This window comes from Polypterus senegalus, chromosome 4, assembly GCF_016835505.1.
Source record: "Polypterus senegalus isolate Bchr_013 chromosome 4, ASM1683550v1, whole genome shotgun sequence".
NCBI lineage: Eukaryota > Metazoa > Chordata > Cladistia > Polypteriformes > Polypteridae > Polypterus > Polypterus senegalus.
In genome coordinates, this window is record NC_053157.1 from 183,908,770 (window position 1) to 183,980,858 (window position 72,089).

Here is a 72,089-nt window from a genome sequence, read left to right on the forward strand (position 1 = left end):
TATGGACAAATGTTCAGCCTAAGACTGGCAGTTAACCTGAACAAGATGCTAGTACAAAGTAGAGCATCCTGGTGCACAAACTCACACTTCCCCTTATCAGGCCACTTCAAAGTTGCCCATCAACCTAAAATACACACAAAAAAAAATATCTAATGAGAATACATACAGTATCAAGGCACAAATATGTACTCCACACAGACAGAATCGGGTCAGGACACAAAACCAGATTACTGGTAAAATAAGAGTCAAATTAAGAAGACGACAAATTTGCAGTTTGTTGAAAATAATTAAATTAGCTGTTAATCAACTGATTGACAATGATTATTATGGTATTTGAATTAGAGTGTATTTTTTAAAGTACAATAATAATAGTTGTGAAATGAAAGGAAATATGAAACCACTCTGTATATAATTCACAATGTTTCAAGGATTTAATATGCTGTCACCCTGCAATGGCTGCTTGGTAAAGCTAAATCCATCTGCACTTCAGAACAGTGTGGAGCCGACCCGGACACAGACAGGCGGACATGTTGTTTGTCACCACCACACGTATTTTATTTACAATATTTACAATAAATGGTCACTCAGACCCAGTCCAAATAGTGCACAAACCTCAACACACACACACAGTCCTGGCCACACAATGCCTTCTTTTCGGGCCGCCTCCACTCTCTCTTCTGCCTCGTCCTGCTTCCACCCAACTCCAGCCCTGAATGAAGGACTTTTATTGTCTCCCGGATGAGCTCCAGGTGATTCCCGGCATTCCCCTCTTGGCCACGCCCCTGGCATCCTCGACAACAGGTAATCCAACTGTAGCTAAGAATGTGCGGTCCCAGCCAGTACTTCACTGGGAAACCATGTAGAAGAAGTTTGGGTTGCTGCTGGAAGAGGTTCTGGTGAGGCCATCAGGGGGTGTTTACCCTGTGGTTTGTTTGTGGACCTCAGTGCTCTAGTGATGGTGGCACTGTGCTTTGAAATTAAGTGCTGTCCTTTAAATGAGATGTAAAACTGAGGTCCTGACTCTCAGTGGTCATAAAAGATCCCTGGGCATCTTTTGAAAAGGGTAATGCAGTGAATTAATGAATTAATTTAATTAAATCATTATGAATGCTGATGAAAATTCAAATTTTATTTGTCACAAGCTCTTCCTCTGTCTCTCTCACCTGATCTTCACACAGAAGCTCCATTTTCATGACTGCTGCACAGATAATAGGATGCTATTGGGATAGTTGGTCTCTCTCACAATTTTCTTTGCCCTGCTCTGATACAACTTGGTGTAGATTTCTTAAAATGTAGATATATACACAATGACCGCACCATTCTCTGCAGAGCCTTGTGACCCTGCTGCGTGCTGTTCCCAAACCAGGCAGTGATATTTCCTGTCAGAATCAGTGATGGATATGTGGATGTTCTTTAGCAATTGAAATGGAAGGCTGTAATCCCTGAGGCATCTGAGGTGATAAAGATGTTGTTGTGTTTTCTTCATCAAGATGTCAATGTGCTTGGACCAGCTCTGGTCCTCCATGATGTGGACACTGAGGTACTGTATCTGAAACTGTCCACCCTAATCACTTGAGTGCTGTTAACACTGAAGGGATGGTAGTGCCTCTGCTGTTTTTTTCTCAAAGTCCACAATCAGCTCCTTTGTTGTGCTGACATTCAGGAGTAGACTCTTGTCTTGACACCACTGTGACAGACTCTCCACTTCATCCAGGTAAGCTGGTTCATTATTGTTAGATATAAGGAGCACCACAGATGTGTCATCAGCAAAACTAACAATGTTAGAATCATGTGTAGCCATGCAGTCAAGTGTATAGAAGGAATACAGTAGAGGGCTTAGAACCGTGAATCCTCTGTGCTGCCTCTATGCTGAACGTAAGGGGTAATGAAGTGTTGTCACCTTTTCGACACACTGGAGTCTGAATATCATGAAGCTAAAAACTCAGCTGCACAAAGAAATGTTCAGATGCACATACTTGAGCTTGGTAATGAGCTTAGACAGGTTTATTGTGTTAAATGCAGAACTGTTTTCTAGAAATATTTGTACATAATCCCCTGTCTTGTTGTCTGGGTGGGCCAGCACTGTATGCAGGATCAAGATGATCATCTGTGGATCTGCTGGAGTGATATGCAAACTGTAATGGATCTAGTTCTTTTGGCAGAGAAGGGCATATGTAGCGAAGGAAAACACTTTCCTAAAATACTGTATGGAGAACTAGAGGTAATGTTTGAATTCTGTTTTTGAGGTTGCATAGTCCCACCCATAAGACAATCTTCCTGGCAAGAAGGTACCGACTACATATGGTAAGTTAATTAAAACCAATTAAAACACAGCACTCGCTAGAGCCCACCCCTTCAGTTTTGACAAGTGAAAGTGACAGCTTTAAATTCAAGCTGTATTTCATGTTTTCAGAGGAATATTACAGACAGACATAAATAAATAAATAAATAAATAAATAAGCAACAAAAAACATATTCCAGGACACATTTATTTATTTTCACTCACATTTCATGCTCTTTTTCTTAATTTTTTAATGCATTTCACAGTACTTTTGAATAGTATAACTACACCACTCATATGAACTCACATCCTCTGATAAATCATTGTTTTAAATGAACACCTGTGATCATGCATCATTTAAACTATAAGGATGAAGAACAAATGGTAATATTTTGGCCACAGGCTTTATTAATAAAGAATGATATCATGTCATAAACAAAAATTACGATAATTGGGTAAAAGGCATAAGGGTGATATGTCTTAATTATGGCACTTGGGGCAGTTATATTACTTCTCACTTAGTACAGTATTTATTAGTGTTATTGCTTCAACAAAACAATATGGAGAATCAAAGCAGAAACAATGCAAACATTAAAGTGGTGAAATTTGAAAGAAAAAATCCAGAAGGAGTGAAAACATGATTTAAAAATTTATAAATACAGCTAAAAAGAAAAGAGCAGAGAGTGTGGAGTCTGAATGTTTCTCAGCAGATGATGAGATAGAAAGGCAAAGATTGTTTTAAAGAAAGCCATCAATTGAGTGAGGCCTAAGGCAACATAGAAGTAGACACTGGCGTGCAGCTGAAATCCTTGATACTGAATAAAGACAAAAGTACCTTGTTTTCATATCCACTCCATGCTTCACTCTGTGCCAACTTCACTTAAATGGCTCAGTTGCACCGTTTTGTCTCAGTATTTGTTACATACTGTAGTAGAGCTAGCTTACTCATTATAGCTGGACAGCAACCATTGCTCTGCTTCTATAAGAGGCCAGAACTGAATGCTTGCTTACTTCTTTCTCTGTCTCTGTTTCTCTCTTTCTCTTTCTTGCATGAATAGATTAAAAATGATATTGGATTTCCATCAGCTCAGCATACATTCTTCATTCCAGCAAAAAACATTCAGTTCAATGGCATCGTGCTGCTACAAGTAACTGAGTGTTACATTCTTAAAATAAAAGCACTTTAAAGCAAAGCGATGTTTTAGCCTTATTATTTAATTCACTGCACAGAGTGTGAAGATGAGAGCTGAAACTCAGAGCGTTCAATGCCAGTTGCCATCTTGTGTTGTTTCTCTGAGAAAAGGCATTGATACCAATTGGGACATCACGATGGGGTGTACGTCTGAAACCAAAAGGGCTCATTCATGAAAATTGTATTCATCATGCAATTGTTTTGCTTTTTTTCATTCATGTTCCTGTGCTGCTTAAGGTGGCAGAGACAGATCATTAAGTGTGGCTGCAGTACATATTATTGAAATCCAAACAATTAAAGATTTTTAATTTTCAATCCACACATGCAGAAAATAATTACCTTAATTTTATAAATATGTTTCTTTTTTACAGAAAATGAGTAAATTTCACTTTATTGCACCCACCAATATAGGAAATATAAATATATTTCACTCAGTACCTTCTTAAACATCTTTAAGAAACAGCCACAAATATGCACAAGGTGTTCCTTTGATGATGCTTTTAAATCCCATTCTCATTTAAGAAACTGCCCAGTGGGTACAGTGCCATCCCATAGAGGCTTTTGGTGGTATTGGGGTTGACATTTTAGTGTGAAAAACTGTAAAAGATTTATGATCGTTTGCTCTAGTGAATTTACTGCTAGATCAATAGATAGATTGATTGATAGATAGATATTTTGCAGTTTAAGGGTGGTGCAGTGGTAGTGCTTCCAGCCTTGTAGCAAGGAGAGCAGGGTTTGTATCCTTGGTCCTAACTGCATAGAGTTTGCATGCTCTTCCTGTGTCTGTGTGCTTTTCCTCTGGGTGCTCCAGTTTTCTCCCAATTTCCAAAGCCATGCAGGTTAAGTGAAATGGAGACACTAAAATGACCTTGGTGTGGGGTTGTGTATGGTCACTTTGTGATGGACTGGTGGTTTGTTCCTGCCATGTCCCCAATGCTAGCTGGGATAGACTCCAGCCCACCCCTCCCACCCATCACTTCCCCACAATCTCTCACATATACACACACGATGCTGCTGGTCTGCATGAAGTGGGTTAGAAAATAACATATTTTTTAAATTACTGTATAATGAGGACACCCAACCTAATATGTTACCATTGTCAACTGGGCACAAAAGTAAGGATGTGCTTTGTCACATAGGTGTCTTCTTTTATGTGCCAACTTGGCTTTCTACTTGGAGAATAGCCTATAAACTGTTTTTGTTACAGTGGTACATATTGCTTCAGGTGTCTATTTCTATTTAGCACAACACAGTGATGCTTAATCAGGATTTTAAATAGCAATCAGGACATGATTTAGGGACTGGAGAGAGCTACTTTTTGTAAAATGCCTAGAAATCTCACTTCTGCTTGAACGTATTCAATTCAAATTGCTATTGAGAACCATCATGAATTACTGAAGTTGAAGTGATGTTCCCAATATTACAACTTCCAAGCTGGGATAGGCTCCAAATCCCCATAGCTCTAAAACTAGATTAAGCAGATTTATTAAGTAGATAGATGAAGAAATGTAGCCACCCCACTTGTATTTAGAGTGGGATGCACTGTCATGTCAAAAGGTTTTGTTAGATATCCTCCATCCATCCATTAATCCATATTCTTCACCTAAGCCCACTTTATCTAGTTCATGGTCAGGGCATGTCACATAGCATCTGGTCTCAAAACATGGTCTGTGATTGAATAAAGGAATTTTCAGGACAGACTTATACTATGCAAGTATGAGTATCTTTAAGGAATCTATAGTTACTCTGTGATTACAAAGACATTAAACAACATTAGTGAAAAATCCATTTTCCCTGCCCATTTTGTCTATTACTGAGTAGTGGGAAGTCATAGACTATTCCTACAGCTTAATGGTCAAAAAACAAATCATCCCTAAGCGAGATTTTGGTTCATCAAACTACACCAGGATAACTCAGATATGATAATTAATCTAAAATGTACTTGTGTAAAATATGAGAGGTAATCAGAAAGATCCAGAGAAAGCCCACATAGATACAGGGGGAACCAAACCCTGACCCCGTGGTAATGCAGTGCAAATTGATATTGTTGATTAAACAAAAGCTTCATAATGTTTTTCTGTCTGATACAATGACACAAATGAACAATAGATTGGAGAATGTGTTTAATTTGCTTTTGTTTTGTTAAGCAGTGTCTAATTTTGGCTGTAATTAGGGATCTCATTAAATACATATTAAGTCAGTAATTCTAAAGTTCAGACCTCAGGGAATCCCTGTGGCTTCAAATGTTTCTTCCAACCTTTTTCATGGTGAGTCATTTTACCATAAATTGAGCTCATTGTTTAATTAGCTGGCCCTTTTTCCTTCTCTTATTCTATATGTATATTCAGAAAAGCTCTCACAGATCATAGTGACGCATTTCAAACTTATGTCTACAAGCTCATAAGTTCAGAAGTACAGTTTACAACAAACTGCTTTAAATCTTTAACTCTTTGGTCATTTACCTAGAAATTCACCAATTTCTGTGCCATTTTATCTTTTAATTAACAATAAGCATGATAGACACCAGGGCAAATGACACAGAATGGCAAAGGGATGCACTTACTTGAGTGTCAAATCAACTAGAGCGCTCATTAGAACATACTGGCTTGCAATATTCAGAATCAGTATCTGTGCGGCTAAGGCCTAAGAGTCTTCTTTTTTTTCGTACTGACCCCTACTCTCTCTTCTGTTTCTTTTTCCGGTTTCTTTGTGATGGTGGCCTGCGCCACCTCCACCTACTCAAAGCTTCATGATGCTCCAACAATTATGGATTGATTAAAAGGCAGAAGTCTACATGACCATCATCGTCAAGTCCTTCCATGAGAACCCTAAATCCAAAGAGGATTGTTTCATTGATGTTAGGTAGAATTCCCTGAGGGGACTGGGCAGTCTAATGGTCTGGAATCCCTACAGATTTTATTTTTTTCTCCAGCCCTCTGGAGTTTTTTTTTGTTTTTTCTGTCCCCCCTGGCCATTGGACCTTACTCTTATTCTATGTTAATTAAAATTGACTCATTTTGTTTTCTTATTGTGTCTTTTATTTTTCTATTCTTTATTATGTAAAGCACTTTGAGCTACTGTTTGTTATGAAAATGTGCTATATAAATAAATGTTGTTGTTGTTCTTTTGCTAATGCTGCTAAGAGTCTGCTTCCAAGGACCATAATGATCCAGATGTCACAGGTTTGCAGCTGGCTCCCAGCAGTGACCACAGTGCAAATCTGCCAATTGAGATGGTTCATCATGTCAGTCTGTGGCAATTCTCAGCGTAGTTGGCAGGATTTGCACTGTGGACAGATGAAGTGCGATGGAGGAGCCACATAGTAAGGTGGATACTGGCCACACAGTTCAACTGATGTCAGCAGGAAGTGCTCTGCTTCTAGTATTCAGAAGGAGTATTCGCAGAGCCGGTGTCAGGGAGTCTTCTTTAGCTAACACTGTGAAGGGGCTGCTTCTAAGGGCCATTGTAGTCCAGCTCAGAGCTGATCACAGGTGGTTACCACAGTGCACATCTGCAAACTAAGATGGCTAATGGTGTGAATCCACAGTAATAGATCTAGTTTTTTAAATCCTGGACCGGACACCAAAACATAGAAAGTGGGGAATAACAGTTTGTTTAATTAGGGTAGAAGTCCAATGAAAAGCAGAAGCTGATTGAGTTGAAAACATGCACCCAAAGTAGCATATTAAGAGTGACTTTAACATCCACTGCTGTAGGCAAATCTACAATCCATCCATTTTCTAACCCGCTGAATCCGAATACAGGGTCACGGGGGTCTGCTGGAGCCAATCCCAGTCAACACAGGAACCAATCCTGGGCAGGGTGCCAACCCACCGCAGGACACACACAAACTAGGGCCAATTTAGAATTGCCAATCCACCTAACCTGCATGTCTTTGGATTGTGGAAGGAAACCCACGCAGACACGGGGAGAACATGCAAACTCCACGCAGGGAGGACCCAGGAAGCGAACCCAGGTCTCCTAACTGCGAGGCAGCAGCGCTACCACTGCGCCACCGTGCCGCCCGCAAATCTACAAATAAAATAAAAATATTTGGTTTACATTACATTTTTTGTATTTTTTTTCAGAGCATATTTGTTGTCTATCAAATTAAATGCTTATGAAATACATTAAGAGCTAATTGGTAGCATATTGGTCCATGCCAGGTTTAAATTGCACAGAATACACAGAAACATATTAAAAAGGTTTTACCCATTCAAGGTGAGTAAGCAATACTAAGGACACTGAAACAAACATATTGATTATCAGACAAAAAAGACAGGTTTTCCAATTTTAAAAATATAGTGTCATGTTTAAAAAATATTGAAAAGTGGATCAGTGGTGACATGTGTACCATATGACAGTAACCGAACACCAGTGTTTAATTAGAAGAGCAAAGTAAACAACAGTAAATGATTATACTGTGTTTCTAATACAATACAATTTCAGGGCAATGATTGATGAAGGCAAAACTGCAAGAACACATCTGCAATGATTGTAGGAACATATTTCTTTTACATTACGACATTGCACTTACTCATTTTGTGTGCTTTGCGTTGTGTTCTTTATTGCTCAGTGAAGTGCTCACTGTGGAAAGCATGATTTACATTTATGAGGTTACATGTATTGATTAATTGGTGTAGTAATTTGCAGTTGCAGTCAGTTGCAGTTGCTTTCCATCGATTATGCAATGTGTACCTCAGAGTATTCACATTTTCTTCAGGAAATTCTTCTTGATATGGAATCCAGGACAAATAACCTGCTCATCTCTTGCAAGGTACGCTTCTGACCTTTGTCACTGCACCTGAAAGACTTTACCCCACTGGTAGTTTGGGACCACTGCGTGTACACAGAAATAAGGGAAGGACAGTACATTTTCATTAATTGAAAAATAATCAAATAGACTGTCAAACAATCCTTTCAGAGTATATGTTCTTGTACAATGGGAAAAGCTAAAAAGAAAATCAGAAGCAAAATATTCAAAAAGAAATTAATGCCCCAGGGAAATGTCTGTGTAAGGGCTACTCCCTTCTGGACTGAAAGACTAGGCAATCTGGCAGAACATGATCAGAAAAAATGCATATTTTCTTCCTTGCATGTTCTTGTGTTTCAACACAAACCTGTGCATCGACATATTCCAATCCACATCTTGTGGTGTTTCTTTTAAGCAAAGTACCTCTGGATAGTGTGGTTTTCAGTGTCGTCTGAGACAGACCATGGCTGTGTCCTACTTTGTGCATGATGCTGCCAATCTAGGCATAAGATAACCCGAGGCTGTAGATTGATACAGATATCTTGCCATAAAGTTAGCAAAATGGAGAATAACATGTGCCAATTATGTGTAGAGCCTTTCTATTCAGTGACTTGGATATTATTCTTGCTTTCAGAGATTCCTGAGTGTTCCACAAGAAATTTATTTTATTCACTAATTTATTTATCTTTTGGATTGTTTATTTACTCATTAACTTAATACAACATAATAGATACCCCATATTGGAAATGGTAGCCTAGGTAAAGCCATCATCATCAGTGGTATCCAATTTTCATACCAAACTCCTCCAGACATACTGGTATTTTCGGTAAAATTCATGGGTAGGTCCTACAATAAGCACATGCATTTTAAAACCAAGACAAAGTGTAAAATTTAACATGATAAATAGATAGATAGATAGATAGATAGATAGATAGATAGATAGATAGATAGATAGATTATTTTTTTTTACTTTTGAAACTTGTTATTGATGGACAAAACTTAATTAAATTTTTGTTAACAATTTTTTAATTGTCCTAATAAACTTATTCAAAACATTGAAGGAAAGCGTGAAAGCTGACTTTGCATATCTGATATTTTTAGCCTTTCCCTCTTTGGCTGAGGTGCTGGTAGAGATATAACAGATTTCCTGCCTGCAGTTGAACTTCTAAAAGGAATTAATACACAATCTAGAAGGTAAATGTCAAAGGTCAGCATAAGAGGATTGCATTCTATCTGTCAGCCATCTATGCTATATACTGTATATGGTATGTACTGTATACTGCATTCACAGAGGGCTGTACAGATGCTCTTAAATTAACTCCAAACGATGTTGTTAAAAAGCATCAGAAAGAATGTTTTTTCTTTTTTTAATTAAAGGAATAAGTATGTCAAGAAAAAAAGACTTATGCTCTATTGAGTCTACAATGACACATGGATGACCCTGTCTACCACATTTTTTCTCCAGCCGCCTGGAGTTTTTTTTTTTGTTTTTTCTGTCCTCCCTGGCCATCGGACCTTACACTTATTCTATGTTAATTAATGTTGACTTATTTTAATTTCTTACTTACTTGTCTTTTATTTTTCTATTCTTTATAATGTAAATAACTTTGAGCTACATTTTTTGTATGAAAATGTGCTATATAAATAAATGTTGTTGTTGTCACTGGTGTATTTACCCAAACGTTCTTCACAAACACTCCCTACTTGTCTACCTCTGTAACATACTTTGTCCTCTCTGTGGCCACTCTTCACCAGTGGTACTCTTGTCAATAATTTCCCTCCTCCAAGCTCAGAGGCCTCTGGGCCAAAATGGGCTTTTAAGCCCTTTCCAATAACTACATTTTGGTACACCCAAGGAACCCCTTCTATAGTCTGAGCCAACATATATAAGCTCTGGGCCAATAAGCCTAGATCTCCCTCTAGCTGCCTCAGAGGATCCTGCTTTCTGTGTCTTGACTTCTGTTGACATGGACACGAGATCCCAAACTACAGGGTGGTCCAGATCTAATTGCACAGATCCAGATCGTCTGGATGACTTTGATTTGTGCGGGGACGATTCCAGTTCGGCGCGAAGACGATTCTTCATGGTGTCAGTTCGCACACTTCTCGATGATCCAGGATTTTTCCGGTGATTTTCTATGTAATAAACTTAGTAAGTTATAGCGTAATGAAAATTGCGTAATTAGATCTGGACCACCCTATAGTTACTTTCCCATAAACTTAGAGCAGCATTTTAAAGGGAGTCCACACTGCCCTCTGGAAATAAGGGCCATATTTTAATGGAGGTTTCCCACTTCCTGTTTTTCCACTGATTCAGAACTTTTTAATTTCCGAGATTGTTCAGTAGCGCCCTCCGGAGGTTAAAGTCTAACTCACTATATATGATAACATTACAAAATATTAATGGATATTGCATACCTCAGCCCTGTTTCATCATTGGCCTTATAAACATTTTCATATTTTCCATTTTGGCCCATGTTATTGTTAGTAACATGCAACTTTGGTGAGATAGCCCCCAATTTCTAAAATGTATGAGGTTTTTGAAAGCATGCAATGAGTCAAAATAACTGAGATCTCTTTTAGGAGTTTTCACTCGTAGTGGCAATTTTGTGGTTGGAAAATAAACATGCAGAGGCAAGCTCTCTTTCAGTCCTAATAGAGCCTTTATGTAACACCACCATCAAGCCTACATTCCATGTTGGGATCATCATCACAAAAATTGCTTAGCCTACATAAAAATCTTGACAGCATGTGTATGAATCACTATCTTTGTGGTTTGTGGCGAGTCAAGTGCTCTACCTAAGCCCACAGCACACTCATCTTCATCAATAAGTAGATTAAAGTTTCTATTTTTGACTGATAGAGAGATTTCTGTCCTCATTTCTTCACTGCTAAGTACGTGCTCTAGTTCCAGTTGTGGGTGACTAACATGCTTACAAAGTTTTAGGTAAAGGAAAGGTCATCTGTAAAATGAAGCACCCTTTGACTCAACTGAGTAATACTCTGCTTAGAGAAAGTGACTACAGCATTCATTTTCTATTTCATTTTACTATTCTTCTAATGTTAATAATAAAATAATGTTAATAGAAGCAATTCTAAAGAAATTATTTTAACATTTAAACTTTTCGCAGACGGTGAAATTTTGTTGATAAAGAGCTTTATGTTTACTTGTGACGTTTACCCCTAGGTATTTAAACTGTTCTGCAATTATAAAAGGTAGGGTATCTAATCTAAAATTATATGCTTGAGAATTCACTGGAAAGAGTACACTTTTATTCAGATTAATTCTGAGACCAGAGATCCTTTGAAATTCTGCAGGTTAAGGGCCTTGCTCAAGGGCCCAACAGAGCAGAGTCCGTTTTGGCATTTATGGGATTCGAACCAGCAACCTTCTGATTGCCAGTGCAGATCCCTAGCCTCAGAGGCACCAAACAAAACAAATCAGGCAAATCTAATTTTATCTCCTAACAAAGTATTTATCGAAGTCATGTTTCTTGGCAAGACAGTGCTGCTGTGCAAACTGTGCAGTAGTACAAGATCTGTTTTAATAGTAGTTTTTGTACTGTCAATTATACATGGTAAAGCATTCACTATAAAAAAATAAATTAAGATTCCAAAACAAAGATTTCTAAAAATGAAAGATCCAAAGAATGGACTTGACTGTTTTTAGTGAAATAAAACAGTGTTTTCTAAATGTATACAATGCAGTGTTTTCACGCTATAAATAAGACAGTAAATTAATTTCCACCAGGAACAAACATAAAGTTGTCAATTTTCCTTTGCTTTGTATTGTAGAAAGTAGTTGATGAGTTGCATTGCTCTTGAAGGGAATGTCAACAAGAGCATAGAATCAATTAAAAACAATACAAAAGCAGTACAAACTTAAAACAGTACAAACAAATTCTTTAAAATATATAAAGAACTGGTATCTGGAAACTGGGAAAGATGTAGACTTATCTGACAATCCAATAAAAGAAATCTGTTGTTTGTGCCGACAGTCTCTGCTACAATGACCAAATGTTTTATGCTGTGGTTAAATAAAGTGCAGACAGACCAGGAGTTATTATTTCCCATACTAGAAAACCTACTGTATGTGTTACCAGGGCTCAGCCCTTCTCCTGTCTCTGCAGCAGAAACCCTGCCTTCCCAGCACCATACAAATGACATTTTTCCACAGTCTAAAGATAAATTGAAAAGTTCATCCTTTACCCACAGGACCAGATGGTCTTTAGATTAATTTGATTAGTCTTTGTTTTTGTCTCACTAATGAACAATTAGACACATGCAGTTTAATGCTTTAAACTTTTTTAATTCCAAAATGACAAAAATGTAAAGTATTCACTCAATAGTTCTTAGTAGGGGTGGTATGTTGGTATGATTGGTAGCACCGCAGCTTCAGAAATCCAGCATCCTGGGTTCAAATTGATTTCCTGGTTAATGTATATTGGAGTGTTTGCATGATCTTCCTTTGTTGGTGTTGGATTTCTTTACTCTGTACTATTTCTTTCTCTTAGCATTCCCATGCCATGCTGGATAGGTTGATTATCAGTTTGAAACTGAACCTTTGTGAATGTGTGTGAGCCCTGCAATGGACTGGCACCCCATCAAGATCTATTTCCTGCCTTTCATTCACTGTTTCCCTGATGGGCACCAATGTACAATGATCCAGAATCGGACCGAGCACGTTTGAGAATGGTATGTTAATTTTTTATTGAATAAACTTGCACCTTACAAATGATACATCCTTTGACCCTCTCCAATCACTTTAAACATCTTCTCTGAGGGATCACTTATTTATTATTATTATTATTATTATTATTATTATTATTATTATTATTATTATTACATGCAAGCAAACATTTCATTGTACATGGTACTTGTACACATGAATAAAGAAATGAATTGAATTGAATTGAATTTTTTAAATGAATTTGCACAACGGTTATACATGTCTTCAGTAGACATGTGTAAAATTGCTTTGAAATAATTAATGATAACTGAATAGAATACTTCCAGTTTTTTTACAGGTTAACAAGACACAAAAACACATAATAATATAGGTAATAAAGGTTGCTGCAACTTATTTGTAAATAGTTATAAAATTTCTGTATGTTGTAAGTTAATGAAAAGATTCTGTTTCCTTATGGTCTTAATTGTGAATCTGAATTGGATTAAGTGGGTATAATAATGTTATGTTATAAACAATTTTAAAAAAAGAAACAATTATCAGCAATCATTACAAAGCTTTATGTGCTTTTGAATGAATTTGCAGAAATATACAGTATGTTGTATTTTTGCCATATTCAGTTCAAACAAATATTAACCTTCTGTTTATACATACACGTAAAAGAATTGACCTAATACTAGAAAAAGCAATTTAATTGTGAGAAGGCATATGAAATAATGAACCATGACTCAGAGCCAGAGGCAAGGGCCATGAAGGGAGATAATGCTGAGGTGTGGATACATACTATTTTTTCATGTAGTTTTTAACTAGACTTTTCTAGTTAGAGGTAGAGGCAAAAACTTAGAAGGGTATATGCTGTAACTACATCATTTAATACACCCATTTTAACACCATTTGAATAGGGCTGTGAAAAGAACAGATATTTGTGACAGTGTGGGTCCTGCTCCATGCTTCATTTTGGGAACCTTTCCAACCCAACACCGTCGGTAATGTAACCGGATGAATTGGCAAATGGGGACAAATCAAACTGAGCAAGGGCATGGTGCAAAAGGTGCAAGTGCTTTTATTAAATACATTCATCTATCTACCCATTATCCAACCCGCTATATGCTAACTACAGGGTCATGGGGGTCTTCTGGAGCCAATCCCAGCCAACACAGGGCACAAAGCAGGAAACAAACCCCAGGCAGGGCGCCAGCCCACCACAGTTATTAAATACAGTCAAAACCAAATAAAAGTGTTCAAAACATAATCCATAAAAACAACAAGTGGAGGTTAAAATTCCAATAAATTATTCCATTTAAAAACAGGGTTAAAATTCTGGCTGGAAGTTGTCCCTTCTTTAAAAATGTGGTGCTTTCTCCTTTTTACTGGTGGCTCCCTTGATTCTGTTAATGGGCCATGCAACAGGGGAGTCATCCTACCCGCAGGTGCAGCTGACTTTCCTTCTGGTCTGGTAGCCTTCCATCCCTTGGCTCCGTACAGCTGATCCACCGGACCGAGACTCGGTTCCCCATTGGCCAGGGCGTTCATGCTGGGGCTCAACCTTCTCAAGCCTCCCTGGCTCTTGCTGCCTTCCATGACCTTACACGGTGAGTCGTCTACACTTCTGGGATGTGACTGCTTCTCCCAGCCCCTGAGTGTTGGCCAAATACTCTGTCCTTCTCTCTTTTCTTCCCCCCCTCCGCACTCGCGCTCCTTCTGTTTATAATGGGGACGTGGGCATAGGTGTGGTGGTTAGCAGCTCCCGGCATCAATTACAGACAATCACACACCTGTGCACTACAGTGCGGAAATGCCCATGCCCGTGCACGCGAACCGCTCCAGCCACACTACCACGCCCCATCCTTAAGCTGCGAGTGTGGCAATTATTTATTTAAAATGTCTGTGGACCTCACTTTACCACACTATTACACCTTACAGTTGTAGACTTTGTGTATTTTCCTCTGAACCAAATCTCCTAGATGTAGCTAAAAAGGAAAGAACCCAGAAACAGACAAAATACTGACTCTTGTTCGTTTGGGATATAGGTTTAGCCAAGGGTTTCAAATAAAGAAGCAATTTTCAGGGAAAATATATTCATCCATCTATTTCTTTATCCACTGAACTATCCATTTTCAAACCCACTTGGTTCAGTTCAGGTTTCTGTACAGTGTATGCTGTGTGTTAAATCACAAATCCTAATTGGTGTTATTTCAACTTACTTACACCTAATTACAGTTCAAAGTACTATGTGATTTGAAAACCTTATTATCTGAAACCACACAATTTCAAAATTTCAATTGCATAACTACTAAGTTAATTAATAAAATAAAAATATCCATCAAACAGAACACTTATGACATTCTTGTTCCATCTGCCAGTGATTGGGTAAACTGCAATATGCAAAAACCTCAACTGCGAATGTCAGTGCCAGGACAGATCTAGTGAAGAAGGGGTACTGGATTTTTTATGGGGTGCAATGCGTGGTTACAATACAAGAAAAAAATCACAGTACAATGGCTTCACAAAAAATATGCCCTAGAGTGCATAAGCAACCAATTACATTAAACTAAACTTCATTGTGCACAATGCAATGCACTGTAACAAGCCAAGCGCAGGTTTTTATCGATCAGATACATATAGGGTGGCACTGGTAAGCACTTCAGCAGGAGCATAACTGAATATACATTTCTGCACAATGGAAAAATCAAAAATGAAAATATATTAAAATAAATAAAAACTCACTCACTTCGCTCACCAACCCCCCCGGGCTGCACTACGCACCAGCCACTTCGCATCTCTGCCGCATGTGTTGCGAAGAGGGGGGCTGAACTCACCCCAAGGAGATGTGGTCACTCCTCTGTGATACAATGGGAAACAAATACATATTTATTTATCTTCCTCTTTGCTCGATTAGCTGCTGGATTGCTGCTGCTGCCGCCGTGATACTTGATCAAATATTTAACAGCCTGTACAGCAGCTGTCCTACTCTTTGTCTTATTTCCGGTCCCGGGCATGGTTAAATCTCTTGTCTCGTGAGACATGACTTCTTAATATTTTTTAGTTTATAATTTAAAAATGGAATAAGAATCTGAAAATCTAACAACATCATATTAAAGTTTGATAAATTCTGAAAAGAATGATACCAAACATATATATGTAGGTTTTAAAATAAGCCCGATTTAAAGCGTGACAACAAATGTAACATAAAAACGTCACATAAAATCATTGCACAAAATGGTTTCACTTTTAGGCTTAGGATTTTATATATAGAGAGTAGATATACATATACAGATTAAAGAATGTAACTTCTACATCTCTGCCTAAAACTGCATAGTTATTGCAAGTTAGAAATAAACCGTTGGAAATGTCCTATTTTCACATAACCTTTGGCATCATAATAAAGACTTACTGACACGAAAAAGTAAGAATTCAAATAGTGTAAAGATGTAAATTTAGCTTGGCAAGGAAAAGAACAAAGATCTATCCCTCCATTATCCAACCCGGAGCCAATCTCAGCCAACAAGGCAGGAAACAAACCCTGGGCAGGGCGCCAGCCCACCGCAGGATGCGCATACACATACTAGGGACAATTTAGAATCACCAATTCACCTAACCTGCATTTCTTTGGACTGTGGGAGGAAACTGGAGCACCCGGAGGAAACCCACGCAGACACAGGGAGAATATGCAAACTCCACGCAGGGAGGACCCAGGAAGCGAACCCATGTGTCCTTATGACAAGGCAGCAGCGCTATCCACTGCGCCACCGTGCCAGCCGAACGAAGATCTAAACACATGAATATTGCTTTCTGTTAAAGGGTACAATTAACCAGTTCTTCATAACTGGTCTTTTGCTTAATATATCGGATGTGTCTTTGTACTGTTTTTCAATCCAATGCTTTCTACTGGCGACTCCCTACTTCTCCCATCCAGGCTATGCACCAGGGGAGTCACCCTACCTGTAGCTGACCTTCTTTGCCTTCTGCTGGTCTGTTTGCCTTTCCGATCCCTTGTTCCAGTGGGCTCCACCAGACTGTGACCTGGGATCCTCATTGACCAGGGCGCTCATGCTGGGGCTTTCACTTCCCAAGTCCCAACTCCTGCTGCCTTCAAGGCCTTATGTGCCGAGTCAACCTTCTCCCGGCCACTCCTGCTCCACACAAGCGCTCAGCAGGAGCAACCACTACCGTCGGCCCCTGGGGTTCCAGCTAAAAACCCCGCTAGGGCTCACTGCCCAGCTTCCTTTGCTCGCTCATGTACCGGCTTTCTCCTTCCTGTCATCTTCTTCTATATTACAGGGACGTGGCTTAGGTATGGCGATTAGCAGCTCCCACCTTAAATTACGGATGTGGACGATTCCTCACCTGTGCACATAAGCAAGGAAATGCCCGCCTCACGTCGCGTCCAGGAAACGCTCCGGCCACACTACCATGCCCCCTCTTTAAGCCGCGAGTGCAACGATTATCTATTTAAAAACTGGCCTTTTCGATCTGAGCTGTGGACCCGCTATACCACAGTTACATGCTGAAATGACTACTGCATACAATAAGCTACTAACATTGAAAGACAGTGGGATAGTGACATTGAACTTTAAAACCCCAGACTGCCAGTATGTGCATATTACAAATTGTTTTAGCTAAAGAAATTGGCCAAATATACAATAACTGCATGTTAGTTGACAGCATTTTACACACTGACTTATTTCATTTGCTACTTTTGAAGAGGTTTATAATGTAAGTACTACCTAGTGTTTTGTTTTTACTTACTGACAATGATTGCTGTGCATTTCATTCGAATTTCTATGGTTTTCTGGGAGGCTAATTTGCATTTGAAGGTTGTTGATTTTAGAACTAAGTCTGTGACTGGCAGTATGATAAATGGTGACTTCAGAACAGTTGAATCATACTTTTCTTTATGGTGAACTGGTTTACAGCGTTGATGCCTGACAGTCAAGCTGGGATGTTTCCTCATCTTAACGTTTAATGGGTGTGAGTATCTTCGGTAATGTACCTTTAGTTAATCTCACCTTTAAACCCAAATCTCTTTGATTTTCCTCCTTAAAATTAAAGTTTTTGTCTAAATCCCTTATTCTTAATCAGCTCAACATTTCTTTGAACTTTTATTTGATGTTTCATGTAGAAACCTAATACCCTGACCATGATTTTAACCCTCTTCTCTTATGCTTTTTTGACAATAAATGTCTGATTGGCTGGAGTAGTGGTAACTACTTTTATCTTTAATTCTTCTTTCTTAGTTTCAGATCTTAACTTCCTATTAGTTTCCTATTCCAGTAATTCTTTCTTTTTCAGTAATTTATTGTCCTGCTTGCTACTACTAGCTCTTTCTTACTCTGCATCGGCACAGGTAACTTTTTATTGTAGGCTGTTTAAAAATTCATATTGACTTTCCCTTTACTGACCCAACCTTAGATTTTCTTTCTCATCTGTATTTTAGTTTTGTTTACTCCTTACACTTACACGCAGCAGGTGACGCTGCATTTCTTTATACCTTATATATTTGTACCCTTTAATGTCTCTACTTGTGACCTTGCACTATCTGTTTAGTTTGTAATTGTACCTGTAATGTTTTCCACTACTTATCATCTGTCAGTATCATAAGACAATATACAAAAATAACTAAAGAGTGCCTTTCCAGCAGCTCTCAGATGTTTCTGTATGTGTCATAGGTTTTTAACCTGATCAGCCCTCCATCTCTCCTTTTCTGTCTTTCTAGAAGTCAGCGTCCTCAATGTCTTTCAAATTAAAATGGAGCAGATAGTCACCTTACCATATTCTCCAATGGCAATCACTGCACAGATGATGTAAAAGAAAAGAGAGTTCAGGGTGGGCCCTTTAATTCCCTAATTTGCTCACTTTACAGTGTAGTCAGACATACGGTAGCAACTGCAGCATCTGATATTGTGGAGAGGGCTTTACTGTTGGAATGACTAGTGTCCTCTGAAGAGTTAAAAATCGGAATTACCACACAATCATATCCATAGCTTCATGATTACAGCCCAGTGCATTACATTCAGCAACCAATATATTTATTAATTCTCTTTTACATTTGTTCTTTTTTCTATTTCAACTCCATCACAACATAAACATGGTTGTTATTATTGCAAATGGACCTAGAAATACATATATTGGTTCTCCTTATCCTTACTACTGTTTTTGACAAGAATGAATATGAAAGTCACTCCAGCCAGCAAATGAAACTGTAATTTTAAACTGTATATCTCAGTTTCTGCCAAGACATTCTTCTACTACTTGAAAAACAATCTTTCAGGTGTCAGAGGCTTAATTCTTCTAAGATCTTTCACTTGGAATGCAGTAATTTCTTTAGAAACTATCAGCCAACAACAAAAATTCATAGGTCTTGACTCCAACTAAATGCATAGATCATTTTTTAACTGCATTAACTGTGCACAACTACCTCTCAGGTACAGTACATGGTAGTCTGTAAAAACCTGCTTCATATTTATAAAGATGTCATCATCTATTGATAACTTTGTACACTAGGATCAAAAATTATCTCTAGAATTTTAATCGGCCTGACACCAACTGTCCTTGCACCTCATTTTGGTACATGTATGCCGAACATTCCCTGTTGATTTTTAAATGAAGCAGTACGGTATAATCGCTGACTTATGCAAAGAATATACAGTTGCTGCACTGTTCCCCTAGCTCACTGTTTGATAATCAAATATCCCCAATGTCATCCTCCTTCGTACCAACTATGCTGGACTGCTCTGCAGATGTTACACGAGGCTGAATGTTGACAAAATAATTTAGAATGTGTTACAGACTAAGACATGTACAAAGTGTAGTTGAATTCCTAACTTAGCTTCTGCTTACTGCACACTAGTTAATGTTAACTCCACTCCACGTGTATTTGAAAGTTAGCATCCTTGTTAAATAAAGTGTGAAACACTTCAGATCATGGACTACATTAAACTATAAGAAATTAAAATCAAAGTCATATGATTAAACACCGAGTGTTAACACCGTGTTCCTAAACTTTCAACTTTCCCTTCACTTCTGCGGTTGCTGCTTAATATTTATTTAAAACTTGAATTACTTTGAATGTTCTGATGAGCTGTCTTGACTTACTCACTATTGTAAGTAGTTACTAAAGCACCTGTAAACTGTGACTCTACTGCAGTGCTTTGCTCCCAAAGTATCGTACTGATTACTGCCCCTTAGTTTTTACTTTTTTTTTAAAAACATTTTCTCTCTTCTTATCACTCATGGTCTGGTCACTGTAGTTATACAGTGTATAAACTGTATGCATTCAGTTGCTCTGCTTCCCAGCTTTGGGACTCACTACCACCTGAGCTTAGAAATACTAAATCATTTTCACTTTTCAAATCTAAACTTAAAACTCATTTGTTTAAGACTGCTTTTTCTCTTTGATTACAATTGCTCTGTCTGATTTTAACTTCTGTATTTTACTTTTGTTTATAATCTGTGCTTTGTCTATTGTTCGGTGTCCTTGAGTGTTTAGAAAGGCGCCTACAAATAAATAAAATGTATTATTATTATTATTTATAAACACGAAAGGCATGTTTTCTTAAATTGAAACCTTTCACGCTTCAAAGTGGACATATTTTGTAAGGGTTAAGACTTTTTTTGATCATGTTCAGACATGGGATTCCATAAACCTCCACTGTATGCTGCTAGAGAGTAAAACATATTTTTACAATTTTTTACATTTTTTATAAAATTATAAAAAAAAACCTTCACTTTAGAACAAAGTTTTATGTGGCAAATTAATATATACCATGATTACAAATAAATGACTTTGGCTTGAAAAACACTAAACTTATCGTTTAAGAAGATTAAATAAACCCCTCCTCAAACCACCACCTTATTGTGGTGGAGGGGTTTGCATGTCCCAATGATCCTAGGAGCTCTATTGTCCGGGGCTTTATGCCCCTGGTAGGGTCACTCAAGGCAAACTGATCCTAGGTGAGGGACGAGACAAAGTGTGGTTCATCAAACCTCCTATGAAGAATAAAAATTTTGAACAGCGTTTTCCCTTGCCCGGATGCGGGTCACTGGGACCCCACTCTGGGGCCAGGCCTGGAGGTGGGTCTCGATGGGGAGTGCCTGGTGGCCGGGCCTGCACCCATGGGGCTCAGCGGGGCACAGCCCAAAGAGGCAACATGGGTCCCCCTTCTCATGGGCTCACCACCTATAGGAGGGGCCAAGGAGGTTGGGTGCAGTGTGAATTGGGTGGTGGCCGAAGGCGGAGACCTTGACGGTCCGATCCTCGGCTACAGAAGCTGGCTCTTGGGATGTGGAATGTCACCTCGCTGAAGGGGAAGGACCCTGAGCTGGTGTGCGAGGTCAAGAGGTTCCTAGATGTAGTTGGGCTCACCTCGACACACAGTTTGGACTCTGGAACCAATCTCCATGAGAGGGGCTGGACTCCCTACCACTCTGGAGTTGCCCCCGGTGAGAGACGCCGAGCGGGTGTAGGCATACTTATTGCCCCCTGACTTAGAGCCTGTTCATTGGGGTTTACACCGGTGGACAAGAGGGTAGCCTCCCTCCACCTTCGGGTGGGGGAACAGGTCCTAACTGTTGGTTGTGCGTATGTACCGAACAGTAGTCTGGAGTACCCACCCTTTTTGTAGTCTCTGGATGGGGTGCTAGAGGGCATACCTTCTGGGGACTCCCTTGTTCTGCTGGGAGACTTCAATGCTCACGTGGGCAATGACAGTGAGAACTGGAAGGGTGTGATTGGGAGGAATGGCCCCCCCGATCTGAATCCGAACAGTGTTTTGTTTTTTAACTTCTGTGCTCGTCACGGATAGTCCATAATGAACACCATGTTCAAGCATAGGGGTGTTTATATTTGCATTTGGCACCAGGACACCCTAGGCCTCAGTTTGATGATCGACTTTGTGGTCATATCGTCAGACTTGTGGCCACATGCCTTGGACACTCGGGTGAAGAGAGGGTCGGAGCTGTCAACTGATCACCACCTGGTGGTGAGTTGGCTTCAATGGTGGGGGAGGATGCCGGTCAAGCCTGGTAGGCCCAAACGTATTGTGAGGGTCTGCTGGGAACGTCTGGCAGAGTCCCCTGTCAGAAGTAGCTTCAACTCCCACCTCCGGCAGAACTTTGACCATGTCCCAAGGGAGGTGGGGGACATTGAGTCCGAATGGGCCATGTTCCATGCCTCTATTGTTGAGGCGGCTGACCGGAGCTGTGACCATAAGGTGGTCGGTGCCTGTTATGGCAGCAATCCCCAAACCCGTTGGTGGACACCGGCGGTGAGGGATGCTGTCAAGCTGAAGAAGGAGTCCTGCAGGACCTTTTTGTCCTGTGGAACTCTGGAGGCAGCTAATAGGTACCAGCAGGCGAAGCGGACTGCAGCTTCGGTGGTTGCTGAGGCAAAAACTCGGGTGTAGGAGGAGTTTGGGGAGGCTATGGAGAACGTCTTTCGAAACGGCTTCGAGGAGATTCTCGTCCACCTTCCAGTGTCTCAGGAGCGGGAAGCAGTGCAGTGTCAACACTGTATATGGTGGGGATGGTGCACTGCTGACTTCAACTCGGGATGTTGTGGGTCGGTGGGGGGAGTACTTTGAAGACCTTCTCAATCCCACTAAACATGCCTTGGGACTCGGAGGTGGGCTCCCCCATCTCTGGGACTGAGGTCACCGAGGTGGTCAAAAAACTCCTTGGTGAAAGGGCCCCAGGGGTGGATGAGATACGGCAGGAGTTTCTCAAGACTCTGGATGTTGTAGGACTGTCTTGGTTGACACGCCTCTGCAACATTGCATGAACATCGTGGACAGTGCCTCTGGATTGGCAGAATGGGGTGGTGGTCCCCCTCTTTAAGAAAGGGGGACCGAAGGGTGTGTTCCAACTACAGAGGGATCACACTCCTCAGCCTCAATGGAAAAGTCTATTTGGGGTCCTGGAGAGGAAGGTCTGTCAGATAGATGAACCACGGATTCAGGTGGAACAGTGTGGTTTTCGTCCCGGTCGTGGAACAGTGGACCAGCTAAACACCCTTAACAGGGTCCTGGCGGGTGCATGGGAGTCTGCTCAACCAGTCTACATGTGTTTTGTTGACTTGGAAAACGCGTTCGACCGTGTCCCTCGGGGAATCCTGTGAGGGGTGCTCTGGGAGCATGGGGTACCAGACCCCCTGATAAGGGCTGTTCAGACCCTGTACAACCGGTGTCAGAGCTTGGTCCGCATTGCCGGCAGTAAGCCGAACCCATTTCCAGTGACAGTTGGACTCCACCAGGGCATCAGTGTTTACTGGGATTGGCTCCAGCAGACTCCCATGACCCTGTGTTAGGATATAGCGGGTTGGACAATGACTGACTGACTGATCCAGCTTGTAGTTTTAATTTTTTCTAACTGTTTCTTTCTCTCTGAAGATTTCTTAAATATTGGTATTTCATGCGTTTCTGAGGCTAAAAAGCCTAGTTGTTATATTCATGTTTGTGTTTCTGTGAGTTTTTTATTTTAAAAGCCATTATCACACATTAAATGTCATTCAAGATTGGATTCACAAAAGAAAGTAAAACCTTGGCATTATTTCACAGTCTTAATTTTGAATTTACTAGTTGCAGCTATTTTTTTCTGCACTCTGTGTTTCTTGGCTCGGCTTACTTGAATTCTTTTTTGTTTTACGATTTACCTCTCTGCTCTTTGACTACAATTCTTATTACCATTAGCCATTCTGAGCTTTGTTTATTGAATTAGTCTTCCTGGTAATGATCCCTCATGAAGTTCGACACAATTGTGTCATCTTCTGATTCCATTCTCTATCAAAACTGCTGTTGCCTTGCACAAGCAGTTCAAGACGAGGAAGATATGGAGAACTGACCTACAAATAATTTTGTCTAGAAAGATAAAGACTTTAACCAGTTTGCAAAGCTGGGAAAAATGAGTGCTGATGGCTTTACTTCAGAGCCAGTGCCAAGTGAAAGATAGGCAGTGCTCATGGCAGATGAGAATGTGTAGAGTCATATGGAAGGAGTTCTTAAAGATCAGCACCACTGGCACCAGAGGGTGACACAGGAAGGAAGCAACTGTTTCAGCTTCTTGCATAATCCTTAGGGATCGATATTCCTTGTTTTCCACCCGAAACAGCTGAAAACAAAACAAAAAAAACTCATAATTTTAGGGAGTTTTGTATGTGGCAATTTCCAGAAACTGTATTTGAAACATAACTCTATTTCATTCACCACTACTAATCACACAAACTACATAGATACAAATTGTAAAGATGTCACTTGTTTGAAAAATCATAACTTCTGCAACAACATGTAGATGGTAGTGTGCATAAGCAGCTTGAATCCATGAATCTTTCCTGTCTTCAGTCAACCATACAGGCTGGGGTTGTTTATGTAATGGTGTGACAAATATTTCACTTAAGTAATATTATTGACCACACTCCTTTCAGGAGTAACAAAGAACTCAAACTGGCTCTACAATCCCAACAATGACTTCAGCTTAGTCCAACGGCATGCAGCTTTCCAAAGATCTCACTCTAATAGTTCATCTTTAGAGTAGTGTGGGATTAGAACATTCATATGTCGCCAGGAAAGATGCTATTGACTCAGCATGAAGCAAATTCCCTAAAATTTCCAACACCATGCTGAACGTATGCCTTGATGAATTCAGAATGTTGTGGAAGCAAAGGGAAGTCTTTCCTGGTAATAGACAGGTGTGTATCAGATATGTTGTGTCATTATATTATCTACTGTTTTTTTGTATTTCTTGTACAGGATAACTTAAAAAAAAAAACTTAATATATCAGAGGTACAACATTTTGGTTAGTCCCTGAATGCATATCTATGCACTAATTGAAATGTTCTATCTTAGGCATAACTATGCGAATAAGCAGTTTTAAGCCACAAAACTATTATGTTGCAAGAGGGACTAGTGTGCTCTTAACAAATTCTGGTCACAGCATGATTGTCCACTACCACTTGTTTAAAAAAAGCTGTTAAGGCTTCATTGGGAGCAATTTGCATAGTAGCTGGGTGGTCTCTCTGACACATCTGTTTTTTCAGCAGGACTACAACACAGAATAATCAGAGCAAATGTTTGCTTTGAGTTACTGGTCAGTGGGTCATTAAATGCTAAATAAGCTTGAAAAACAGAATTTGTGCAATTTCAGCACTGATATTTTTTTCAGAAAGCAAATTGTGAAGAGCAGGTGCAGTACATTCGAGAATAAAAGCTTCCAACACTGAATAAAAAAAGGGAAAAAAAACAGACTGAATGCAAGCAGGCAACAAGTGATGGATAAAGGAGCCAATACCTTATTGCTTAGTCACTGGCATTTTTCCAGTATATTTCTTTAAAGTTAACAATATACAAAAGAGAAAGCACAAAATACATGTATGGCATATCTTGACTTACAGTAATCTCTTCTAATTAAACCCCTTTGTATGAAACAAAATTATCAAAGCTGTCTATTGATAAAAAATTAAAAGAATAATTATGAAGGACAGTTAAGATAATTGTTTTAAATTTACTTAAGAGAAAATTAAAAACTTTTAGGTGTAGGGGTGTAATGTAGTCTAATAAAGATTGCTAGTGTTATATCTATTTTCTTAAGGTGGTCTCACTGCATAATGTTAAATGTGCTCAAGAATTCATCTTGGTAAAAGTTTAATGCATAATTCAGTGTAATTTACTGTCTTTTACTGCATATATTAGGAAATAAGAATCATTAACAACTTCAATAGTTTTTCTGCGTAAAGCACCATGATGTTAAAGTGAAAAATAAACATGTTTTTGTTATTACTAAATTTATGGTTAAGAAAGCACCAGATATTAAAAAAATGAAGAAGCTGTAATTCATGGCTCTGAAAGAAAGAGAAGGAAATTGGCTGCATTCATTTAAAACTCCACTACAGTGCCTTAAGAATGTAAAGTATATACTAATACATACTGAAATTAGTCAACACAGTGGTGAAGTGTTTAGTGTGGTTTACTCAGATCTCTAGAGTCCAAGGATCAAATTCAACAAAACTGATTGACACCATTATGATATTAACATGAATGTGTGAGTGAGTGTGCCCAGTGCTGAAATGCTGCTCTTTTGTGGGTCATTGGGTCTTGTCCTGTGCTTAGTACTGTTAGTACAGGCTTCGGCCCTGTGCCACCCTATACTAGAATAAGTAGGAATAAAGAATGAACAAATGAAGGAAATTCTACATGGTTTCACATTCATGGTAAATTGTATCATCCCGTGTTGAGAAACTCACTTGAACATGCTAGTAGCGGGTAAGTAACCCACAGTCAGACGATTAGAGAAAATAATTACATTGTAAGATTACATATCTGTCTTCAAAATGTCACATAAAGTATATTAAAATATTAATTGATGGTTTGCTTTATAAAAAAAAACAGTATGAATTCATTATGTTTCATTTTGCTTTATCTTTGTACTAATTATTACTATTAGTTTTAATTTAGCTTTTTTTTATTACTAGTTTAATGATATTTTGTGCCACCACTTTGTGCATTTTTTTTCCATGTGTGCCAAAATCAAGCTACTGCTATAAAACACGTTCATGCCCACACATAAATGTCTGAACTTTGGGTCTCTTAGTAACGAAAAAGAATAATGCAATGGGGCCTTCAAAAACAAAGATTTATTGCAGCTATCTGATTATGAGTTTTACAAAGATTTGTTATTTTGAATTGTTTGATATTCTGAGTTTGACTCTACCTCTTCTTGACATATGATAACAACCACCACTTTGTTTTTAACTACTTTTTGCTTGATGTTGTTTGGTTCTTCATTTTGGGGAGATTATTTTACTCTGTATGGGCGAGACCACATAGTCTTCAATTTATAGTCTGGTTGCTTAAGTCGATGAGTTGTCTTTCAAGAGTCAAATTGGAAGGACATTTTTTTCACAGCGATGTACGTGTTGCATACAACTAACACTGCCAACGTCCCAATAAACACTCTCTTACACTGAGGAAAATAACACTGTGGGGATGCTAGGAAACCCAAACAAAAAAAGTAAGAATTCCAAAAGAAAATTACTGCGGATCAGGAGAAAATGAACAAAACTACAATACAAGCAGATTTGATGTGGTGCATACCCCACATACTCATTTGGCATTGTCAGGGATGCCAGGGGCCATGACCCGGCCGGGACGTCATGAGGGACCGGATGTGGGTCTGTGCCCACCCTGGATCATGTGGGGGTTGCCTTCCGGGTTGCTCTGGGGGCCACGGGTACAGGGCATGGAAGCTCCACCCTGTAGGGGCCCGTGGTCACCGCCAGGAGGCGCCCCAATGCCTTGGGGACCTGTTACCCCAGCACTTCCGCCACATCAGGAAGTGCTGGGAGGAAGACTTTGGACGTTACCCGGAGAACTGCCGTGAGGACAGCCGGCACTTCTGCCACGCTGGGGCGTGGCCAAGGGAGAAATGCCGGGAACACCTGGTGCTCATCTGGGTACTGAATAAAAGGGGCCGTCTCCATTCATTCGAGGCTGGAGTCGGGAGGAGGAAGGACGAAGCACAGAGGAGGTTTGGAAGCGGCCCGAAGACAAGGCATTGTGAGGCCAGGACTGTGACTTTGGGGTTTGTGCATTATTTAAACTGAACTGGGTCTGTGTGACCATTGCTAATATTTGTAAATATTGTAAATAAACGTGTTTGTGGGTGACATGAACGTGTCTGCCTGTCTGTGTCCGGGTCAACTTCCACAGCATCTTCATCTGAAACACCAAAAGCATAAGCTGGTTATTAGCCGCCACCACCGCACCAAAAACACTGCGCAAAAAGATTATAACAACAAAGCATCTGAATTGAAAAATATCAGGAAAATGATAATAAAGTTAAAATAATTAAGATAAAAATGACATGAAATAATAAGTAAAACGCTTAGATAATTATTGTAAGAAAAAGGTGAAAAAGTGGAGAGTTAAATGAACACAACGTATATTTAGTTCAACGACACAAAACTTATTATTCTGCATTGAAAAGTTAGAAGAAGTGGCATCTTCTTCATACACCAGAGTGACCTGTCATAGAAGATGAATGTAAAATGACTTCTGAATAAACAGGCAGAACCAAAAGAAAAATATGCATTGTTTTTTTTAATTCCTGAAGAGGGAATTGTCTAAATGCTGCTAAATTCGTATAGGAGGTCCTCACTGAAATCCTGGGAGACATCAACAAGAAAACTTAAGTAAACATTCTCCAAAGACTTTTGTTTTCAAGTTTGACACATTTCTGGAAAAAATGGGTTATGCTATACTGACGAGAAGAAGCAGGTCTTTCTGAGAACAATAAAATCTTAATCTTTCCAGACTTTTCAGCGACAGCCTCTGAAGTGATGGCTATGTAGAAGTAGTAGCAGTGTCACATGGTGCAGTAAGCTTCTTTCTTGCATTTCCAAGCAACATGACCCACAAGAAAGTATCGTAGATAATGTTATCAAGCAATGAACTCCATGATGCAGGCATCTGTTATGGGTTTATGCACCCAAGCTGGGGATTGTGCCTGTAGGCTATACCCATATTTATTTTAAAAACACTTAAAATATCTGTAAAAACCTGAATACATTTTGAATACACTGCAGGAAAAGATAATGCAACTTGGCACTGCTCTGCAATAGAAAAATGTGTGGAAGAGTTTAGCTAATGATTATAATAAGTAATATGCTTTTCACATAACAAATACATGTTCTTAATTTAATTTTATTTTAATTACAAACCTGTTTGTGGTCGTTATGTCTTTTTACAAGTGCTTTATTTCATTTTCTCTTTTCTTATACTTTCTATCTTCACACCAATTTCTTTTTCCTTCTGTAGTCACTGCTGCTGTATTAAAATCATGACTACTTTTATCATTTTTATCACTTTATTTTACACTTTACATATATTTAAACCACATTTCTGTGCTGTTTATCATTTCCATGCTCTTTATCATTATACATAGCAATGATACTTGATAATATCTCTCACAGTCATCTCTTTTTCTCCTGTCCATTTCTGTTTTCTCTTTTAATTACAGAAAAAAAAACATCATTCGACTTAATGATTGCAGTGCACAGTGTTCAGGTCTACTTAAGATTAATAGTTAATTCTAGGTTTTTTTTCATGCATTATGTCTTAAATACTACCCCATGTACAGTATCTGTTTATTAGATATATTCATATTATTTTGTAATAACCAAGATCTCCCCAACTTATCTCTTTAATATTTCTGATGGCAATGTGTGTGTTGCAGATAGGCCATGCTTGATGACATGATAGAGGTATTTTATTTCAGAGAGAAAATATGGGAGAAATGGGAGAAATGGGAGAAACTGCAAGCTACATTGAAATAATCCTATGCCCTTACTGTCATTGAGCAGGGCTCAGCAGCTGAAGTGTTTCAAAAATTTGAAACTCAAAAGATATCTAAAATTTCATTAAAAGTTTTTTTTTATTATTTTGCTTATTCTATTTGAAAAAACCTCCCCCAAAATGCAAAAACTGTATAATATTGATCATTCATTAAATTTTGTAGGATAGTATGTTAGACTTTAATCACGATTTTTACAAGATGAAAGTGCTCTCTCATCTCATTTCTTTGAAGTCAGATATATGTTGCTGGAGACCCTTTAAAATTGGAAGTAATCAACCTAGGGTGACAAAAAAGGTTGTGTAAGTTTATAGTACACGTAAAATTCCGTTACAACGAATATCTTTACAATAAAATTTTCATTACAACAAAGTATTTTTATGGTCCCGACAGTTTCCCCATATGACACGAGTCTATAGAAATCTCGTTACTACGAAATACATTCAGCAGATACTTTCATTACAACAAAGTGACCTTGAAATGCTTGAATGAATCATCCGCAGAGCAGTTGTGCTTAACGATCCCAAAACAGAAACATTGTAAAAAAAATTCTTTCTTCGAACTTTCCTTGTACTGTTTTTTTGCTGTTTTTGTTTTCGGTGGTTTTCAGTGATACCTTTTGCTTATTGCTCGTCAACATTTGAAAAACATCCATTGGAATTTAACTCATTGTCACTCTCCAATAGAAATGGCAGACATGAAAAAAACGATAACAATTCATATTAGAAAAAAAACTTTACAGTTTTGCAGCTCTGGATTGTGGCAAAAAGAAAAAAAGACGTGGCCAGTGAATTTCACCATCAACACTGTCAACTTTCTTGACAGACCAAGCAAAAAAAGAAGAAAAACCTCGGGTTGCAAATGTATGCAAACTGCTGTAATTGAATATGTGGAAAAAGCAGTTTTTATGTGGTTCAGTGATGCTCGTTCAAGAAACATTCCTATTAATGCCGCACTCATTCAAGAAAATGTGAGGTTTCTAAACTCTCCTGGGGCCTCCTCCAACTGGACAACACGCCAAAGAGCGTCCCGAAGAGCGTCCCGAAGTGCGATCACCGTGTCTGTGGAAGACTGTTTATCCATTGCCGGGGCAACAGCAGGCTCACAGCTCTGCTGCAGCTCTTCACCGAAGCAAACATAAAAGATCTCAATGGGTGCAAGGAACATTGTAAATGCAGGAAACAGTATTACTTTGCCACTAATCTGGTCACAACCCTGTCTGACTGCTGTGTCTGTTCATAGGAGAGTGCAGATCCCACAACAATAAATAACTGTGCTTTTCCTGTGTCAAGTTGAATAAAGATGGTTTTGCTAAAGTACTGAGACTCAGCCTCGTGTTTTGGGGTGTAAGACAGGGACTTATAGCGTGACCACGATCTTTTAGGATTGACTTTTGTGGTGATTCACTGCAGCTTTGTAAGCCTGCTGTTGTCCTGCCCCGGCAATGGACAAACAATCTTACACAGACATACTTCAGCATGACGTTCCCATTGGGTGGGGAAGAAGAAGAAAAGGATGATTTGGGTTCTGATTACTGTTCTGCCCACAACATGCTTCCGCATTTAGATAATGCTTGCGTTGAATTCCTCCAACCCAATTGCACAGCAGTGCTTCAGCCATAAGGGTTTGGACATCATTCGCACCCTGAAAGTGTATTATCGCAAGGAAATGCTGAGAAAAATTCTCATAAGCTTAACTTGTAGACAAGAGAAGATTAAAATTAATGTGAAAGAAGCTATTGAGATGAATGCAAATGCCTGGACGCAGGTTAAAGAAAGAAATATAGCTACAAATACAAAATCTCATTACAACAAAATTTTCATTACAATGAAATATTTTTTAGATCTCTTATGATCAAATCTTATTAAATCTTATGATTTTGAGCCCTTTGCACTCTGGGGCTTTAGCACAAGTGCTCTGGGAACCCAAAAAGTACATCAAATAAATATTTGTTTTAAAAGTTTATTACACAGAGTTTACAATATTAGCCTGATTAATGTTATGTCTATCTGTTTTATGACTAGTGCACCAACAGTAGAAAATGCACGAATCGGAATAAATTGCCAGGTTATATTGAAAAAAACCTAGTTGAGGTGCAGTGAGTGTGAATGCTGTAAAGGAGATTGAGAAATAAAAGGAATAGTAAGAAGACAACAGAGACAAAGGAGTATCAGACAAGGCAACAGATAAGTGAAAATTCCAATACGAGTGTGCAGGACAGAGTGTGGACAGTGGAACAATTTAAGCTTGCAAAATGTTCACGTAAAATATTCATTTATGCATGCAAGTATATGTGTAAATGGTACTGATTTTGTATCTTTTCTTATGAAATATGTAGAATCATGTTCCTAAAATAAAGATATTTCATACAAAGCAAGCTGAACTTTTCCATTTTGGCAATACATTTTTCTGTTCTCACCTTGAAAAAATTCAGCTGCACAGAGATCACATTGGTAATGTAACTTTCCTACGTAGTGCTCATTTGTTGGCGTGCATTTCTCTCTTGTTATAATTCTTGCAGTCTATCTGTCTTGCATGCCTATGAGCCTTTATGTCTGCCTGCTGCTCAGTTGTTCTCCTTCAGTGATGTGATTGATGTTCAGCAGATGTCTCGGGTTTTCTGTTTCCTTCTTCCTATTATAGAGTTCTCTGTCACATTCAATTATCAGTAAACACAATACTTATAATTGATTATGAATTCTGAACACTGAATCAATAGACCAGTTTGCTAGGGTCATGCTTTTATTACAATAAACTTTTCTTCAGATCAGTAGAGTGTCCACCACGTTGACATAACCTAACATTTTTTGAATTTCCAAATCAAGAATATATCAGACTATATTCAGGATTACATCCTACTTGTTTCTGTGTGTCAGCATCATGTTTGCTTGTTATTTCTCAGTCTTCATTACTTATTCATCTTGAGATGTGCTTAACACTCAGGAATTTCTAGGTCTTTGTTATTATTGCATTTTGTATTCCACACTTGATACTCAGGAAATGGTGTTGCTCTTCTTCTTCGGGTGTTCTTAATCAAATCAGCGGCCTCTGGGATTTGTTTGAAACTTTCTTAATGTTATTGGTGTTCTTTTTCTCTCTGCCATGTCAGTTCAGTTGCCAGTCACATTGCTGTAATACATCTACGAGCAGAGCAGAGGTCAGTTTCTGAGCTTGCAGCTACTTCACATTTTTTGATATACCAGGATGTATTGGATTATAAGTTTTTGATCAAGTCCAAGAGCAAGGTTCTAGCCCCAGTAATTATATAGCATTATATATACAGTGGTGTGAAAAACTATTTGCCCCCTTCCTGATTTCTTATTCTTTTGCATGTTTGTCACACAAAATGTTTCTGATCATCAAACACATTTAACCATTAGTCAAATATAACACAAGTAAACACAAAATGCAGTTTTTAAATGATGGTTTTTATTATTTAGGAGAAAAATCCAAACCTCCATGGCCCTGTGTGAAAAAGTAATTGCCCCTGAACCTAATAACTGGTTGGGCCACCCTTAGCAGCAATAACTGCAATCAAGCGTTTGCGATAACTTGCAATTAGTCTTTTACAGCTCTGGAGGAATTTTGGCCCACTCATCTTTGCAGAATTGTTGTAATTCAGCTTTATTTGAGGGTTTTCTAGCATTAACCGCCTTTTTAAGGTCATGCCATAGCGTCTCAATTGGATTCAGGTCAGAACTTTGACTAGGCCACTCCAAAGTCTTCATTTTGTTTTTCTTCAGCCATTCAGAGGTGGATTTGCTGGTGTGTTTTGGGTCATTGTCCTGTTGCAGCACCCAAGATCGCTTTAGCTTGAGTTGACGAACAGATCGCCGGACATTCTCCTTCAGGATTTTTTGGTAGACAGTAGAATTCATGGTTCCATCTATCACAGCAAGCCTTCCAGGTCCTGAAGCAGCAAAACAACCCCAGACCATCACACTACCACCACCATATTTTACTGTTGGTATGATGTTCGTTTTCTGAAATGCTGTGTTCCTTTTACGCCAGATGTAACGGAGATTTGCCTTCCAAAAAGTTCAACTTTTGTCTCATCAGTCCACAAGGTATTTTCCCCAAAGTCTTGGCAATCATTGAGATGTTTCTTAGCAAAATTGAGACGAGCCCTAATGTTCTTTTGCTTAACAGTGGTTTGCGTCTTGGAAATCTGCCATGCAGGCCGTTTTTGCCCAGTCTCTTTCTTATGGTGGAGTCGTGAACACTGACCTTAATTGAGGCAAGTGAGGCCTGCAGTTCTTTAGACGTTGTCCTGGGGTCTTTGTGACCTCTCGGATGAGTCGTCTCTGCGCTCTTGGGGTAATTTTGGTTGGCCGGCCACTCCTGGGAAGGTTCACCACTGTTCCATGTTTTTGCCATTTGTGGATAATGGCTCTCACTGTGGTTCGCTGGAGTCCCAAAGCTTTAGAAATGGCTTTATAACCTTTACCAGACTGATAGATCTCAATTACTTCTGTTCTCATTTGTTCCTGAATTTCTTTGGATCTTGGCATGATGTCTAGCTTTTGAGGTGCTTTTGGTCTACTTCTCTGTGTCAGGCAGCTCCTATTTAAGTGATTTCTTGATTGAAACAGGTGTGGCAGTAATCAGGCCTGGGGTGGCTACGGAAATTGAACTCAGGTGTGATACACCACAGGTTATTTTTAACAAGGGGCAATTACTTTTCACACAGGGCCATGGAGGTTTGGATTTTTTCTCCCTAAATAATAAAACCATCATTTAAAAACTGCATTTTGTGTTTACTTGTGTTATATTTGACTAATGGTTAAATGTGTTTGATGATCAGAAACATTTTGTGTGACAAACATGCAAAAGAATAAGAAATCAGGAAGGGGCAAATAGTTTTTCACACCACTGTATATATATATATATATATATATATATATATATATATATATATATATATATATATATATATATATATATATATTGTCATGCTAGGAACGCAGGAGATTGTGCAGACAGAAACTTTATTCAAACACTTCAAACAAACGTATGTCTCTTTCAAAAGTAAAGCAAACTCCATGTGAAGAAAAAGGTGACAGTTCCATCTCTCAATTAAAAGAATGCAAAAACATCTTCCTCATAATAGGGGTGTGCGTCAGGAGCAGGACCTCCAACAGGAGCAGAGGATGTCTGGAAGAGGAGATATTTTTATGCTAATTAACATTTTCATATTGACCAACATCGTTCCAAACACATCTGGATCATCTGTCCCTGCACTCTAGAGCTCCACCCACAAAGTACATGAAATAGCAGTAAACATTTATAGGAACAGTACACCTATTGAATCAACTAATATAAAATATAGATATCAAAATCAATAACTTCATATTAATAAAAAAAACAATGAAACTTAAAATAAATATAACTAGACAGATAATCTCAAGAAATGTTATAATAAAGAACAGCAAACCCCCAATAATTAAACAAAAAATTATTAAATAAGAAAAAAACTTCTGACTTTGCTAAGGATGAGAGAGCAGTTACAGTGAAGCATTAGAAAGGCAAATGGCTATAGGCTCTGAAATACTAAACCAAACAGAGCTGTCAATTATCATAAATACTTGTTGTAATTACTATTAGTCCTATGGCTGTCACCTTTGCACAACCTGTATTTAACTTTTTTTTCAATCAAATCTTTCAACTATTATTTTTATTCTTTTAATCAATAATGATAGGATCTGAACAAAATACTCCCACACATTTTGAATCTATTAGTTCAAAATAAATTTGAATGAGAATGTACTTTTAAAATAATAATAAAAATACATCCACACATCCAAAGGGCGACCCTACAAAGACCTAAGGCAGAAGGTGGCATGGCTCTACTTAACTTTCAATTTTATTACTGGGCGGCAAATATACAAACTATAAAAACCTGGACATTGACACAAATAAATGAACACATACAGGCTTGGTCCGCATTTGAAATAAAATCCTGCAGTACTTCTTTATATTCCTTGCTTTGTGCCCCAATAAATACGAGTCATCTGAAATATAACTGAAACTGGGTAAAGACTGGTATTGGGACAGACAGAGGTGATTGGTGTAAACTTCTCCCACATATGTCTGACGGAACATATATATTGTTCTAGGAAAAGAATATCTTAACCACTGGAATCTTTGCATGTTTGAGACCCTAACCCACGATAAAAAAACAGTTATTCAGAAAAAGGAACAACCTAATGACCTCATACAGGAAATAGGGTAAATCTAGAACTTAGGAAGTTATAATAACTATATTGCTATTTAAATACTAAAAAGGTAAGGACAGCCATACACTAAGGAAATTACCAGTTTTTAAACTTCGGAAGTATGAAGGTAGGCTAATGATTAGATCCTGTCACATTTAATTTCTCCCATGAGAGGTTTTGGGTTATCTCTATTCAGGTCCTTGTGGATAAACAATACATAGATTTAGTACTCACTTTATCTGCTTGCTCCTATTTGCTTTAGCTACAATACTTACATTATCCACTGCACATCCTACATCTTACACTAGAATATTTGACCATTATCTACGACAGTGGTTCTCAAACTTTCGTATTTCGCACCCCCTTCCCTTTTCTACTTGAAATAATTCTGCGTCCCCTTCATATTATAAGATAGGTGAGAATAACCCATGATACAACAACGGTATGATACTCGTGCGGTGTCACGGTATCCTATCATTTTTACATCCATAAGATATGCATGTGTTCAGCTAACTTCGACGAAATATTTGCAATTTATTTTTTTAAAAGTGCTTTAATAACTGTTAAAATGCCTTGTGTGGTTTTTGGTAGTAATTTAAATCCCAAAAACAAAGAATAAATAATTTATTCTTATTTAATTATCTTTTTATGTAAAGAAACTATTAAATATGTTTTAATTTTTAAAAATCTCGTAAATGAGGATACCGATGAAGTCAATCTGTGCGAGACGAACGTATTTTCATCCAACAAATATTATACCCCTGTTAGTTGTACCATGAAAATAACCCAATACACAGTAAATTATTTAAGTCAATTTGACAATAATGGCTACACTGCCAATGTGGTGCAGTTGCGCCGCATTATCACCTGATCTACTGTTACCCGAATGTTTGCGACAAACACAGATACGTCTCGAACTATCTGGATTGAAAATACGCGACTATAAAAGCAGCAGCGGTGGTGCCGCGCGTCTGTTAGTAGTCATTAGATCTATGCCTTAGAAATATTTTCTTTTAATTTTAGTTATAATATATTTGTTGTGATTATATGCTTGCAAATTTAAATTTGAAATAAAAATATAAAAAATTTATTTTGATGTCTTGTTCATTTATTCGACGCCCCCCCCGAGAACCACTGATCAACGACTTTGCTTTACACTGTCATGATTGCATAAGGAAATAAAGCTTAAGTGAAGCATGCATATATAGATATCTCAAATATTCACAGTGCCATTGTGATGCTTTGGTTTGCCTAGGCAATGGTACTTATTGTGGTTTTCCAAAAGTACTCTGAGCTGACAGAGAGGAATAATGAGAAATATAAAAGCTTTTTGCTTTGTAGATTTTTACCTTATAAAAATCATTCACACATCACTTACTCAAAATTCAACTTCAGCATCCAGCTTCCTGATTCACTAGGACTCTTGATAGAAGGATTTGAGTTTTGTGCTTCAAATAAGTGAAAAATTCATTCATCTTATCTGGAAGTAAGGTATCAGAGTGAAAGTGCTTTTTATGGTTGTTAAAAGTACTCCTACTGTATATAATGACTGCGTTATAAAGGCGTATCAAACTCACCAGTCTTTTACTCATCATGTGGGTTGTTTTTTATTGCACAATACAGCTTATGGTATGCAAGGAGCTCAGTTACATAGTTTTCCTCTGCTGCACCTTCCTTCAAAAGGCTTGTAACTACTTGTTTGTGATAACATCATAGTGATAAAGTTAGAATAATCTTTCCTTTGAATGCTATACAGAGATTATTAATAGGGGATATTTTTAGTTAATGACACACACAGCTGCTGTTTCAGGAACCATACCTAAATATTGTACGTTCTGTACTTTATAGTAAAGAGCATACTGAACCCTCATTGACCCTGTCTGAAATCATTTGGCATCTAATAATGATTAACTTACAACAAGTAGTAATTTTTCTGGTGCCATCATAAGGGATCTGGTGCCATCATAAGGGCAAAATGCTAACACAACAATACTTAGTTTAGTTTAGTTTAATACTCAGTTTAGAGCACCCAATTAACTTACTGCATTTGTCTTTTGGATGTGGGAAGAAACCTGAATTATTCTTTTTCTTTCAGCTGCTCGCGTTAGGGGTTATCACAGCGGATCATCTTCTTCCATATCTTTCTGTCCTCTGAATCTTGTTCAGGTTACACCCATCACCTGCATGTCCTCTCTCACCACATCCATAAACCTTCTCTTAGGCCTTCCTCTTTTCCTCTTGCCTGGCAGCTCTATCCTTAGCATCCTTTTCCCAATATACCCAGCATCTCTCCTCTGCACAAGTCCAAACCAACATAATCTCGTCTCTCTGACCTTGTCTCCAAGCCATCCAACCTGAGCTGACCCTCTAATTACCAGAATAAATAACCTAACAAATACCAGTAAAACATGCAAACTTCACACATGCAGTTCACGGGCTGGGATATAAATCTAGAACTCTAAAGATCTGTTGCAATAGTCCCGACCAATGTGATGTGTGTTTAGTTAAATAGTCTCTCAAAAGAGAAATGGTATATTGAATGAGTAGTTTTAACCTTTATAGTTATACCAATTGATTAGTCACTTCCTATTCCCACGTTAGACCTCATAGCATGCTATGCCTTGCGATTTTACTATTTCTTATTGAATTATTCAGTTGTATATTTGTTTGCTAGCATTATCAAAAATTAACTTTTTACATTAATTATGATAAAAATGAAAAACAAAAAACAATTCTGATGACTTTGATTGGGAACCATGCAGAAAAAAAGGCTAACAGCCATTAGCAGAACCTATGACAACTAAATTGCTTGAAAATAAGGCCATTAGCATAACAAGGCATCTGGACTGAGAGAAGAATAGCAAATAAATAAATAAATAAATTAGCAAAACACTTTGGTTCTTGTATAAATGTGCTGAGATTTTTTCTTACAAATTTTGAATATATAAAAGATATCCATCCAACTATATTTTCTAACCCAATTGTCCTGTTCAGAGCCATGGGAATATTTGGGGTCTAATTTGACAAGAACAGAAACAGTATGGGAATGAACCCTGGAAACGACTCCGGTTAACTTACAGACACACCTACACTCACTCACACTGGGCCACACCGGGTTTGCTAGTGAGAACAGAAGACATTTGTGTCAGAAATGCATTTCTTTTTTTGCCACAGTGCAATTCTTGCGCTTTTATTTTCCCACTCTTCCACATCTCCTTTTAGTCTTCAGGTTCATTCAGAGCATTCTTGTATTCTTATACATTGCATTCATTATTTTACAAGGTTAACATAATATTTTAAAATTAATACTGGGAGCTATTTCTACATGGAGAAAGAATTTTGGTTCATTTCATCCCTGTAAAAGGAAAAAAAAAAATAGTAAGTAACAGATATGGTTATATGTGCAATGATTACCTTAACTGGCCACTTGATTTAACAAATTCTGTCATAGTGACTGGAACATGCTTTGGAAATAAAGTGTTCCATCATATGTGCTTACACACAAGGAATGAAGTAAACTAAATGTGAATAGCTTAAAAAGTGTGTACTGATAAATAAAGACATCATATTATTAAGACATAAATCTTGAACGTTCTGCTGGAAAGCCATTGCAAATAAGCTGACAGAAAATGTAAACATTAGAAGAATTGTGTATAGCTCATTGCTTCAATTGTCTGCTAGAAATCCCAAAGTCACTTAATAGAAGCGATTACCTATTCAGTTGCATCTCAGTGTTTTTATTGTTCATTTACAGATGCTTGCATATGATTAACCTCTTTGCTTGGAAACAGGGTCAACACTGGCATGGCTGACTGCTTTCAAATTGTTCTCAGAAAGTTTTCCTTAAGCATCAATTCTAACTATAATCTGTACCAGTTCATCCTAATAGAAGGTATTTATTAATAAAAGTTAAACATTCCCAGTATAATACATAGCCTGAAGTTTTTTCAATGTGTACATTTTAATTAAAGATATAAGAATACCCATTTGTTCCTCTTATGCCAGCAAATCTCAATACTGAATGACAAGCATTTCTGACATTTTAAGTACTTAATTTGTAAACCTGAATGCTATTTTCTTCATCAAACTTAACAGCAGCAATTTGAATTAATTCATCATACTTAGGAATGTATCTCATTACTATAAAGTATAACTATGAACAGTATACTGTTCATTTAAACATCAAGAATGCACTCTTTTGACAAATATCTTTTTTAACAACTTTGAGTTTATAAGTTTTACTTGTAACCCCAGCTTGACACCGAGTAAAACGATGGATTTCTGCACCTATCCGGCTTCACTTTTCCACTCAATTTATTGTCATATATTGCTCTTCCCTGAAGCCAGGCCCCAAGCACTGGCACGCACTGGTGTAGCAGGAGCCCTAAGACTCGTCTAAAGGCACCCTTACCAGACCTTTGCAAAGTCAGGCTCAAAAAATATATTTAATTTTTACCAAAAGCAAAAAAATGTCATGCATTTTTAGACTAAACAACACAGTGAAAAACTGTTGTCTTATGTTGTGTGATATTACAAGCAGATGGGTGAACATTTGAAAATCTGCATAAGTTAGGTAGTAGAGAACGAAGAGGTCCATCATGATAAGGAAAAGACTAAATTATCACTAAATTATTATAACTGACACAGTAGGCCATTGCCAAACTGCCAAAGATCACATCTATGCTTAAAGCATGAGTGGAAGGAGAACATGGCAAAATACTATCACCAAGTGTCACAAACAGAGCAGATTACTGTACTGTACATCAGTTGAATCGAGTATCATGGCAAGTGTGACAGAAAAGGCTTCATCTGTTTGTCCTTCCTGCCCACCTCTTCAGATTGCAGATGACCATGAGCTTATTTATAATGATGTGCCAAGCACCCTGACAGCCCCAGACCCAGGCAGAAATAAGGATGTGCAGTATTTGAATAGAAATAAGTAAATAATAACATTGGAGTGTCAAAATGTTTCATTATTATATGTAATGCCACAGTAATTTCTCCAAACAGCAAAAATTGGCCAATCAAAACATGGGATTAATTTAGATTTTAAGCATGTGTTTGAATAGTTTAGCTGAGATGCAAATAAGTTTGAAATGCTCTTATAACAACTTTTTTGCATCCAAACTGTCCACATCACTCTCAGCAGTCCCATCTCCTACCCTGTTTCTGCGTATAGAACACCAGCGGTGATAAATGCGCTCAACCAACAGCTCTGATTTTTCCTTTTTGATTATCTTTCTTGCCATAATGAGCTGATGAATTCATAAGCATTCCACACAGAAATGATGTGAAGCAGAGCAGCAACCAGCATCTTTTAGTTTGCATCCATCTGACAAAACTGTTTTATTATTAAGCATCCAAAAAAAACAAATGAGGCAAAAATCAGGATAGAAAAAATCAGGAGTTCAGTGTCACTTTTAGCTATAACAATTTTAGCTATTGTTTGAACATACCTATAAAAGATTTACACTTCTTCAGAATAAAGTTTTTTTTTATGTCAACAAAAGTATCCAAAAATAATTAAATGTGTGAAAATGCTAAATATGGGAGTATTAAATCAGGACTGTACTGTAAATTCTTCTTTCAGAGAGGAGCCCTCGCAAATTCTGTGCTGCACCATTCCTTACATATATCCATCCATCCATTATCCAACCCGCTACATCCTAACTACAGGGTCATGGGGGTCTGCTGGAGCCAATCCCAGACAACACAGAGAGCAAGGCAGGAAACAAACCCTGGGCAGGGCACACCCACCCACACACCAAGTACACACTACGGACAATTTAGAATCGCCAATCTACCTAACCTGCATGTCTTTGGACTGTGGGAGAAAACCGGAGCACCCGGAGGAAACCCACACAGACACGGGGAGAACCTGCAAACTCCACGCAGGGAGTACTCGGGAAGTAAACCCGGGTCTCCTAACTGCGAGGCAGCAGCGCTACCCACTGCGCCACCGTGCCACCCTGCCTTACACATATGAATAAATAAAATCAATATCAATAGATTTTAATATATTAATAAACATATTTTTGCATTTTGTCCCATTCCTTCAAATTCATGAAAGGCAAGTCTATTGGATTAAGTGATTATTGTCTTGCTGTGAGTGCTGCAGGAACTGGCTACAGTGACCAGAAGAAGAAGGTTCAGAATATGATTATTAGATGAGTTAATGAAAAAAACTTTGGAATGTTTGCTTGTTTAAAGATTTTCTTTGTTTTATATTGGGTTACTATCAGTTTAAGGGGTGGCTGAGGGGCTTGGCAGCACAAATGGATAGACTATTTTACTAAAATAAATCTTCAATTAGGGGTCCTTTTCCCTTTTTTAAGGTCACTGCTAATGTAATATGTTAATACAAAGCCACATTTCACCCTGGTGACAAATAAAGTTCTATCTATCTATCTATCTATCTATCTATCTATCTATCTATCTATCTTCTCCTCCTTACTTGCATGTGCTAATCAACATACAGTAGCATGTCAATGCTCTCCGGCACCATGATTGATTGGTGAGTATAACAACCTTCTCTTGAGACGTCTGTCTTCCTTATCTGAAACAAAGTGTAAAAAGATGAAAATGTCTAGTGGCAGGATTTAATTATTTGTTTGTGTGTGTCCTTGTAATTTTAATATTTCTCAGCAGCATTATCAGAGGAGACAGAGTTAGCCGAAACAGTGGTTTTAAAAGAATTTATTTTTAAGTTTGTAAATGTGAAATAAAAAAAAACATTTTTTGTATTTATATTTTTATATCTGCAATGGACTTTAAACATATTATTTTTTCCTTTTTAAAACTGGTATTCTCTTTGTAAAACAAAGGTACCATCAAGCAATTAACCCATTTATTAGTATATTATAAAATTTGTTTGTATATTACTTGTGTTAACACATTTCGTAAATAAAATATATGCAGCCCTAAAATGGGAAATTTGGCATCATTTACCAATAATTGTGAAATTCATCAAAACAAATATACCCCTTGTCATAACAGGCAGGGACAGTGAAAAAGATTTGAGTAATTTGAACCCCATATACTTGAAAATAAAAGAAAAATGACATCTTTACAGACAATAAGTTCAAAACAGAACTGACATAGATAGGTAAGATGGTGGATATACGTGTATATGTTGGAGACAGCAAGAGGTGGGAGCTGGTGGGACCGGAACTGGAAGTTATGTCATTAGGAGCAGGGATTTTGGTAGGTGGAAGTGTCATCATTAGGAGGCGGGTTCTTTTGAGTGTCTGCAGAGGGAAAACAGGATAGAGTAGGACAGTGCCACACCATGGCTTGGCTGAGAAACATTTATTTTTGAGCCTGTATAGCACGTGTGTGAAACCCTATAGTTCATATAAAATGCATATGTGAATAAATGTATCATTTCATAATCCATTTAAATTACCAAAATAAAAAGTGTCACACACGTGACAATGGGAGGAAGCTAATGGGCCTGAATAGTGATAACTCCACACCAGACCAGGGGGTGGCGAGGTGCACTGACTATCTCTCTCAATCCTCTGCAGACCATTTATGGGAAATCTCATTGGGTCCTGGTGCCCATGATGACGTCACTTCCGTTTCTGTCACCAATGACGACGTCACGTCCGATTCCGGCACCCATGATGATGTCACTTCCAATCTTGGCCTTTAAAGCCACCATCTTTGCACCTATGAGACAGTTCTGTTTTGGATTTTGTACTGAACACAACTCAATGAAAGTTAACCATTTGCAGCCAGGGCATATTATATGGGTGGCTGCCCCAAACCTTTGATGTCTCCTTTTCATTCTTATCACAAAAGAATGTTATGCAGGTAATGGTTTATCATAGGTAAATAGCACTAATCCTACACTTTTGAAAGTCTTACGTCATAGATCAGTTCATATGATGAGACAGGGTGAGGGAGATGTCATTTCCAAATTTGCCTAGGGCAGTACAAATGCTAGAGCCAGCCCTGCCTGTCTGCATGCCCCATCATATGCCTGAATTGTACACTCTTTACAAACAGTGAGAAAACGGAATCATGTTATACACAGAACCATGACATGTCTCACTGATGAAGTAAAAAAAAAAATTAAAAACACTCCAACTATCAAAAGAGTTACCCCAGTCTCGGAGCACACCTAGTTGTTGCATCACATATATATTTTAGAACTTGTTCCAAAAAACTGTATTTTAGCAGATGCTTTTCATTTATACAAAATATATCTGATAGTTACTTCCCTGCTAAACATGGCATTACACTGCCATTACTAAGTGCTAGAAAAACCTTAAGCTAGAAAGAGAGTTTAGAGAAATAAGCTCATGGTAGGTTGTTCTCCACAGAGAGAAATTTTGTCTTCTACATGATTTCAACAATGTATTTCTATAAAATATCAAATGTAAAATTAACTTAGCTAACACAAATATTATTAATTTCATTTCACATATGCATAATGATTATTAACACAGAAAAGTAGTTTTATTGTAATAACCTCAGCAAGGCCCCCTTTGTCTTGATTTATTCTTCCTACTTACATAACCGATTATTCTCAAACCAGCATTTTTTGGTTATTACAAAAAGTCTGTTTATAAACAGCTGTCATGTTTCTTTTCATTTCCTCTCTAATGTCTAATGATTTCCTTCACTAAATTAACAGACAAATCAAACTGTAGGCAGATCACTCCTACTGGGACTTTGAGTTAGACCTTCATTTGGACGTATCAATTTTGCTCCCATGTGTCACTGATTGCTCAATATCGAATCATGAGCAGGATTGCCACCGATTTCAAACGCTCCATTTTCTTCCGAACAAACCACCTGCGCCACCATCTCCACATAACCGTTTGGCATGTTCAAGGTGTGGCTCCTGTTGGTTGCTGGTGTCTTCTCTAGTTGAGAGTGTGGGTGTTGAATGTTCAGAGTGTCACCGTGTGCTCAGAAGATGTGTCAATGGTTAAGGCATTCCACATGGACAGGATTTGGGAGGTCTCAGACTGTTTACATCCAGAATGAGTGTGGTGTGTCCTTCACGAGTGAGACTTTTGCACTCACCTGCACCTCCAAGTAAATTCCTATGGCTTTATGTTTTACAGAGACAAACGGCCAACTGGTAAAGGTGACCAAAGACCTTCCAGGAATCTTCCTCTGTGGAAAACAATGACCTTGGCATTCTCATCTGAATACATGTCTAAACGGGCGAGCTGCACTAAAGCATTATCTGTTTCTTAAGCTGCTGTAGGCTATAGGTGGGTAAAATATTTCGTCAAGTTGTGTTTGTTGCCCTGTGGTACTACTAATTTTAATGAAAATGGTCAGGGACCTGTGAGTCGTTTCAACAACTCTTGACTGAGATTCAGCTGCTAGTCCAATACTGTGCATATGCGAAGAGCAATGAAATCGTACAAGCTCATATTGTGTCTGGTATTCATTCACCAAGAATGAGAGAAATTCAGGGAGCCAAACTTACACTGGATAAGACTGTTAATATTGCCATGTCTCATGAGATTGTGCAAGCTCAGCTAAAACTAAGTCAGCTAGCAACATGAGCAACACTGCAGATACATCTGTGTATGCAGTTAACAAGCCAGTGAAGCTATTAGCAAAGCTGCACCTTGTTAAGAAAGCACTGGTCGCTGTCTGCACAAGTTTTGAACTTGCCAAAATACATAACAAAAGCGAGAGAACATATAGTGAACAGGATACATGTCCAAATACCCAATGGCCACACAATCAGCTCTGTAATAGATGTTAAACCATCTGTAAGCATAGAACACCGATTCTTCAAAACTTTTAAGGGACATTGAAATATCTTCGTAATGTTTAATTATTCTATCCATCTATCTTTCCAGTGTCGCGCCAGCCACAGCAAGAATACAGCGTGAGGCAGGAACAATCCGTGAATGAAGGTCCAGCTCCTGGTTAGCGCTGCAGCACCATGTAGTTAAAGTTAAAGTTTATCTGTATAATATAATAAACATATTTTGCTTCATTTCATCTTACAAATGATATCGTCATCATATGTAAATACGCACTTTATAAAGTGGCTCAGGTTGTACAATATTATAACTGTATCTTAAGTTTACAGTGAGGTGATTGTACCTATAAGTACAGACAGTTCTACAAGGAGCACTTGTTGGACTGATGGAGTGTGTTTAGAGCTCTTGTGATGAAACGGTTTCTGAACCGCGAGGTCAGTACAGGAAAGACTCGGAAGCATTTGTCGGATGAGAGCATTTCAAATAGGGAATGGCTGAGGCAGCGTGTGCTTGATGTTGTATACAGATAATTCTCTTTCCGATCAGCTGCTGTACAGCTGTGATTCACACTCAGATACAGTAATATACAGTAAATACTCCGAGTTGTGCAGTGAGAGTAATATGGAAAAAGATGATCCGCTGTGGCAACCCCTAACGGGAGCGGCTGAAATAAGAAGAAGAAGGTGCAGTGAGAGTAACAACGCTAAAACAGTTATGGTATTTGGAATAGGTTGACCATTCTGTGGACCATTATATTGTTACAGGTTAATTACAATCTAATTAATTACAATTAATTAGATGCATTAAACTAATAAGCAATATGCGGTTAATTTCAGTGTATTTATGAAGCCGCGTCAGGGATGTGGACCTGAAAAAGAAAGATAAAACACAAAGGAACAGTAGCACCAAGCGGACAACTTGCGTACGACAGGGTATGAGCTACCATGGAAATGTGCGTGGCTTTACACCAAGTTTAGGTTTTACGTTTTTACGCAACATTTCTGTGCGTGCGCACCGTTTATACATGAGGCCCCTGGATAGCATGGAGAAAATGAGCATCACTTAAATGTGAAGGAGCTAACTAAGTGGGTCAATGTACTCACTGATGTGGAAAAACCTCAGACAGGTAAAATAAGAGTATGTCTTGATCCACGTGACCTTAATATGGCAGTCAAACATCTTCACAGCCCTATGCCAACTTTTGATGACATTGTAGCAAAGCTTGCAGGTGCAGGATATTTCAGCATGAGGGATGTCCAAACTGGATACCCGGCTATCACACTTACAGAAGAATCTTCAACACTGACCACAACACAATATTTGGTCAGTACAGGCTCCTCTGTCTACATTTTGGCCTCATCACAACTCAAGATGAATGTCAGTGAAAGATAGACAAAACATTTCCAGGCCTCAATGGAGTAGTGGCAATTGTTGTTGATGTCATTATATATAGTAAAACTAAAGAGGAACATGATTGTAACCTTTGTACTATGCTGAAAAGATCCAAGGGTAGAGGTGTTCATCTTAATCCAAATAAGAGCACCATTGGTGTAACAGAGGTCAGCTATTTTGGCCATTAACTCACTTCAGATGGCATCAAGCCAGATCATGTAAAAAAATCTGGAATCGAGCATACAAAGCCACCAAAGAACTTTGCAGAATTAGAGACATTGCTTGGTATGTATGGCAAATTACTTTTCTAAGTCCAACCATAAGCCACTGGAGTCCATAATTAAGAAACTGCTAGCAGCAACACCCCTAGATATTCTTTCATCATCATTCATAGACCTGCGAAAGAAATACCTATTAGAGACACGCTCTTCAGGAAGTTACTGGGACATCCAGATATTGGTCTCAGTGAGGGCATGGACCTTCAAGCCCACATGGCATATACTGTAACAGTTCACCTCTGAGTGACCATAAGCTGAAAGAGATCCAGGTCAAAACTACCAAAGACATACTGATGATTACCCTAAAAAAGTTATTCAGGAAGGATGGGCTAAAGAGAGATGAAAATGTGCGCAAAATATTTTAGAATACAGGAATTACTGGGATAAGCTGTACTGGATTAATGTCATTGTCTTTAAGGGAGAGAAGTTGATCATTCCAAATTCTTCAAAACAGACATGCTACTACACATTCATGTTGGTCATATGGGAGTGGAGAAAAGTAAACAGAAAGCTTGAGACATCTTATTCTGGTCAACTGTGTGCAAGCAGATTGAGTGGATGATTGTACAATGCAGTACTTGGCTTGAACGACATGTGTTCAGTGCTAAAGACCCAATGATATCAAATCTCAAACAGACCATGGCAGAATTCATCAACTGATCTATTTACATGGAATAGTCAACAACTATAGCATGTATATTAAACTAGACAAGGTCAGTAAAATCACCTCTGCTGCTGTGATCCAGAAATAAACTTTGTCAGACACGGAACTGCAGAGTGCATCAATGTAGATAATAAGCCATAGTGCAGCTCAAAAGACTTCATAGTCTTTGCCCAACCATGGGATTTCCAGCATGAGTTAACAAGTCCTCATCATCCACAGAGCAATTGCCTTGCCAAGAAACTTGTGCATCATCTAATCCCTGCTTGACAAAGCAAATATTGGTATGAAGGACCCTTATATCATTTACAATGATATTGGTTCTCTGCTACTTTATATTATTTAACAATAATTCACAAGTACCCAATCTGGACATTTTCAAATATCTTTGAAAAAACAACCTTAGTAATAATTCATTAAGAACCACAGTATTTAAATCTTATTTTCACATTTTGAATTATTTTCAATAATATGTTCATAATAATTTTTTCACACAAAAACAAGAAACAAAACCCTATCTTATGCAGTCAACACGTGAAGCTGCCGGAAAAAACAAGCAGATATTAAATGCCTTTATTATTTATATTTCTGTCCAAAGATTCAAAAGTAAATTTCCAGCACATTCAACTAGTTTTTTTCATCAACTATTAAAAACAACACAATTTCAGTTTTACACTGTCTGCTACAAGCTGTATGCAGCCTGTCTTATCACAAAAGAACATTAAATGTATGCAACAATTGACCACTTCAAAGGACCAGACATGACACTAAATTTAAATTCATTATGAAGTATATTCGTTTATTTATTACCCATTGCTCCTGAGATGGTATTTCTTGTTTCATTATTTTTATTAGTGTTCATCAAAGCATGTATTAGGGAACACGTCTGTTAGAATCACCAGCCAAATCATATTTCATCATTTCGCAGACTATATGATTAATATCAAGTTACATCTTTAAGGTTGCCAGGAGCAATTTATCTCCACTTTGTTAGTACACTTTTTCATAAGTAAATGCAATGGAATTATATCTAGCTTGCAAGTATTGTGTTAATTTATGTTCTTTATATTTTTAAGATCTATGTTTTTATTCTGTGGTCTTTTAATTCAGTTTGCAAAACTGCTTATCTGCTAAATTATGATAATGATTTGGGATATACATGTATTTCATTCAATCAGTGATGCAGACAACAAAATGTTTTGCTTATCCATTTAATTAATTTACCAATAGTAAAATTTGACAATATATTATTTTGATGCAAAAACTAGCTACAACCCCAACTAAAAGATAAAAACGATAGCACAAACTTTTTTGTTAACATGGCAGCTTTGAATTAGCGCTCCCTAAGCTTTGGAAGATCAACATGTAAAACACTTAATGCCAATACCAATGGTAGCATAGACTTCTGACTCCTCCATAATTTTTCTAGCAATCTCATGTCTATTATTGGCATCATCTCCTCCTGAAGTTCCAAAAATTATATTTTTTCTTGTAGCACATACACTGCTAGCTAAATAGTAAACTGTAATGCAACACTTGGAACACAACAGTTAAATTTACTTTATACCTCAAATAAAGATATTTTGTATGCTGTGACAGAAACGCTGCGCTGTTGTCCTTGATAGAGCACGTGTATCAGTACCCTCCCATAGCTCAGTGCGAGTTTCAACTCCTTCCGTTAACTACGTGATTTTTGTGACTGCTATTAGTGAAGTTGTGTTTTTGGTTGTGAGTCACGCAAAATGGAACAGCAGAATTTGGAGCAACATTGTGACATTAAATTTTGTGTTAAGCTTGGAGAATCGGCAAGTGTGACGTTTGAAAAGTTAAAACAGGCCTATAGGGAACATTCTTTATCCTGAGCTCAAGTTTTTCACTGGAACAAATAATTTTTGGAAGGCAGAAAACACGTTGAAGATGAACACCGTTCAGGGAGGCCTTCAACTTCGAAAACCAATGAAAACATCGAACGTGTGAACACTCTTGTGAGATCAGACCGTCGTTTAACATTAAGAATGTTGAGAGAACAATTAAATTTGAACAGATTTACCGTTCATCAAATTTTGACTGAACATTTGCACATGCGAAAGGTCTGTGCCAAAATGGTGCTGAAAAACCTCACAATTGAGCAGAAGGACAATCGAAAAAACAAGTGTCTTGATCTTCTTGACAGAATCGCTAATGAGCAAGATTTCTTTAGTCGTGTGATCACAGGTGATGAATCATGGATTTTTGAATACGATCCTGAGACCAAGAGGCAAAGTCAGGAGTGGCACACTGCAAACTCTCCTCGACCAAAGAAAGCTTGAATGAGCAAATCGAAGATCAAATCAATGCTGATTTGTTTTTTTGACAAAAGGGGAATTGTCCACAAAGAATTTGTTCCTCCAGGACAAACTGTCAACCAAGTTTTTTATAAAGACGTCCTTGAAAGGCTCAGAGAAGGGGTCATTCGCGTGAGACCAGACATTGCAGACAAATGGATGCTCCATCATGACAACGCCCCATGTCACACTGCCCTCTCCATAACAGAATTTTTGACCTCAAAAGGCATTGCTGTGGTTCCCCAGCCCCCTTATTCACCTGACCTCAGTCCGTGTGACTTTTTCCTTTTTCCTAAACTGAAAATGTCCTCAAAGGACGTCATTTCGGGACTTTAGAAAACATCCAAAAGAGTGTAACGGACATGCTGAAGACCATACCGGTTGAAGACTTCCAGCGCTGCTACTAACAGTGGGAACAACGTCTCCATCGGTGTGTAGCTGCCCAAGGGAATTACTTTGAAGGGGATAACATTGATGTTTGAAAAAAATAAAAACTTTGGTAAATAAAAAATCAGTCTCATTACTTTTCTGCCACACCTCGTATACTGTATACATATACCGGTACTGGTCATAAAATTAGAATATCATGTCAAAGTTGATTTATTTCAGTAATTCCATTCAAAAAGTGAAACTTGTATATTAGATTCATTCATTACACGCAGACTGATGTATTTCAAATGTTTATTTCTTTTAATTTTGTTGATTATAACTGACAACTAATGAAAGTCCCAAATTCAGTATCTCGGAAAATTAGAATATTGTGAAAAGGTTCAATATTGAAGATGCCTGGTGCCACACTCTAATCAGCTAATTAACTCAAAACACCTGCAAAGCCTTTAAATGGTCTCTCAGTCTAGTTCTGTAGGCTACACAATCATGGGGAAGACTGCTGACTTGACAGTTGTCCAAAAGATGACCATTGACACCTTGCACAAGGAGGGCAAGACACAAAAGGTCATTGCTAAAGAGGCTGGTTGTTCACAGAGCTGTGTGTCCAAGCACATTAATAGAGAGGCGAAGGGAAGGACAAGATGTGGTAGAAAAAAGTGTACAAGCAATAGGGATAACTGCACCCTGGAGAGAATTGTGAAACAAAACCAATTCAAAACTGTGGGGGAGATTCACAAAGAGTGGACTGCAGCTGGAGTCAGTGCTTCAAGAACCACCACGCACAGACGTATGCAAGACATGGGTTTCAGCTGTCGCATTCCTTGTGTCAATTCACTCTTGAACAAGAGACAGCGTCAGAAGCGTCTAACCTGGGCTAAAGACAAAAAGGACTGGACTGCTGCTGAGTTATATTCTCTGATGAAAGTAAATTTTGCATTTCCTTTGGAAATCAAGGTCCCAGTGTCCGGAGGAAGAGAGGAGAGGCACAGAATCCACGTTGCTTGAGGTCCAGGGTAAAGTTTCCAGAGTCAGTGATGGTTTGGGGTGCCATGCTGGTGTTGGTCCATTGTGTTTTCTGAGGTCCAAGGTCAATGCAGCCATCTACAAGGAAGTTTTAGAGCACTTCATGCTTCCTGCTGCTGACGAACTTTATGGAGATGCAGATTTCATTTTCCAACAGGACCTGGCACCTGCACACAGTGCCAAAGCTACCAGTACCTGGTTTAAGGACCATGGTATCCCTGTTCTTGATTGGCCAGCAAACTCACCTGACCTTAACCCCATAGAAAATCTATGGGGTATTGTGAAGAGGAAGATGCAATATGCCAGACCCAACAATTCAGAAGAGCTGAAGGCCACTATCAGAGCAACATGGGCTCTCATAACACCTGAGCAGTGCCACAGACTGATCGACTCCATGCCACGCCGCATTGCTGCAGTAATCCAGGCCAAAGGAGCCCCAACTAAATATTGAGTGCTGTACATGCTCATACTTTTCATGTACATGCCTTTCAGTTGGCCAACATTTCTAAAAATCATTTTTTTGCATTGGTCTTAATTCATATTCTAATTTTCTGAGATACTGAATTTGGGACTTTCATTAGTTGTCAGTTATAATCATCAAAATTAAAAGAAATAAACATTTGAAATACATGAGTCTGTGTGTAATGAATGAATCTAATATACAAGTTTCACTTTTTGAAAGGAATTACTGTAATATATCAACTTTTTCTTGATATTCTAATTTTATGACCAGCACCTGTACAGTACACCTCTATGAAAATAGGTTTTTAAACAGTGAAGTAATGACGAAAATATACATTTAAAGACAGAGGCTTCACACAAAGTAGAATCCCTTTGTTTAGGATGTCTAGGCAGTGTTATGGCAAGCAATTTTTTTTAAAAATTACATACGGTTAAAAGGAGCATCGCTCAGGGACTTCTGATGGGGCTGTTGCTCTTTTAATATGCATAAATGATCTGGACAAGTATATAATCAGTAAGCTTGTTAATTTTCCAGATGATAGCAACCGAGGTGGAAGGGCAAATAATGTGAATCACTGAGCCATTACAGAGAGACTTGTACAGCATACAAGTTTGGGCAGATTTATGGAAGTTGAAATGAATTTAAATAAATGGAAAGTATTAGAAGTAGGAAGTAAAAATGTTAGATTTGAACACAAAATGTGAGGTTAGAAATTTCAAATTACTCCTTGTGAGAAGGATTTAGGAGTCATAGTAGACTTAAGACAGTTGACTGAAGCCAGTAATAAGGTTTATAAGATGTTAGATTAGATGTCATGATGTATAGAGTACAAGTCAAAGGAGGTTATTTCTTGCTCTGCCAAAGCAGGATGATGTTTTACTTCAGGACTGGAAGATGAAATTAGAACCAAAACAGAGTACTCTTTGGGGTCAAAAACAAAGAGACAAATCGATCATTGGCCAAGCCAGAAAAGGGAGACAAGAATCAGAATTCAGAAGTCAGAAAACCAAGAATGGAAATACTGAGAAATACACTTAAAGTCTTCTACAATTATCCAAACAGGGATACTGAAACAGTACACACTATGACCTGTGGTACAGGACCGGCCGTTCATCCCGGCCAGTACCCCCAGGCCGCTAGATGGAGCCCTCCTTGCAGCATAGAGGTGCCCCGAATGCCAGCAGGGAATTATGGACAATGGACTTTTAATGCAAAGCCCTGCTGGATACCATGGGGGCTGACAGGAGTCACTGCAGGGAGGCCCAGAGACTATTTGCCGTACACCCAGGAAGTACGTCATAGTCACGTGGACAATGGGAATGATTTGCTTCCTGGGTGAAGAAAAAAAAGGATTTTTATCTGACCCGGAAGTGTTCCAGGTCACATGGTCAGAGAGGGTGATATGCTTCCGGGTCAAGGACTATAAAGGACTGTGGGAAATCCCAGACGGACGAGCTGAGTTGGGAGGCGGGGTGACTAAGCATCTGGGAGTTTGGAGGATTGGATTATTGTATTGTATTGTTTATTGAGTATTTGGGAGTGGAGAGTGCTTTGTGCACATTATTATTATAATAAATAATAATTGGACTTTTTATCTGGTGTCTGAAGTGTGGTCTGATGGTACAAGGGTGCGAGAAAGCCCTAATCTGTCACAGACCTTATAAACAGTCGCACTAATGACATCACGGAAGCTTGCTCCTGAGGAACTCTTCATAATCGTGCTATGATAAGATGGTAAAATATTTCAATTTCACTATGATTTAAGATCTGACAAAATACATACTTTGACCTCAGAAACCCCAGAATAATTATCAAGAAATGCCAGAAACTCTTCTAGAAAGTGAGCAAAATTTAATAAGGAAAACTGATAATAGAAATGTTTGAACTGTGCACAATTTTAATGTCCATATTAAAAAAGGCCACAGCAGCACTAGAGAAAGTGCAAAGAAGAGTGAGTAGACTGACTCAAAGACTGGGAGATTTGAACTATGATGAAAGATGAAAAGAAATTGAACCTTTTAGTATGGCAAAAAAAACATGTGAAGGGAATTAGAAGAGCTGATGCAGGCTGTTACTTTGAAACAAATTCTTCAACAAGAACACAGAGACATGGACGGAAACTTGTTAAGAGCCGATTTCACAAAAATTTTAGAAAGTTTTACTTCATGATAAGACCCACAGACACATAGAATAAATTAGCAAATAGTATGGTCAAAAATTCAAGAGGAAATCACATTTGTTGATGTTTTTAAATGGAGTTGTGAAAATGTTATTCCGTTTTGCATTTTGGAAATTTTTTTACTTTGATATGCTTTTAAATTCTGACCTATTTTAGTTTGGATATAAGAAAAAGACACAGTGACAAATGTACCTCTTTAAAGCATAAAAACGTGATTTGGACGGGAAATCGATTTTTTCAATCCCCTTCAATTGCGAAAATGTTATTCCCTTTTGCATTCTAGAAAAATGTTACATGTTATGCTTTTAAATTCTGACTTGTTTTATTTTGGGAATAGGAAAAAAACACTTAAAAAAAGTACTTAAAGCTTAAAAGCCTGATTTGGAAGGGGAATTTTTTTTTTTTGCAATTCTCCTTTTAGTTGTGAAAATATGATTCCCTCTTACATTTTGGGAACAATTCCAGTTCTGTATGCAATTTACTGTGATTCCTTTAAGAAAATCTGCCTGTTTCTATGTTGTGAACATGCTGCCAGAGACCTGCTAACAATGATACTGTTGAAGGCTGTACATATGTGCATAAAGTGCATGGGAATTTGACTTTCATGGGGATCTGACAGAGTAAGCTCATCTGGCAAGGGGTGGCAGTTATTGATTATATTGTGAGGAGACATTTATCAGCAAGGAGCAGTTCTGCCAAATAACATGTACTGCTAGTTTAGCATTTGGATTTGGGGCATCAGCTTTGCTTACATCGAGTTGATCTTTAATGTCTGTTGTTTAAGAAAGTAGCCTTGCCATCTGGCTTGTTCAGTTGTTTCTTCCTGTTAACATCCTTATTATGTACAAGTGCTGTTCTTAATGCCTTCCTTCTACATATTTGTTTGTAAATTTGTAAAGTATTTTGGGCACACCTTAAAGCTAGATCTTCTTGAATATTAGTTAATTTCTTGTTTGATATAATTTTCCATGCTTTTATTGCTTTTTCTTAATTTTTTCCCATGATTTTTTCCCCTTCTTTCATTCTCTGCAATTTTTCTTTTAAATTTGACCAACATTTCCAAATTGCAACTTCTTCTCAATTTACTTTTATGAATTTAAGTGCCTCTGCATAATTTCTGGGCTTTTTAAAGGCCTTTTTTATTAATGGGGAAACAAAGTCTGTATTTTCCACCGGTGATGTACTGGATCATATCTGCTGCCATACTTTTTACTTAACGCTGTAACAATGTTTCTCCTTCTTTCATATGCAGGATGTAATTTCCAGTTAATTAAACTGCAGCATAGACTTGACATGAGTCTTCCTTTAAAAGTTAATTTTGAACAACAATAACAAAATTGTCCTCTAACAGTTTGTAAATATTAATACACAGTCAAAGTCTGTGCTGCTCCATTTCCTTCTGACCACAAACATCACCCCTTTCACATCCGGAAACACACAACACCTTTCTGCGCACAAGACCTCTCATTGAAACACTTGAAAATTAACGATGGTGCATTTACAAATATTTAAAACTACTCTTGCTTAAATTTAAAGGTTCACTTACATTACATCCCTTACACATGCCATATATATGATCGTCTTTACATTCTTTAGTCTTCTCTGTTCACAAAAGTTCAGTATGCCCATCATTCAATGTATCTTCTTAATACATAACATTTTTCCTAGGAAGAGGTTCAAATAAAAAGTTCCAAAAGAAAAAGAACCATTTTCTTATAATACTATACTGTTAAAATCTATTTTACAGGAATGTACATTTTTCTGAGAAATAAAACCTTTGGTAGGATTATTGATTTTACCATATATGCTAAATTTTCTTATTTTTTGTAGTGCCAAAAATTAGATTTATTTTTTAAAAACTTCCAGTTTGTTTTCCTAAATAGAATCCCTAGCATTTTCATTTTAATAATAATTCAGTTTTTTTTTTTTCAAATTTCATTGAAAAGGTATTCAGTCTTTTCCGATGTTGCATCAGGATTGTACATAAACAACAAGTCTTGGACTGCTAATTCCAATGGATTATTTCAATGGACTCTGTATTCCTGCAGATCATTGTAAGATCATCAATATATGTCATTCCCTGCAGTGTTGATTCCAACAGTACATTCTCTTTTCTTATTGTTCTAAATATTGTTCCACACAGCATTTAAATAAAATGGCTGACAGACAATGAGCTTGTCGTACTTCCAATTCGATTTAAACTTCTTTGTTAAATGGCTGTTTACTATTATTTGGCCTGTTATTTTCTTGTGACACATATACAATTAGCTTTTACATTTTTGGGTAGCCTCATTTTCTTTAGCAATTCCCACATACACTATACATGTGATTTAATTTATCAAATGCCTTCTCAAAATCTAAAGTTAATACTGCCAGGGATATTCTTCTTTCTTTAGTAAACCATAATATATTTCTTAAATGTATTACATTGTCTGTTATTCCCAGGATTGAACTTGTTTCTTTTTCCAAGATGACAACTTAGGAGGAGGAGGAGGAGGTTGGGAGCATGTGCTGATAGTGTGTTGCCGCACCCGCCACTTTAGTGTTGGTAAAATCTTTGCTCATAGTCTATAGACCTGTCACAGATTTTTAGTTGGTCACCATTTTCCAATTTGTTTTTGCTCATTTTTTCGGGTATTAACACTATTATGTCTTGTTTCCAACTTTTGGGCATTTCTTTTTTGTTATATGAAAATATTTTTAATATCATCATTCATCAAAGCCCGGAACTCGTTACCTCTCAGATTCAGGCAGGTCTAAAATTATTATATTACCCTGCCATGTGAGGCACGTAAATGATTAATCTTAACCTCTTTGATTAACTGGCATTCCAGTCAGAGCCTCTCTAATTTCAAATTGTAAGTAGTAAATCTGTTCTGAATTTACAACTTCAAATCCAAATCCAGTGTGGAGGAAACATTGATTTTTTTCCATTCAGTGATACATGTGAAAGACTGAAACACAATGAGAGAAAAAGAGAGGAAAACCTTATATAAACATGGTGGTGAAGGTGGTAGTTGATTTCTCCCAAATATGACGTACTTTCCTCTTTCTTTTAGATTTTTTACAATAAAATAAAATGGTAGCTATTGCAGAAAGGTGAACTTGATTGTCATATTCCTTGTTTTTTTTTTCTTAATTATGTTTATGCGCATGACAAATTTTATAATATTCCAGGTGGGGAGAGTCAGGACTCTGTAAATTGCTTTTGGATGTCTGTTACAGTGCAATGTATTTTGGACACTTAATCTTCTAGTGCAGGGGTGGGCAAACTACGGCCCACGGGCCACGTCTGGCCCGTTGGTCTTTTTAATCCGGCCCGCCGAAGATTGGTACAAATTTGCCTAAATCAAATCATATCATAATTATGACCTTGTCCTGTAATGCCTGCCATCTATGTATGTATGTATAAATCTAGTGTATATGTGGTCAAATAACTGATAGCCTATACCATGAAAAAATGTGGTGAAAAGTATCATTATGTGTGGGATCTTTCGCACTATTGAAATTGGTAAAGTTTAAAAAATCGTGTCTGTGCCAGACATAAAACACACAACTATTCGGTTGTGTAGCCTTCATCAGGTATGCATGGCCAAACTTTGTGCCCCTGATCTTCATTTCTTTTCAGCATGGGAATAACATTTACCTTTTCCCTTTTCAGATTCAGCTCTCCAAGAACTCCATTATGTTGTATAATCTCCCTACTATAACACATGCCTTTTTTGGCTTGCAGTCTCTGGACTTCTCACTGTATGGGACAGGCTGAAGTACTGTGTAAGCCAGCAGCTTCAGAAGCAGTACAAGTGTAAGATCTGAAACAATCTATCAGGTAGACCAGAATGATACATCAGTCCTGCTTTGGTGTGGTTATTTGAGGGCAACTAGATCTTGGATACTCATCTGTCTGCAGGTCTGTTAACACAATATACTGTAGTACCTGCAGTTGAGATGCAGTGCTATGGCTTAATCTCTGGTTTTGACAGTGCTGTCATATGACATGCCTGACTGCTACATACAAATAGCTCTCTCCTGTGCTTCTGGTGACATTCAAGGCATTAAGTAATGCACATAAGGTGTACTAAATGTGTCTTTTGTCTTCTTGTGAAGTAAACTTTGAATTAAGGCCTATTCAAATGTGAACTGATTAGACAACGTTCCTCCTGCAACTCACTAGGCACCTAACTTAGTTATTGTCTGGTTTGAAAAAGTGCAGTGCTGCATTGTAAAAAATATATATATACTGTATATTGTCCTGTAATTTTAAAAGATGACAGTGTATTTACTAAAGAGGCTAATGATCAACAAAGAATTTAGACTTTACTCTTATTTTGTTTTGGCCTTTAAACTCCAACAATCAAGCTATCGATTGGTGTATTTTGACATTAGCTTTTAAAGAAAAACCTTACTTGATATCTGCTACTCACTTTTAACAAGCAGTCCAATAGGAGATACAATACATCCCATTAAAACACAGCACTTAAAATTTTCAGATATACCACCCATGAAAAGAATGCTTTTTTTTTTAATTAAATGTCATTAAAAAGCTCATTAATAATGTAATTAATGTCAATCCAAGTAATGTTTATTGTCTTCATATGTTGTACACCATACAATGAAATTCTCACTTGCAGTTATTGTCTGTTAAAGAGATAAAGATGAGACTTTGCACCAAAAGATTTAACCACGCCCAGCGCCGGAAATAAAACAAAAAGAGTAGGATAGCTGCTGTATAGGCTTTTAAATGTTCAAAGCGCCACGTGAGATGCAGATCATGCGGCACAGCAGTAACAATCCAGCAGCTGATCGAGCAAAGAGAAGGTAAGAAAAAAAAACTGTATTTGTTTCCCATTGTATCACCATTTAAGAGGGTGTTTCAGAGGAGTGACCGTGTCTCCTTGGGGTGAGTTCAACCCCCTCTTCACAATGTAAACGGCAGAGATGTGAAGTGGTTGGCAAGAGAAGCAAGCAGGGGAAAACCCCTAGTATATATATATATATATATGTATATATATATATATATATATATATATATATATATATATATATATATATATATATATATATATATATATATATATATATATATATATATATATATGTACATATTTTAAAGACCTGAAGGAAACATAGAGCCTGCAATAGTCATTGGGGAGCCAGTCAGGCAATCCTGTTTAATTTAAAAACTAAAAGCCTTGATTTAATAACACAAAGACCAAAAATTTGGCTAATCCAGCCTTAATAACAACAAATGCTTGCTTTCAGGCAGCTCAGGAGTTTTTTCATCTGTTAGAGTAGGGTCCAGAATGAAACACCTTTCTCTGGGCACACCTGTTTTTATTTCGTCCCGACCTGAAGGGAGCCTTCTCTGGGTACTGTGGGAAGGGTCACACGCCTTCGCTGGGGTTCTTCTTAGAGCTGCAGGTGGAAGAGAAAGGACAGTTAATGACAGCACCTCCTGTCTTGGGCATCTCTTACTTTACTTGAACCCATTGAAGTGATCCCTATTCACACATGCGTGACTATAATATATATATATATATATATACTGAACATATTATATATATATACTGAACATATTATATGTCTATTACATGTGTGCTAAGGAGACTTTTCCATGACCCCCAGAGCAGAAAGTTCCAGAATGGAAGACTACTAAGGCCGATGTAAACTGGAGGTCCCTCCTCTTCCACCTCGGATCCAAAAAAGAAGTGACAACTCTGGAAGTCATCATTCAGTTGGGAAACCACCATCTGGCACTCATTGTTCACTGTCCAGAGGTGACCATAACATTTATTGCTGACTTTAATGGTTGTTCTTTGTCAACCATCTTTGTTTATTTTTAAAGTAGGTTTGCCTATTTTTAAAGGAATTACCAAGAAGGTATCCCAATATTTTATCCTGTCTTTTCTGCTCCTTTTACTATATAAGTCACAGGCCCCACAAATGGGCTACAGCAACAAAAATGATAAAGCACAAATCCTGAAGTGTATGTGAGCTTCGCCTTCATCAAACCGTGTGCTAGGTTAAACAGGTAAGTCTGGAACTGAACTCCGCTGATCTTCAATGGTGCTGTAATTCGCATGAAACACAGGTAAAGTGGAGCAGCAATGACATCACACAGCTTTTAGTTTGTCTTCCAAGTTGCGTCTCTTTATTTACATTCAATAAATTCATCATAACCCTTCATATATATTTCACCACTTTAGTCCCGGTGTTTTTTCCCTTTTGATTTAACAGCTTAAATATCCATCAGAATTACACTAACTATCCTATATTCACATTCTCAGGTGTGTCCTCAATAACTTCACATTTCACCAAGAATCACAATAGACATGGTCACATACATACACACACATACATAAGTAATGCCTAGGGTAGTATGAGATATGATTACAGAAATACTGTACTTAAAGCAAGCTGTGTTAGCTGCCTGGCAAAACTCTAGGCCAATATATTTTCCTTGGATTAGATTATATGCAGATGCACAACTAGTTTCTTCATTGTAGGACTTTCAAATAACATTTCTAAAGGTATGAAACAACAGTATTACTCATAAACCAAAACCTTCAATTCAGTTCTATCAAGTTTTCTTTCATAAACTAACCATTTCATATTCATACTTGTATAAAATAATACAGCAGTAATAGCTTCTCACAAACATCTCAGTCATTCTTTAATTTATTCACACATAATATAGTTAACAAATATACATTTAACAAGAGTACCAAGTGTTTAGGAGCCAAGTGAATATTTACAAAGCCAAGACTCTTGCCTGTGGAGTGATTCACGTCACCACCGTCTATAACAATAATAATTATTTATTTGTCACATACATAGTTATACAGGACAACATGCAGTAAAAAGCATCTTTTCGCATACCCCTTGGGGTCAGAGCGCAGGGTCAGCCATTGTACAGCGCCCATGGTGCAATTGAAGGTTAAGGGCCTTGCTCACTATCTGACGTGCAGTGGCGTTCTTTACAACTGAGAAGAATTTTAAACTTTGCATCTCCATAGCAATACTCGTCACCATACTACAGCAACTTCACGTGTAACTTGACTCACAGCTAAAAGTTAAAATGTTCTAATTTATTGCATTCTAACTTGTGGAATACAGGTAAAGTGGAGCAGCAATGAGATCACACAGCTTTCAATCCATCGTCAAAGTTGCATCTGAGGGGTAGGCAGAGGTTCGTACCCCTAATGTAACCCCAATGGAACCCCAATGGAACCACTTCAGTGTGAAACGTTCCCACCAATTGCTTCTCCATTCCATAATTCGTTTTCATGGTCCACTCCACAAACAGGAACCGATTGTTTCCCACACCATGTAGGTGATTTATTAGTAAAATAAAAAAAAACTATTGTGGCCACATATTTTCTCAATATTTTTTGAGTTCCAATGGCCCTGTACTGTTTTCCAGAACAACCATAAAGAAAAAATCACTTTGCTGTCCCAATATAAGCTAGAGTATTTTTCAGTTTCTTTGTTACACCTTGCCTGATGAAAGGGGCCTTAGCTGCCTCAAAAGCTTGCATTTGTAATCTATTTAGTTAGCCAATAAAAGGTGTCATTTCACCCTACTTTCTCCTGTATCAATCTATGGCTAACACGGTACAACACTCTACTACTATGGTTATTAGTGTCAAAGTTTTGAGCTAAAATCTAAATGATGTTGGAACATGTAAAATTATTACTTTCTAGCTGTCCCCCGCGTCTCCGCCTGCATAGTAGTGAAACAGGACAAACTTTAAAAATCAATAAACAAACAGGTATTGCTAGCTAAGTGGTGGCAAGGTACGCTCCAAAACGTGGCTAGAGGTAGAGTGACTCGAACAGGCTGGCACATGAGTGAGGACGGCCCCACCCCGATCTCCACTCCTGACGTCATGCTTCCTCTTCTCCTCGGCCCACAACCTCTGTCTCGGATTAGTGTAAATCGCTCCTGCAAGCGCACTTTGATACGCAGCATAATGAGAGAAGTCGCAAAGTCAGCCGGAGTGTTCGACCAAATTCTAGAAAAAACCCGATCTAAATCCATTAAGTAGTTCTCTCGTGAAAAGCGGACAGACAGACAGACATTGGATTTTTACATATATAGAGATATGAAAACTAAATGAAACACTTTAAGCATTGATTCAGTCTTAAGCAAGGGTTTAAAGCTAGACACACACAAATACCCTACGCCCTGCTAGGGCTCTGCTGCAGCTCTTAAGATATGTGTGTGCTCATTGCATTGAGCAGACTGCTTCTATAAGTTCACACATGCATCATTATTAAGTGTCACTTCTCTGAAAGAACAACATGATCTTAAAAACTAATGAGAAGGCTAGTTTTGGAACAAGGTCCATAGACAGCTTTGCTGGTACAAACCACAGAAAGAGACTAAAGAGTATTAACATTGCTGCTGCATTATTTGTCAAAAGTCAATGTATAAGCTAAGTCAATACAGTAGATAAAAGTAAGCAAACATGGGCTAAAAGCAGTTATAAGCTAATACAAATATGGGCTCAAATAAAATAGAAGTCAAGAATACTGCAATGTTAGAAAAATATTTGTGTTAAAAGATTACAGTTTAATCTAAAATTCATGAAAGACATAATAAGTCTGATATTAAGATTTTTTATCTTTTTATAGAGGTGCCCTGGGCGAACATTTGTAAAAACTAGAGTTTTTTTTGTGAGTCTGCGATGGAGAAAGAGAAAATCACTGTATGAATCAATGGACTTGCAATAAATACATTTTTTTAGTCTGGTAGTCAATTGATACATTTATGTCAAGAGAAGGTTTCCTGCTGTTTGACAGCTTTCAATTTCAAGGTGCCAATTGCTTCATCTTCACCACAGAGACCACTTCTCTCTGAACTGTCTTTCTCCGTGATTAACTTCTCACAGCATGTATACATGCCTTCAATAAATATAAAGTGAATACCACCACCCCCCTACACACACCTCAGTCAGAATGATAGAAATGATCAAAATCAAAAAGGCTTTTTACTTTAATAGCAGGTATTATCCCCAGATCAGTATAGTCATGAGAATAATACTTTTTGTTTTTCTTAATTTTGATCCTAATAGTTCATGCACTCATTGGTTCATCTTTCACCAGTTTTCATACCTCTCACAAGATTTACCACCTTTTCCTAACTTTTAAAGACTAAATAAATGCTTCATTCAAAGAAATCTTGTTTTTAGTTTATGTTTGCTATTAATCAGTTCTGTTAAATCAAAATTGGAGAATGATTATATTGAAAACACTTTAATTTGTAATGAGGATAAAATTAAATAATTTTAAATCAGTTTGTTAGATAAGACTCTTTCAATTTCAGCCACAAATTGTCTATTGGATTGAGATATGGACCCTGACTTGGATGAAGCAGGACATTAACAATATATTTTTTAAGCCATTTCTGTGTAGCATTGGCTTTGTGCTAGGGGTTGCTGTCTTATTGGAAAACATATCTTCTCCCTTGGCGTAGGTTTTTTGCAGACTGTTTCATGTTTTCCTCCAGGATTTCTCTGTATTTAACTGCACTTCTTTTACTCTCACAAGGCTTCCAGGGCCTACTGCAAAGAAACATCCAAACTTCATGATGCTTGAACCACTATACTTCACAGTTAGGATGGTGTGTTTATGATAATGTGTAGTATTTGACTTATGCCAGATATGCCATTTAGTTTGAAGGCCAGAAAGTCCTAATTTGATCACCCCAGACCATAGAACCTTCTTTCATCTGACTTCAGAGCCTTGATGTCATGTGTGTTTGTTTATGAGCGGCTTTCTCTTTGCTACTTTCCTATAAAGCTGCAAATGGTGAAGCAACAGTTTTTGTCTGCACAGTCTTTTCAATATCATCCACTGTTACTTGTAACTCCTTGAAAATTCTCATAGGTCTTTTGGGGGCTTCCCTCACTAGTCTTCTCCTTGCACAGTCTCTCAGTTTTTGTAGATGGCTTGCTCAAGGCAGGTTTACAGCTGTGCCACACTCTTTCCATTATTAATGATTGATTTAACTGGACACTAAGACAATGTCATTTTGTCTTCATTTGGTAGCTTTGGTCATAATACTGACTCACAACATGGTGGACCTTACAGATAAGGTGCATTTATACTACAATCAAGTGAAACCTCTTGACTACAGACAGGTGATTTCTATTTAACTGATTATGTGACTTCTAAAACCAATTGGCTGCACCAGTGATGTTGTTTCATATTGAAGGGGAGAAGCCAAGCAAAATGACACCTTTTATTGGCTAACTAAAAAGATTACAATATGCAAGCTTTCGAGGCAACTCAGGCCCCTTCTTCAGGCAAGATGTAATACAGAAACTGAAGTTTCCTGTGTTTATATCCACACACTAGGACAAGAAACAACAATGGTAAATTGACTTTTCTCTACATTCATAATGGCTAACACAGTACAACACCCTAGTACTATATTGAAGGGGATAAATACATATGTGATCATTTATTTTGTTTTATATTTGCAATTATTTTAGAGCACTATGCAGAGATCTGTTTTCATTTTGACATTAAATACTCATTCTGTTGATTAAATTAAATCTACTATGATTCAATATACAGTATAACAATAACATCTGAAAACTTCCAAGGGTGTAAATACTTTTTATAGGAACTGCATTTTCCCCTTCTCTCACCTTTGTATCCAGTTCTCCGCACCATTAAGAATTGATTTTACCCTTTTCTCCATTTACTCCATCATGGATATGATTCATCTAGCTCAATGATGTGTATGTTGCCAGTTGCGGAACTCATTCTGTGCGCATGATATGCATACTAGTGAGAGGGATACAGAAACATGTTTATTATTGTTGTATATTTCACAGACACCTTTATCCAAGGTGATTTATAAGATCAGTATGTATTAAACCTTTGTCGTTTAAAGTTCCATGCATTGAACTCCACCCCAAAAAAACTAACATACAGTAAGTGTTAATATCAATTAGATTGGAATTTTTGTCATCTACACTTTAAACAAAAGTAATACATATTTCATTTCTATCAAGTTATTATAAAAGTTATTCACTTCTTCCGTAATGTATTCTTTTACACTGTTGGATTTTTAAGATGGTGCACAGCTGAGCTATGAAATACTGCCACATCTGAAACTGTCCATTAAATTAGTGCATAAACCTGCAAATTTATGGCTAGTTCTATGTTGTTCATTGTTCTTGTTACTTGATCCAGCAAATGACTTTGTCTAGCCCTGGAACAGAGGCTCCAGGAAGTGATTTTTCATTTTATCTATTTTTATAGAGCCCCTTGCTAAGCAGTACTAGTGATATGATGATGACAGATGGGGAAGTGGAGATGGTACGCAACATTGATTTTCAGCACCCACACAAATAAATTCATTTGTCACACAGGCAACAGGCTTTGCATGTATCACTTGTTTAAATAAATGTATTTATTAATATGGGTGAAGAAAATCAACGCTGTTCATCAGCTCTGCTTCAACATTGGTTTGCACCTAGTTTAAAGCACCCTGAGGCCCATCCAAATATTTTGCAAGCAGAAGCAAGACTAATTCTGCAATAGCAAATTTAAAAAAACTATTCACATTAATAAATATATGCAATATAAAGTGAGCACATGTTAAATATTTTGATCTCTGTAAGAGGCTTCCACCTTTGCCTTAAGCGTTTTCCAGTGTAGCCATTAAATTTGAATGAAAAACTGAAGAATTATAAATTTATTTTATGACGGTATTCAAATCTTGTATAAAAAATAGAGTTGTTTGGACAATTCTGTGAGATTGTGTTATATGACACAGACTACTGCCAGCAAATACCAAAAAATGGTGTTCTTGAATTAGTCTTGATTTACTGGCATAGCCTAGTGGCTAAGAAATGAGACTTTAGATCGTGGGATTGCCAGCTCATTTGCCACCCCTAAATCACAGTCGCCAGCATCAGAACTTACTCTATGTGTTTTACATACCAATTCAAGTTTTTCATTCATTCATTCATTCATTCATTTATTTATTTGTTTATTTATTTACTAGACATTAAGCCCGTTACAATAATGGGCGCTAGAACAGTAGTGCATAAACATTAGTAGGAACAGTCGATATTAAATGGCAAGGGACCTTGTATGTGGCTGTAATATATGTCACTGTATTGTGTGCCTTTAATTTTCTCTCTCAGTAATACTGGTTTGTATTTCCATAAAATGCCTGTAATTTTGTATGACAGTGATACAGTGGAACCTCGGCTCACGACCATAATTTGTTCCAAAACTCTGGTTGTAACCCGATTTGGTCGTGAACTGAAGTAATTTCCCCCATAGGATTGTATGTAAATACAATTAATCCATTCCAGACCATATGAACTGTATGTAAATATATATTTTTTTACGTTTTTAAGCACAAATATAGTTAATTATACCACTGAATGCATAGCGTAATAGTAAACTAAATGTAAAAACATTGAATAACACTAAGAAAACCTTGAACAACTGAAAAAACTAAGACTGGAAGAGTTTGCTATAGCCTTACGATCGCTAAAAACACTTTTTGTAATGAGTTTTAAGCACAGGGAAAAAAATGAACATTTGAAAATGTAATAAACAACCAAGAAAAGTAACATTGCAACAATGCACACGCACACGTGTGTGTGTGTGTGCGTCCCGCGCGCGCCTGTGTGTGTGTGTGTGCATCCCGCGAGCGCCTGTGTGTGTGTGTGTGTGCGTCCCGCGGGCGCCTGTGTGTGTGTGCATCCCGCAGGCGCTAGTGTGTGTGTCTCGTGTGTGTGTGTGTGTGCGTGCGTGTGTCTGTCACGTGGGCGCCTGTCGTGCATGCACCTGTGTGTGCGTGTCTGTCTCTTATGTGGGGGAATGCACCGGAAGAGACTGAACACATGTCGTGTGTCCCCGCGCATGCACACTTCACCAGAAGACACACACACACGGACACCTGGACGCACATAGGGCTTTTATTAAAGAGGATAAGGTGCTTTTCTCAGATAGGCATCACAAAGTGCTATAAATTAAAAGAGAAGAGCAAAGAAGTTATAATAAAAATAGTAAAAATATATTAACAAAAACTACCCAAAAGCTTGTCTAAAAAGTTAAGTCTTGAACTGGGCTTACACTATTCAACTGATTGTTCCATAGTTGAAATGCTCGATCCTCACTCATCTTCAGCTCAGAGCAAGAGGCAGAAAGAAAGCCTTATTGGCTGGTTCACAAGGCTCGACAAGTGGTATAATGGTGCAGGAGATCCACAATATATTGAGGACCCTGACCATGCAGGGCTCTATAAGTGAGTATAAGAATTTTATATTGTATCCTAAATTCTATTGGAAGTCAATACAAAGAGAATAAGATAGGAGTAAAATGAATGCACTTATGAGAGTGTGTTAAAAGCCTGGCAGCTGCATTTTGAATGGTGAAGATTAGTTAGACAAAATTTGCTTAGACAGGTATAAAGAAAGTTACAAAAATTAATGTGTGACTAGAAAAAAGCAAGAATAGGAATTTCCAATAATTTGGATATTCATTTGGATAAGATTCTCAAATGAAAAAAGCAGGAGCAACTAAGGACCTCACATGGACATCGAAATTCAGGGATTGACCGAAAACAACACCTATGTTGCGTAGACAGACCTGAGAGAAGCTAGAAAGTGACGAAAGCTTTTGCCTAATTACTGTGTATAGGCGAGAAGGGGCAAAAATGAGCTCTATTTTCTGAGAGTTGTTGCCCAAGAGCCATTTATTAATCTCCATCAGACAATTAACAAGATAAGCAAACTTGTATAGTCGTTGGCTCATAAAAAACAAAGCTGGATGCCATTGGTATAGAAATTATAAGAAATATCTTTAAAAGAGTTGATAATATGACCTAATGGTAGCATACATAACGAAAAAGAATAGGCTCAAGGACAGAACCCTGAGGCACCCCACAGGACAGCGAAACACTGACTAACGTGAACTTGTGCACATGAGCTGAAAAACTCTTACCAGCTAAATAAGAAGAAAACCAGACTAAAGCTGAGCCAGTGATACTTACAGAGTGGGACGACCTGTCCAAAAGTTGGTGTATGCCAATGAGCTACATACTAATAAAAGGGATAAAGAAAAATATTTATTATTATTGTATATTTCACAGACACCTTTATCCTAGGGGATTAACAACATCAAGATATGAAAAATCAACAAATATCTGATAGATATCGGCTTGGGAAGTGCTTTTAGGTTGTTGCTCATCGTAAAACATATGTAATGTTCACTGCATGAAAGCAAATGTTCTTTATTTTTTTTCTCGGTTCTTTTATCTACGGTTAACTTCTATCTTAGTAACCTTTCTCCACATCTATAAGCTTCTGTAACACATTTCTTACTCTTAAAAAATGTACTTCTTGCTTTGTATGTAAACACAGTGACTGATCACACAACAGGACATGAAAATACTGGGATGCATAAAATTTGTAATATGAAAAATAATAGCATAGATCAAAATTTATTTGGGAAATTTTAGAATGATTAGGTAAGTACTTCAATAGATCCTGAAATTAAACTTTGTTATCTGAAATTCATTTTCAAATACAATGAAATAAACTTCTTTTGAGGTGTTTCAAGATGTATTTCATGATCTTTAAATTAAGAAATCAATGATGTTTTAATTTTTCCCAATGGTAACTAGACTAATTGGTGTGTTCAAATGTTTAACATGAAACACTCGGGACTTCTTTTTTTTCTTTTTAACAGGATACTAGACTGAACAATGATGTGTGCTTCTTTCGACAGTTATGACCACCATTCTGTAACTGATCTGCTCTGGAAAGCTTTAGTCCTACACAGCCTTCATCAATAGAAGCCTTTACTAGTTCATTCACTGTAGAAAACAATCAGGATCATTAATTTTCACATTTGCAACAAAGTGCAACTTAAATACTATGAGGGCCATTTGTGTTGGCAATGGAGTTGGTCTAGCCTAACTAAGTGAGTCTTTGAGAGATGGCTGTTATTTTTTATATTAACTGAGTAAAAGCAATAAAAGTACCTTTTGTGCTACCAAAATAGTTTGTCCTTCTTTAGTAAACATCATCATTTATTTGCAGCAGCAGGGGGCTGGATGGAGCTAAGCCAAAAGAACCAGATGTGCCTTAATTATCTGTCAAGATACTATTAGTGTGTACAAGAGTGTGGGGCTGTCATTGTGTGGGGGCGTTTGTACATGTGTGTTTGCATGGAACCCGACCTCATAATATAATGAAGCTACTCAGAGAAACGAGCAACCCTAGCCAAGGCTATAAATAACAGGGAGTGAAATAAGGCAGTATATTTAAAAATGTCAGATGAGATGATATCTGATTGTATCAACAGAAATGAATATTCATTAAAGAAATCAACTGCACTGAGCATAATTTATATTATTTGATTTTCCTCCAGCAGCTGTTTACTATTAAGCTTTAAAAACTGAAGGCACTTTACTCAGTTGAGGCAATAGATTGCTCATTTATCAGGCTGTTCACGTCCTATTGACAGGGAGATTTTGGAGTTCACTGACAGAGTAAGTAGTAATGTAGTACTTGGTATTAAATTTATTTTAGTTAGTCCTGAATAATACAAAACTAAACTTTAGATCAGATTTTAGATTAAAAAGGGTGATAGCATTACTGTAACTGAGGTAAAACAGAAGCAAAATAATGGAAATAATATATTTGAAGTGCTCTACTGGAAATTAAAAAATATCATGACAGAATACTGAGAAAGCCTAGAAAAGAGAGGCTGGATATAAGAGAAACACGAAGTGGAATGATATGAAAAACAATGCTGCAAGGAGCTGCAGAAATGCTACACAACAACAACAACAACATTTATTTATACAGCACATTTTCATAGAAATTATGCAGCTCAAAGTGCTTTACATGATGAAGAAAGAGAAAAAAGACAAAATAAATTAGAATTAAAATAAGGGAACACTAATTAACATAAAATAAAAGTAAGGTCCGTTGGCCAGGAACAAAAAAAAAAAATCTGCAGGGGTTCCATGCCACGAGACCAGCCAGCCCCCTCTAGGCATTCTACCTAACATAAATGACCTCGATCAGTCCTGATTGTATTCAGGGTTCTCATGAAATAACTTGATGATGATAGTCATGTGGACTTCTGGCCTTTAATCCATAAATGTAGGGACATCTCGGTGCTTTGATCAGGTGGTGGTGACGCAGTTCACCACCCCAGAAAACCATAAAAAGAACAGAAGAGAAAGTAGGGGTTAGTATGGATTTTGAATATGAATACCATGAATAATAATGATAATTAATTGAATATACATCAGGATTTAACTAAGAGGAAGCTATGAGAAAGCCATGTTAAAGTAATGTGTTTTCAGCAGTTTTTTAAAGTGCTCCACTGTATTAGCCTGGCGAATTTCTATTGGCAAGCTATTCCAGATTAAAGGTACATAATAGCTGAAGGCCGCCTCACCACTTCTTTTAAGTTTAGCTCTTGGAATTCTAAGCAGGCACTTATATGAAGATCTAAGGTTATGATTTGGAATATAAGGTGTAAGACATTCCGAAATATAAGATGGAGCGAGATCATTTAAGGCTTTGTGAACTATAAGCAGGATTTTAAAGTCAATTCTAAGTGACACAGGCAAACAATGTAGTGACATCAAAACTGGAGAGATGTGGTCAGATTTTCTTTTCCTAGTTAAGATTCTAGCAGCTGCATTCTGCATTAGTTGCAATCGATTGATGTCTGTTTTGGGTAGTACTGAGAGGAGTGCGTTACAGTAATCTAGTCGACTGAAAACGAAAGCGTGAATTAATTTCTCAGCATCTTGCAATGTTATAAGAGGTCTAGCTGTTGCTATATTTCTTAAATGGAAAAATGCTGTCCTAGTAATCTGATTAATATGTGATATTAAAATTCAGGTCAGAATCAATAGTTACCCCTAAATTCTTTACCTCCGTCTTGACTTTTAATCCTAATGCATCGTTTATTTCTAATGACCTCATTATATCCATTGCCAATCACTAAAATTTGTGTTTTCTCTTTATTTAGTTTGAGAAAATTACTACTCATCCATTCAGAAACACAAGTAAGACATTGTGTCAGTGAATCAAGAGTCATGGTCGTCAGGCATTATTGATAAGTACAGTTGTGTGTCATCAGCATAGCTATGGTAGCTTACGTTATGCCCCATGATAATCTGACAGAAGGGAAGCATGTAAATCGAAAAGCAAATCAAAACAGCAAAGCAATTAGTAACAAAGATGAATAAAAAAGGACTACAGACTAGAGAAGGAGAATCAAAACAAAAACTTGCTGAAAGGATAAAAACAACAGTGACACAAAGTAGAAAAAAAGTCTGAATTAGCGTAAGCTGTCCTAATTCTGGGGGTTCATTCAATGCAACGGTTTACTTAATGAGGTGGAAGTACATAGTAAACCAGACTAGCTGCATTAAATATATGAAATATAAGTCTATGTAAGTCTAAATATTCTCGATTGTAACAGAGAAAAAACAAAAATAATATCATATTTGGAAATCACTGACCTTGAAACAGTCTAAAGTGATACCCCATGTGCTTATGTTTGAAATGTTTCATTTTTAACCTTCTGGGATTGGCTCTTAGAGGGCTAGGACCACTGGTAAAAGTATTTTCATATTCGTAATCAGCAACCTAAAAACAGCAAAAAACGACATTCTATGTGTTTATATTAGCAATCCCCATTTATTCAAAGTTTTGTGAAAAGGAGTAAGTTTGACCTCTTGTTCCCCATTAGGGAGTGAATAAACCCCAATGGGTCAGTTGATGTGACAGGCACATCTTTAATTCCTTTTGTTAATTTTTGCTGAAGACACCTATTGGTTTACTTTTTATCATAAGGGGTGCAATTTCCACCACAAAAATATGGTTAAAAAATGGCTAAGAAATGATGATTTTTCAGGTCTAGAGAGCCATAACCCCTAAAAGCTTGATGTTTTGCAAAACTAGACATCAAGATGCTCCAAACTGTGTTTCAAATGTGGAGGTTTTCTCATACTTGTGTGTCAGGAAACACCAAATGAAAAAACTGAAGTGATTTCAAAATTTTCAAAATTGTAATTCTTATAAACACGATACAGTGTCAGCTGAGGGATGCTATAGCACACCCCAAGTTTAGAAAATAAGGGAGACACAGGTAACCAAAGAGG